Source organism: Hordeum vulgare, chromosome 4H (assembly GCF_904849725.1).
Source record: "Hordeum vulgare subsp. vulgare chromosome 4H, MorexV3_pseudomolecules_assembly, whole genome shotgun sequence".
NCBI lineage: Eukaryota > Viridiplantae > Streptophyta > Magnoliopsida > Poales > Poaceae > Hordeum > Hordeum vulgare.
In genome coordinates, this window is record NC_058521.1 from 264,694,571 (window position 1) to 264,766,659 (window position 72,089).

Genomic DNA, 72,089 nt, shown 5'->3' on the forward strand with positions numbered 1-72,089 from the left:
CTACAACACTTATGGATTTCTCCGACATATGGATTTCTCAAGGATATATTTGCCGGGTTACATTGCAACCACGGTCAAGGATTTCTTTTATCACAAAGGCATCATCAGCTCACAGAGTGGATACGATTTTATTCTACAATGGAAGGAATAGCCCCGAGTCGCTGCAGGCACACAACCCGACACTTGGGGGCTACATTATTCAAATCAAGATTACATCAAAGTATGAAAGTCCCATGTCGCTGCAAGCATGCACCATGACACTTGGGGGCTAATGCAATCCGCTTTTCAAATGATCACATCATCAACAGACCCGGCTATTTCAAGAAGATAAGCCGTCCCTAGGGGGTTACAGGTCGCTCATTGTTCAAGTATGGATTCAAAGAAGAACCGACTCATCATTTTTATAATGACCCGGCCCTTGGGGGCTACACATTGCTGCTCAAAGAGAAGAACAAGGAAGTCCCAAGTCGCCGCAAGCAATCGACCAGTCACTTGGGGGCTACACTATTCAGATCATAAATTTTAAAAGTCCCAGGTTGCTGCAGGCAAGACAACTCGGCCCTTGGGGGCTACATCACTAAGTTGTTTCATAGATCATGAGGTTCAAATTGGAGACCCGGCCCATCACACACTGATGACCCAGCCCTTGGGGGCTACAGATAATATGCATATATCAAAAAATTGAAGAGCACATTTCATTTTGTCATGGAGGTGAAGTATTGGGAGATCGGTTCAACATATTTTAATCTAGTTGAAGCATTGAAAGACCGGCTCAACATCACACAGACTTGTCAATTGGAGTTCACTTGTTTGATGGGGCACTACTAACAAACATGACCCGCCATTGTCAATCATAACCCGCCGAAGCAGGAGAAGTTGGTTCAACATTGTGTGGATTTCTTGTTCCCAAATTTTTATCAAGCCAAAGCATTGGATGCCGATTCAATGGCACATGTATTTTATTGCAAAGGACACGTACCAACAAGATGATTGTGAAGACAGCTCGTTATTATGACGAAGAAACCTGGATTTTTCAAGGAGCCACTTCAGTAAAATCAAGCCGGCCAGAGGAGCAAACCGGTCCCTTAACTTATTTATTATTCTTATTTCAGAAGCTTACCATGAATAAATTCAAGCTAACCTTGGGGGCTAATGTCGGGGATATACCCCGCAGTGTAACCCGGCTTGGAGTATGACCCGCCAAGGACTTGGCGACTCACCGGGGACTCAGCATTGACCTGGCGGGCGACTCATACTTGTCCCCACAGGCGACTGAGATAAATGACGAAGGCCCAAGGCCCGGCGTACACGCTGGCATAAGGCGACTCATAGAGAGGCTAGGAGGGCCGACTCACATAGAAGGCCCAAGAAGAGGAGAGACTCCCTCACAAAGGAAACAAGACCCGGATTAGGATTCAAAAGAGACTAGTCCTATTCCTACTCCTAGTAGGACTCTACATGTAAACCTACCCCTTCCACCTATATAAGGAGGGGTAAGGCGCCCCAAGAGGGGAAGGAGACACAACTTAGGTCTAGACAAGACAGATCATGAGATAGACAGATTAGACACCCACGAGATTAGAGGTGGCGAATCTGCACCCTTGTAATCAAGATCATCATCTCCATCAATGGAACACAAGCAGGATGTAGGCTTTTACCTCCATCGGAGGGGCCGAACCTGGGTAAACTCGCGTCTCTCGATTCCGACCAACCCCTTCAAGCCGCCACATGGTTGCGATGGCCTCACACCTAAGTTCTCTCACGAGGACATCTGCCGTGACAAAACCACGACAGTTGGCGCCGACCGTGGGGCAGATCGTACGGTGGTATTGTGTTCTTGGAGGGATCTTTCTAGGGAACGAGAGGCTTGTGATTTGCCGGATGGAGAAGAGCCAACACGGAAAAATCTACATTAGTTTGAGGCAATGGATAAACCGTCGCTGCGATTTTTCAGATCACAGATCTCGCCGAGACCGACAGAAGTTTGAGGCAATGGATAAGCCGTTTCTATCACGGACTGCTTACCTCATCATGCGGTAGATCAAACTGTCCATACGGTAAACGTTTTGAGAATTTACTCGGGCTCTCGCTTAAAATCGGAAGGAGATTTACCGGTGCACGGCACATCGAATTTATAAAGCCAGCAGACATCAAGTGGTACTCTGACAACCGCAAATTCATTTACACTCGGCGAAGGATCGGATGTTGACCATGGGTCCGGCCGCTCTCTGTTCGCGCCTCTGATCCAACTTCGCTACCCGACGCGCGCGCAATTTCCTGCGGGCCACGGAGCTAGCCACTCTATCGTCGCATTATGCCCTCGAGCTGGCCTCACTGCGCGTCGGAGTCCTCGCCGTCACGCCACGCTTGCCTCTGTTGCCTCGAGTCCGAGCTGGGTTTGCTTCACCTTGCGTCCGAGCCCAACTCGCCCACCTGCACGCACCTCATCTCAGTCGCGGATTCGCCTGAACTGGCCCGCCTCCGTTTCTTCGTGTCCGAGCCGACTTCGACTCGCCCTCGGCTGCCTCCGCCGCCTCGCGTCCGAGGCTATGATCCGACCTCGTCTCAGCTCGCCTGCATCCGCTGTCGCGCGTCTGAGCCGCCTCGCCTGCGCCTTCATTGCGTTCCATCTCGCTCCGAGTCAGCTGTGCTCCATCTATGGAAAGATTTCCGATATGCTCTACGCGTGGATTTGCTTCCTCAAAGGAAAGGACCCAGGTGGAGACGTGGTCGAGACCAGTGGGTGCTAGCCCCGTCCGTCTCACACACGTGCTGAAGCAGCCTGCCTAAATCAAAAGTTGAAGAAAGGAAAATTACTGCAGCCTCGATGAGCGGTGGTCTGGGTTCTATCACACGGGATTGGACAGCCTGACAAATCCTCCCAACAAGTATGTGGTTTGCCTTGCCTTAAACCAATGTTCGAAGAAAAAGAGGACACAGAAATCTACATGTCAAATTGTTCCCCGAGGAGGCAATATTCTCCGATTATCAAGGCAACCAAATTTCAAGTCAGGAGATATACTATTTTACAAAGGTACTGCTTCACAGGAAGCCTAATTCCTATGCAAATACGAGGAGGCTATCAGAAGATTAGTTAAAGAATAAAGGAAGGAGAAGTTACGAAGCAAGCTGCGAGCTGGAAAGATATGTGACAACAAATTAAGTTGCCGCCGTCGCGGCCCTGCGTGAAGCCGACTCACCTAACCCGCCGCCTGCCGCCGCCATGACTCGCATCGCCCGCGTCGCCTCACCTTGAGCCAGCTCGCCCCGTCGTGACCTGCCGCGGCTGTTGTAACTCACGTCATCACGCTCTGCCGCTGCCGTCGTGACTCGCCTCGTCACGCCTACCGCCGCCGCCGTGGCTCGCCATGCCACCGCTGCCTTGCCTTGAGCTGGCTCACCCCGTCGCGCCTGCCGCCGCTGTCGTGGCTCGCCTTGCCTTGAGTCGGCTGCGCGCATAGTACTACACCAGACTGCGAAGGGCTGTTGTTGCTATGTTACATAGTACTCCTGCTAGTACTACTTCTCATGTGAAGGTGGAGCTCAAGAGGCGCAGCGTGTTTTCTTCATCACATCAAGACAAAAGGAAGATAGACTCGTACATTTTATTCCATCTACCACCGGAAGCCATGCAGAAAATACACAACGTCCCTTAATCCAGGTGATATCCATCCTGTCTATTTTTCATACATGTTAATTCATTCAAAGACAATTACTTTTGGCTTGTAATATTTTACTGTGCAGGACAATTGTTCATTAGAAAAAACGGCGTCATATTACGAGTACGAAGCTCGTGTCAATCAACACCCGGGGCGACTCAGTACTCGCGTCGTCCTATAGCGTCATGGGCGACTCACCCGCTGTGCCGATTTACAATGACGCGGCCAACTCTCATGTTGGCACGACCTGCACATGAGACAAGTTGGGGGTTTTCAAGAGCCAACAAATACAACATGTGAGGTCAAAAGGAAAAAAGCAAGCGTCTTTAGCAAGGATCGAATTCAAGCATCATGGTTGACCTCGCGAGAACTTGTGCTGCCCTTTGAGCCGTCGCATCTTCATCCACCGTCGCCGTGCGACCGAGTCGCCTCGCTCCGCCGCGCCTTGAGCCGCCGCGTCACCATCCGCTATCGCCATACGACCCAGCACCTCGCCCGCCTCGGATTCGTCATCAACGCCCATCGCGTCGTTACCGGCTCGACCTCGTCGCGCCCGTCGCGCCGAGAGCCGTTGCCATGGGTGCCTCCGCACTTCGCCACTGCGGCCTCCGCTTCGGATGGCCTCCTGCAACGCTCTGGATCGGCCTTGTTGGGCTCCCGCCATACCCAGAAGCCACCATCGTGTCGGCCTCCCATGAGCTTCCGAGCCACCCCGCTGCGCCTGCTTTCTGCCACCATGTATTCGAGCCAGAGTGGTTCTGTTGCGTGTGTTCTTGCTACCGCAAAGGAATCAGACACAGATCAATCCATCCTCATGCTGCACACAGATCCATCCATCCTCATGCTGCACACACATCCATCCATCTCATCACACACATTTATCCATCATGCAGCAGGAGGAGAGAAATATCTATTCACCAGACGCATACATGACTACAGGAGTACTCACACACCATTCACGCAGCCACTCTCCACATATTTCGATCAGCTCCTTTGTGAGTTCGCCATTGCATGCCGTATAGGACCAAAACAAGTGGGGAGGAAAATTCTACATGCTTTCACGGGATCTAAGTGGCACTTGATGCTACCCACACGGAGGCTATTCACATGATGGTCATGATCCGGGAGACTATTACAAAAGTGGTGTTATGTCACTCGTTCGGAGCCCGGTCAACGTCAACAGCCGCCGCAACGGTTTCGTGTGTCCGCATAGGTTCACAACACAGCAGCCAGCTCGCATGTATAACGCTGTGATCGGCTTGCATTTACACTGGTTTTCGATGCTACAATCAACACAGTCGAGTCTACGTCATGACACTAGTGTTGGGCCTGCTTGATTCGAGCCGCCGTCCCATGGCGTGGTCTATGTCAAATATGACAGATATTTTTTGACGTTTATTCATGGAAAAATACATCAGGTGATATCCATTCTATATATTTTGTCAATTCATATTAATTTTCTTGAAAACAATTACTTCGGTCTGTGATATTTTTTACGCAGGGTAAATTACTCCTTACATCAGTGGCGTCGTGTTGTAAGTACGAAGCTTGTGTCGATCAATGTCACGGGCGATTCAACGCCCGCGCCGGTCTACAACAACACGGGCGATTTAACGCCCGCGCCGGTCTACAACAACACGGGTGACTGACCGTCCAAGGCGGCTTACAATGATGTGGCCAACTCTTACGTCCGCGAAACCAAAACAGACAGACGCAAGACGCCGCCCTTACGACCCGGATTATGACAAACACGTCGGTGCAGATTCGCCTGTACGAGCCGTCCAACAGATGGATGCGAGATGCCGCCGTCCAGATGACATCAACATATCGCCGCAGTGCTCGCTGATACGACCCGCCCAACAGACATGTGCAAGCCATCGTCCCTACGGTCTGTTCTTCATCCACATATTGGTGCAGTGCTTGCATATACGAGCCGCCCAAGAAACGGACGCAAATCGCCGCCCCAATGGTCCGGATTACATGAACCTGCCGGTGCAATGCTCGCCTGTACAAGCCGCCTAACAGAAGGACGCAAGTCGCCACCCTCACGGTCCAGACAACATCAACTTGCCGGTGCAGTGGCTTTATATCTCGGAGATGGAGCGAGTACCAGTATCTTTTCTCTGCCGGTTTATGCCACAATCAAGTATGGAGACTCTCAAGCCGCCTCCTTGAGTTGACTTAAGACTCGGGGGCTACATGGACATGGCTCGGCAGACTCAACTGGGATGAATCATTCAAAGAACCACGGGTCATTACAGAAAAATTATCATCTTAGGGTGGCGCTTGAGCTTTCTGACTCGCCTCCCCCTGTCGCGACCTTATGAGCCGACGAAACCTGCATTTAGGGTGGGTGCATGAGCTTTCTGACTCGCCTCCCCCTGTCGCGACCTTATGAGCCGACGAAACCTGCATTTAGGGTGGGTGCACGAGCTTTCTGACTCGCCTCCCCCTGTCGCGACCGTATGAGCCGACGAAACGTGCATTTAGGGTGGGTGCACGAGCTTTCTGACTCGCCTCCCCCTGTTGCGACCTTATGAGCCGACGAAACCTGCATTTCGGGTGGGTGCACGAGCTTTCTGACTCGCCTCCCCCTGTCGCGACCTTATGAGGCGACGAAACCTGCATTTTAGGGTGGGTGCACGAGCTTTCTGACTCGCCTCCCCCTGTCGCGACCTTATGAGCCGACGAAACCTGCATTTAGGGTGGGTGCACGAGCTTTCTGACTCGCTTCCCCCTGTCGCGACCGTATGAGCCGACGAAACCTGCATTTTAGGGTGTGTGCTCGAGCTTTCTGACTCGCCTCCCCCTGTCGCGACCGTATGAGCCGACGAAACCTGCATTTAGGGTGGGTGCACGAGCTTTCTGACTCGCCTCCCCCTGTCGCGACCTTATGAGCCGACGAAACCTGCATTTAGGGTGGGTGCACGAGCTTTCTGACTCGCCTCCCCCTGTCGCGACCGTATGAGCCGAGGAAACCTGCATTTAGGGTGGGTGCACGAGCTTTCTGACTCGCCTCCCCCTGTCGCGACCTTATGAGCCGACGAAACCTGCATTTAGGGTGGGTGCACGAGCTTTCTGACTCGCCTCCCCCTGTCGCGACCGTATGAGCCGACGAAACCTGCATTTTAGGGTGTGTGCTCGAGCTTTCTGACTCGCATCATCCTGTCGCGACCTTATGAGCCGACGAAACCTGGATTTTAGGGTGTGTGCTCGAGCTTTCTGACTCGCCTCATCCTGTCACGACCTTATGAGCCGATGAAACCTGCATTCTAGGGTGTGTGCTCGAGCTTTCTGACTCGCCTCATCCTGTCGCGACCTTATGAGCCGACGAAACCTGCATTTTAGGGTGTGTGCTCGAGCTTTCTGACTCGCCTCATCCTGTCGCGACCTTATGAACCGACGAAACCTGCATTTTAGGGTGTGTGCTCGAGCTTTCTGACTCGCCCCATCTTGTCGCGACCTTATGAGCCGACGAAATTGCTATTTTTTACATGCATCATATTGCATTGCATCACATGATACATACATATCATGCCGATCTTCAAACTGGGTCAAAGCATAAATTCTTGCAGGTGCAAATAAATCTTTGAATAGCCAATTTGGCTGGATTTTTATCATGGTATATCATAACCAGTGTTAAATGATTGGGGGTTTTTAAAGTCAGCTCGAAAGAATTGATTATTGTCAAAGAGCCGCCCTATCACATATAAATGCCAAGTCATATAATTGACCGGCCCTTGGATTTCTTTAACTTGTGTTCTATAGTAAACTACAACACTTATGGATTTCTCCGACATATGGATTTCTCAAGGATATATTTGCCGGGTTACATTGCAACCACGGTCAAGGATTTCTTTTATCACAAAGGCATCATCAGCTCACAGAGTGGATACGATTTTATTCTACAATGGAAGGAATAGCCCCGAGTCGCTGCAGGCACACAACCCGACACTTGGGGGCTACATTATTCAAATCAAGATTACATCAAAGTATGAAACTCCCATGTCGCTGCAAGCATGCACCATGACACTTGGGGGCTAATGCAATCCGCTTTTCAAATGATCACATCATCAACAGACCCGGCTATTTCAAGAAGATAAGCCGTCCCTAGGGGGTTACAGGTCGCTCATTGTTCAAGTATGGATTCAAAGAAGAACCGACTCATCATTTTTATAATGACCCGGCCCTTGGGGGCTACACATTGCTGCTCAAAGAGAAGAACAAGGAAGTCCCAAGTCGCCGCAAGCAATCGACCAGTCACTTGGGGGCTACACTATTCAGATCATAAATTTTAAAAGTCCCAGGTTGCTGCAGGCAAGACAACTCGGCCCTTGGGGGCTACATCACTAAGTTGTTTCATAGATCATGAGGTTCAAATTGGAGACCCGGCCCATCACACACTGATGACCCAGCCCTTGGGGGCTACAGATAATATGCATATATCAAAAAATTGAAGAGCACATTTCATTTTGTCATGGAGGTGAAGTATTGGGAGATCGGTTCAACATATTTTAATCTAGTTGAAGCATTGAAAGACCGGCTCAACATCACACAGACTTGTCAATTGGAGTTCACTTGTTTGACGGGGCACTACTAACAAACATGACCCGCCATTGTCAATCATAACCCGCCGAAGCAGGAGAAGTTGGTTCAACATTGTGTGGATTTCTTGTTCCCAAATTTTTATCAAGCCAAAGCATTGGATGCCGATTCAATGGCACATGTATTTTATTGCAAAGGACACGTACCAACAAGATGATTGTGAAGACAGCTCGTTATTATGACGAAGAAACCTGGATTTTTCAAGGAGCCACTTCAGTAAAATCAAGCCGGCCAGAGGAGCAAACCGGTCCCTTAACTTATTTATTATTCTTATTTCAGAAGCTTACCATGAATAAATTCAAGCTAACCTTGGGGGCTAATGTCGGGGATATACCCCGCAGTGTAACCCGGCTTGGAGTATGACCCGCCAAGGACTTGGCGACTCACCGGGGACTCAGCATTGACCTGGCGGGCGACTCATACTTGTCCCCACAGGCGACTGAGATAAATGACGAAGGCCCAAGGCCCGGCGTACACCCTGGCATAAGGCGACTCATAGAGAGGCCAGGAGGGCCGACTCACATTGAAGGCCCAAGAAGAGGAGAGACTCCCTCACAAAGGAAACAAGACCCAGATTAGGATTCAAAAGAGACTAGTCCTATTCCTACTCCTAGTAGGACTCTACATGTAAACCTACCCCTTCCACCTATATAAGGAGGGGTAAGGCGCCCCAAGAGGGGAAGGAGACACAACTTAGGTCTAGACAAGACAGATCATGAGATAGACAGATTAGACACCCACGAGATTAGAGGTGGCGAATCTGCACCCTTGTAATCAAGATCATCATCTCCATCAATGGAACACAAGCAGGACGTAGGCTTTTACCTCCATCGGAGGGGCCGAACCTGGGTAAACTCGCGTCTCTCGATTCCGACCAACCCCTTCAAGCCGCCACATGGTTGCGATGGCCTCACACCTAAGTTCTCTCACGAGGACATCTGCCGTGACAAAACCACGACACCTGCTCTTACTCTTGATGTTTATGTAATGTACTGTTGTGACTCTCATGTAGCTTGTGGGGAGTGTAAGCCAACTCTCTATGTATATCTCTTCTTTTCAGTACATGTACTTGTAACGATATCCATTCTTGCGACACGACAAGATGCGCTTCTATCCCTGATGAGGCCTTCGTGCCAAATTGAGGATAGGGTCGCATCTTGGGCGTGACACCACCCCCGAGCACGGTGGCAATGGTTCAACACTTTGCGTAGTCATACACCCCAAGAGAAAACACAAGCCTCCGTGTGACAGCCCGATACCGATGCTCGAGAAGATTCCCCTCTTATTTTATTGCCGCCGTGCGATTAGATTTTCTGTCGCACTCGTCATCGCATCGTCCACATCATCCGCATTGAATCGGCACTCCATTGATATGAGTTTCAAAACTGCATCCATTATTAGTCGCTGCTTCTCTTTGATTTTGTCGTTGACCGTTCTGAGACCAACCACACACACATACGCCCGCGACATCGATAACATATTTTTTTTAAAGTGTGTATAAAAGTTTCTCGAATTAGGTTGAAACTTTGCGTGAGGTCTTAATATAGTGTAGGTAGACCGCCTGCCAAATTTCATCGCAATCGGAGTCCGTTTGTTACCCGAATGGTCGACCGTAGCGGCACCGTCATCGGTTTATCGTTGGACGTTTTTTGGTGTTTTAAAATATCATGGCCGGGCCACAAGCTTCCCTATATTCCCCACATAACCTCTCTCCCTCCCAGCCGCCAGGGCCTCTCGGGCACGGGAACCGCCGCCGCCGCTCGCCGCAAACTCCCGGAGCCACCCCTACCTCGCTCCCGCATGCAGGCCCGACATCCCTCCTTTGCCTTTGCGATCCGCCCGCCGCCCGCGCCTTCGGTGAGCTGCCGTCGGCGACGAGAGCCAGCCAGGCTGGTCACCCCTTTCCCGTACCCCTCTCCTCGTCGCGCCCCTGCGATTCTATCCCGAGAAGTCATCCCGACGCCATTAATGCGAGCCGCCAGCTATGACTGTCCATCCGCGAGTTCGTCGCCGGGAACTATTCTCTAGCGCCGGAAAAGGAGCCTCGACGTGGGGATCCGGTCCGCCCTGGCCAGATCCAGTGAAGTCCCCACCGGATCCGCCTCCAATCGTGCTCCCTACTGTGCCGCCGACCTCCTGCATTGGCTGCTACGTCGAGTTGGGGGGAGGACGAAACCTCCCGCTGGTGGCGTTGACCGATCGCGCGTGGTCCTCTCCCTACGTGTGTGCCACAACCTCCCTCTGCTCTATGGCCGGCCTAGCCGCCAGCTTCCCCAGCATGCGAGGCCACCCCTCGGCCTAGCTCCACCTCCCCCCCCCCCCGTCGAGCCAGCCCATCAGGCCATGGTGATCATCCCCTTGCCCCACTATACCTCTCCCATGTGTGCGCTTTAGTTTTTTTGCACCATTTCTCTAGTTAAGGCCGCGTGGAAATTTGGCCCGGTTTTGTTTTTTTTCCTGCGTGCAGATTCGTCTAATTAGCCCCAAATTTCAAAATTTTGAAAAACATGCATATTTTCAAACTCCCCTAGTTTTTAAACCATGCATCGGATCATGACAAATTATATATGTAAAACATGTAGAATTTGGTGTAGAATAATATTTTCCAATTTGCATGCATAATTAAAACTGTTACCATGTTGTTTGCATTGGTTTGCATGTCGGTGTGTTAGAAATGGTTTAGTTTGTAGTTAATTAATTGTAGCTCCGTTGGAGATGAGACAGATATGTAAATGGACTAGAATGACAAGTAGAATCACGTGAACTACCTTGTTTTGCTGTTTAACAAACTTATAATATGTTTAGGTCATATCTGGATAGATTTCAGAGCTAACGTGTGGGGCCATTTCAGAGATGGTACATGTCACTACCGGCCTTATTGAAAATATCTAGATAGGTAGTTTATTTGTGCTTCTCCACTTGCAATGTTTAGCAACATATAATATTGCCGTGTACCGAAACGGAACTGAACTAAATAATTCGTATGTGGAGTTTCGTTAATATGCAACTCGTTGCATATTGAGCTTCACTTAATGTGTAGTGTTTGTTTGTTGTAAATTGTCATGTCTTGCATATTTAAACTCGATATGCATCATATTAGTGTGTGCATCATATCATGCATGTGTGTGGTGAATATCGTGTGTTGATGCTTGTTTCTGGTTTGCTTCGTCTCAATAGAGTTCTGCAAGCGTGTCGGAATGTGAATACCCGTTCGACTACGTCGGTTCGTCTGCTTCACGTAGTCGTTCTTCTTTCAAGCGGGATCTCAGGCAAGATGATCATTTGCCAAGATACCATTACTATAATTGTCGTGCTAGTTTTCTTGTTTCTTTCGATATGTCTCGCTGCCTACCACTTAAATGTCATCCTCTCAACATTGCCATGAAAATCTTCAACATGTTCACAACCTAGCAAACCACTGATTGGCGATGTTATCGCTAACTTAACCATGTGTTTGCGTTGCTTGTTGCAGGTGCAGTTGCTTCCATGTGATAAAACGGGTTCCTTGTTATATCAACATATAATTTGTACTTAATTTAATGCACCTATATACTTGATAAAAGGTGGAAGGCTTGGCTTTCTAGCCTGGTGTTTTTGTTCCACCTTTGTCACCTTAGTTTCGGCTACCGGTGTTATTTCCATAATTGAGCGCTCCTAACACAATCGGGGTTGTTATGGGGACCCCCTTGATAATTCGTCTAAGATTAAAACTGGTCTGACAAGACCCAATTTTGGTACTATATTTGCCTAATTAACTAATGAAACGCATACGGTTTGATCGCCCTGTGGATAATTAATCAACCCCCGGGCCAGTGCTACTCATGAGTGTTGGTTCAAACGGGCTGCCCGTGGGGCCACCACGAGGAAACTCAAGGTTTGGTTTTACTCGTAGTTAGTCCCATCTGATCGTGTGCTAAGAACGAGATACACGGCTCCTATTGGGTTCGTCGACACGTCGGGCTGGCCTTGCTGGATTAGTTTTACCTTCTACAAAATATATTGTGCATCGGGATTCCATTGATGCTTTTGGTATCTCAAAGATGGGGTTTTCCACTAAGGAATACGAGGAGATCACTAGTTTCGTGATCGAGGCTTTCTATGTGGCTTGTGATAATTTGTGATGGACTAGTTGGAGCACCCGTGCAGGGTTAAATCTTTCAGAAAGCCATGCCCGCGGTTATGTGGCAAGCGTAGAAACTTTGTTTAACATCTTGTTCTAGATAACTTGAAGTAAGCTTAATTAAAATGTGTGAACTGAGTGCGTAACCATGACTATCTCTTCTCGTGAGTTCTGTATCCGGAAGAGGACACGATGTGGTTATGTCTGACGTAAGTAGGTGTTCAGGATCATTCATTTGATCATCAGTAGTTCATGTCCTCTATGCATAGATCATTCCCCTCTTTTATTCTTGTACTCATAAGTTAACCACCTCAAATAAATGCTTAGTCGCTTGCTGCAGCCTCGCCACTTAACCATACCTCACCCATAAAGCTTTGTTAGTATTGATACCTATGGAAATGAGATTGTTGAGTCCCTTTTGGCTCACAAATTACTACAACACCAGTTGCAGGTACAGGTATTGAGTTACTTTGACGTGAGCGCGCTGATTGTGCTATTTGGAGTTTCTTCTTCTTCTTCTTCTTTGATCTAGGATGGGTTCTAGGCCGACAGCTTGGGATAGCAAGGATGGACGTCGTTCTTTTATCGTTTTTTTTTGTCCGTGGTCGGACCTTGCTCTTCTTCATGGTGACTGTATATTGTTGTATTGATGTGACTCTGATGTAGCTTGTGGCGAGTTCAATAAGCCAATTCCATATACTCATCTCTTCAGTACATGTACTTGTAACGATATCCATTCTTGCAAAACGACAAGATGTGCTTCTATCCCTGTCGAGGCCCTCGTGCCAAAATAAGGATAGGATTGCATCATGGGTGTTACAAGTTGGTATCAGAGCAGTACCGACCTAGGAGCCCCCTTGATTGATCGATCTTGGCCGAGTCGAGTCTAGTGAAAAACTATTTTGAGTCTAGTTATATATCGGAGAGTAGGATTTTTTTATCCTCTTCTATGCTCTGGTGAGGAATCTTCACGTAATAATTTTAATTCGACTCCTCTTCTCACTCAATTTTATTTAAGATCACGCGGATATTTTTGGAATCTATATGATGCCGATGTGATGGTGTTCTCTCTTGGTGCCACCTATCTGACTTGATTTCTTCCGGGGATTTGACCTCTAGGGGATTCTTGAGCACATCATTATCATTCAGATTTCTTAGTATCTCAGGACGGAGTATGTTCGACTAGTAGTGGCGAGAGGAGTCCGGCTTCCCCAGTACTGGTGCGGATAGGTCTCGAGGTATCGCCATACTTAGTATCGTTGTGATTACGAGGGTGTGAGATAGATGAGGTTCCGAGATTCTGGTTATGTGTTGACAGATGTGATACACTGGACGGGTTAGATGCTAGGAGTTGAGTGATGAATTTCTCCTTGTATCCGTGGACCCGATTGCATGACCAGAAAATTTCGGAAGTTCTTAGGTGGGAATTCAAGTAGTTACTTATAGGACAATCTTCCAACAGATGCATGATGTGAGGTTGGGGTTAGACATCTAGTAGATTCGTCTGTTCACGGTCGTCTTACAGCGGTTCTAGTTGTGTCTTGAAGAGTCCTTGTAGCTTGCTATGACTCGGGGACGCTTCATATGTCGTGTGCACTGCCTTGTACATGATGGCTACTCTAGCATAGATCCTGTGCGGTCCTATCCACGGAAACATCGGACGAAATCTCTGTCATGAATTTGTCCTAGCTTGTTTCATAAGCCTCATCCTTGTTTTGTTGGAATATGGTAATTTAAGTTGCTTCGATGTCAAGTTGTGAATTCATAACTTTGAAAGAGGTGTTCTCATCTTTTTATGGGAATGCAAAATCTTTTATTCAATCAAGTTGTCTTTCCAACTCTTCTCAACCGGAGTCGTCATGTCAATTCTTTTTCATCCGGTGTGCTTCTCTTCAAGTCAGTTCTATCCTTTTCAAGATTTGCAAGATCAATCTATCATTTCTTTCCAGAGTTCATCTCATCTGATCCAAGTTGTCTTTATTTTCCCCACCATCCCTCCCTTTTTCTCCAATGATTCAATTACCATCCTAGTGCCTTTTTTTCCAGTGTTGCTTCCGCTAACTTATCTTCTGTGTTGTTTCCGGTGATTAATTGTGAAGATCCTGAGGAGTTTCAAGTTCTTCATTCTTCATTATTGTTCTCTTTTCTGGTGGATTCAATTGAAGCTCTCGGTGTTCATCATATCCCTTTCTTCTATTCAATGATTCTTGTGCTGAAAATTCATATCAAGTCTTTCTTGTTTTTCATCTCTGCATATTCTATCCGTAGACTTCAAGGTATCTTAGAGCTTCTTGTTTTCAATCATTTCAATTATTTCGAGGTTCCCACCTCATCCAGTTTTCATTTGTACTGGTGCAATCAATATTCTTAGCAATCCATTCATCCGGTGTTTTCTTTCAGTGGGCCCATAACCTACAAGTTCTTTCCTAGGATCTTATCTGGCTCTTGTAGTCCTTCTCGTAGATCTCTAATTCTTTTCCATTGTGACGTAAGTATGCATTCCATCAGTCATATTCCTTCGTCAAGGTCAATCTGATTTATTTCATCATTGGCTCAACTTTTCATATTCTTATTCTGGAGTGTCTTAGTTATTCTTGGTGGTGGTCTCCTCATCATTTTTAGCTTGGAAGACTGAAGGAGTGTTTCTCTCAAATCTTGGTCCATTCTCTTGAAGATTCATCATTTCAGCTTTGTGTTACCATTTTGAATTGTTCTCGATCATGAGAAATCCCGTTCTTGCTATCCGGTGCATTCCAGATTCATTTCATTCTCGATCCGCTGAAGGCCATCATTTCTGAAGATTTCTTTGTTCTCAGCTATCAGTTTTCATTCTCAAATTCTTTTCCATTGTTGCCTCTTCGTTCGTCTGTGAATTTTTCCAGTGCCTCATTCAAGTTTTCTGTTAGGCGGATCAAGATCTTTTCAAACTCAAGGTGTTCTTAAAGATTCGTGTTGGAGAACCTCAAGTATTCTTTCTCTTGCTTTTCAAAGAGCAATTCTTCCTCCTTTATCCTTTGAGATGGTATTATAGGATTCTTCTTAGTGGAGGAGTGTTGAAGAAAATTTGTTTCAAGAATGAGATATTTAAACACACCGATTCTATGATCATTAGATTTTTTCAAACCCATGGTTTCGTCATTGAGCTATCTTGGTTTAGATTTCACCTAAAGCTTTTCCTAAGGATTGTTGGTATTTTGGTGATTATTGTTGATCCAAGTTTCAATATTTCCTATTGGTGTAAGAAGTGTTCATATCTTCTTGCTCTCAATCAGTCCTTGTTTCTGATAGTGGCTGGTTGTCACCTCATTAATTGAGATGGGTTTTCATAAGTCCACTACCAGCTTGTTGTTTTCGTTGTTGGTTTTCCAACAACTCCCTTCAATTCTTCTTGCAAGGATGCTTGCCAAATTCAATTGTGGTAGAAGTTCTCATTTTCTTATCCATTCCTTCTTCCCAATGATCTAGTTTCTATTCTCTTGTTCCGGAGTTGTGGTGATATTGCTATCTTTAATCTATCATCTTGTTCTATCAAGACCATGTTCTCTCCTTGCTTATTCAATTTAGTTAGTTTGTTGTGAATCTTCTCAAGACCTTTTCGACTTATCAAAAAAATTTGCCTCAATTTCCTACCGAAGTGTTGTCAAAAATTCTTGTGAATCCTTTGCTTGTTTCTCATGTCATTCTTCTTCTCTTTGCAACTTTCAAGAATCGTTGGTTTCGCTCGTTGGTCAAAGAAGCGACTAAGTTTTACCTCCTATTTCTCTTCCTCTTGCCCTTTCATTCTTAGATCTCAGGGCGAGATCTCTTGTTAGTGTAGGAGAGTTGTGACATCCCGAGACCAACGCTCCAGAAGATTCCCCTTTTATTCTGTTGCAGATGTGTGATTAAATTGTGTGTCACACTCATCATCGTATCATTCGCATCATCTGCATTGCATCAGCACTGCGTTGCCGTGAATTTCAAAACTGCATCCATTTTTAGTTGCCGGTTCTTTCCATTTTTGTTGTTGACCGTTCTGAGACCAACCACACACGCACGTGCGTGCGACATCATTAAAATGTTTGTTTTGAAAAGTATGTATAAAAAATTCTCGTATTGGGTTGAAACTTGGCGTGTGGTCTTAGTTTTGTGTAGGTAGACTGCTTGCCAAATTTCATCGCAATCGGATTCCGATTGATACAAGAACGGTCGACCGTAGCAGCACCATCATCAGTTTATCGTCGGACGTTGTTTGGTGTGTTAAAATCTTGTGGCCGGGCCGCAAACCTCCCTCTCTTACCCACCTAGCCTCTCTAACACAACGACCTAACTCTAGGGTGCAACCTAGGTCATTCGATCTGGATCGTACGGCTGAAATCGGTGCTAAAATACCCAAACCCTAGCCCCCAATCCTATATAAACACCCTACCCTGCCTATTTGGGACACTCCCGAAACCCTAGCCGGCCGCCACCGAGCTCCTCCTCCATCCCTCCCAGCCGCCAGGGCCCGCCAGGCCCATAGCAGGCCCTCCCGGGCCCGGGTTGCGCCTTCCCCGCTCGTCGCAGCCTCCCCGAGCCGCCCGTGCCTCACTCCCGCATGTAGCACCGAGCTTCGTGCTCCGCCTTCGCACGCGACTTGCCGCCCACGCCTCTGGCGAGCCGTCTTCGGTGACGAGAGCCAGCCAGGCCGATCGCCCCCTTGCCTATGCCCCTCTCCTCGTTGCACCCATGCGCCTCTCTCCCGAGTAGTTGTCCCGACGCCACGAATGTGAGCCGCCAACTTCGCCCGTCCATCCGCGAGTTCGTCGCCGGGAACCATCCTGTGGCGCCGAAAATGGAGCATTGACGTCGAGATCTGGTCTTCCCTGGCCAGATCCGGCGAAACCCCCACCAAATGCGCCTCCAATTGTGCTCCCCGTCGTGCTGCCGGCCTCTTGCGTTGGTTGCTGCGTCGAGTCGGGGGGAGGAAGAAACTTCCCGCTCCTAGCATTGACCCGGCGTGCGTGGTCCTTGCCCTGTGTGTGGGCTGCAGCCTCCTTCTGCTTTGTGGCCGGCCTAGCCGCCGGCCTCCTCCAGCAGGCCAGGCCACCCCTCGGCCCAGCTCCACCTCGCCCCCGAGCCAGCCCATGAGCCCATGGTGAGCATCCCCGTGCCCCACTATTCCTCGACCGTGTGTGCGGTTTAGTTTTGTTGCACCATTGCATTATTTTAGACCGCGTAGAAATTCGGCCCGGTTGTGTTTTTTCCCCGACGAACCCATTGCTCTGTCTAATTAGCCCCGAATTTCAGAATTTCAGAAAACATGCATATTTTCAAACGCCCGTAGTTTTTAAACCGTGCGTCGGATCGCGACAAACTATATATGTAAAACATGTATAATTTCGCATAGAAAAATATTATCCAACTTGCATGCATAATTAAAACTGTTCTCCATGTTGTTTGCATTGGTTTGTGTGTCAACGTGTTAGATATGGTTTAGTTCGTAGTTAATTAATTGTAGCTCCGTTGGAGAAGTGCCAGATATGTAAATGGACTAGAACGACGAGTAGAATCACGGGAACCACTTTGTTTTGACATTTAACAAACTTAAAATATGTTTAGCTCAGCTCTGGACAGATTTCAAAGCTAACTTGTGGGGTCGTTTCCGACCTCCTTTAAAATGCCTAGATAGGTAGTTTATTTGTGCTTCACCCCTTGTCATGTTTAACAACATTTAATATTGTCGTGTACCTAAATGGGAGTGAACTAAATAATTCTTATGTGGAGTTTCGTCAATATGCAACTCATTGCATATTGAGCTTCACTTAATGTGTAGTGTTTGTTTGTTGTGAATTGTCATGTCTTGCATATTTAAACTCGACATGCATTATATTAGGGTGTGCATCATATCAAGCATGTGCGTGGTGAATATCGTGTGTTGATTCTTGTTTCTGGTTTGCTTCGTCTCGATAGAGTTCCGCAAGCGTGTCCGAATGTGAGGACCCTTTCGACTACGTCGGTTCGTCCACTTCACTGAGTCGTTCTTCTTCCAAGCGAGATCTAACGCAAGATGATCATTTCCCTAGATACCATTACTATCATTGCCATGCTAGTTGTCTCGTTTCTTTCGATATGTCTCGCTTCCTACCACTTAAACGTCAGCCTCTTAACATTGCCATGAAAACCTTCAACCTGTTCACAACCTAGCAAACCACTGATTGGCTATGTTACCGCTTGCTTAACCATGTGTTAGCGTTGCTAGTTGCAGGTGTAGTTGCTTCCATGTGATAACATGGGTTCCTTATTATATCACCATATAATAGCTACTTCATTTAATGCACCTATATAGTTGGTAAAAGGTGGAAGGATCAACTTTCTAGCCTTGTGTTTTTGTTCCACCTTTGCTGCCTTAGTTTGGGCTACCCGTATTATATTCCATAATTGAGTACTCCTAACACGATTGGAGTTGTTATGGGGACCCCCTTGATAATTCGTCTTAGATTAAAACTGATCTGGCAAGGCCCAACTTTGGTACTATATTTGCCTAACTAACCCCGTGGATAATTAATCAACCACCGGGATAGTGCTCCTCATGAGTGTTGGTCCAAAACTTCCTGTCTGTGGGGCTACCTCGAGGAAACTCGAGGTTTGGTTTTACTCGTAGCTAGTGCCATCCGGTCGTGTCCTGAGAACGAGATACGCGGCTCCTATCGGGTTCGTTGACACGTCGGACGACCTTGCTGGATTAATTTTACCAGTAAGGAAATGACGGACGAAATATCTTGTGCATTGGGATTCCACTGATGCTTTGGGTATCTCATAGTTGAGGTTTTCCACTAAGGAATCCGAGGAGATCACGAGTTTCGCGATCGAGGATTTCTATGCGACTTGTGGTAATTTGTGATGGACTAGTTGGAGCACCCCTACACGGTTAAATATTCCGGAAAGTCGTGCCCGCAGTTATGTGGAAAGCGTGGAAACTTTGTTTAACATACGGTTCTAGATAACTTGAAGTAAGCTTAATTAAAATATGCTAATTGAGTGCGTAACCATGATTGTCTCTTCTCGTGAGTTCTGTATCCGGAAGAGGACATGGTGGGGGTTATGTCTGACGTAAGTAGGTGTTCATGATCATTCATTTGATCATCAGTAGTTCATGATCAATGGGCTTCTTGCCTTTGCTCACATAAATCCTCGGGGTCTTCGAGGTCTTCCGGTCCAACTCCGAGTACTCCATCTACTCCGTTAACTATCGTCGGAAACAAACACAGTAATCCACACAACAAGAAGAAATAAAGGTGCTACATAAATAGTAGTTATATTTTTCTTAGACCTCTCTAGTCATAAGAAAAATACCTGAAGCTTGCTACAGGAGATTTGGACCATCAGGGAATTTTGAATGGATGAGAGGAGGAATAGGTGATCTTTAAACAAGTCTACAGATAATATCATGATAAAAATGAGTGGAGGCACTCATCTAACAGAGGATAATTTTTTAAATATGTAGGAAATTGTTTCACTCGATTTGGAGGTGATATGAATATACTAGGGATTTTCCAATACTAGAAAAATAGCAAAAGGGAGATATTTATTTATTGCAACAAAAATAGGTCATACGAAAATGTTGACCAAGGTTTCAAAAATAGGGCATGATATTAGAAGGCTCTGGAATTTGGAATCACTCCATTTGGAGTTGATTTGGATGCTATAGGAATTTACAAAGTGGGGTTTAAAATATTCAAATGGGCATTTGAATATTAATTCCCACAGAAAGTCTTATGGAAAAATATGCAATGCACATATATGGATAGGTCTTGATTTTAGGGGCCTACAAAAATTTGAATCACTAATTTTGGAGCACAGATAGATTTATAAAGGATTTTTGAATATCTGACAAAGAAAAAAAATGAATAAGGGGTTCAACTCCAGGGACTATCCTGCAACCGTGGTGCTGGAGAGGGAGGTGGGCTGGCCCAGCGGCTCTCTGGTGCTAGTAGAGGGCCACACCGAAGGCGGCTTCTCAAAAGGACGCCTCCGGCTCAGAGAGGTGTAGTCCTACCGGTGCGCGGCCACTTAAGACGGTTGGGCTCGACCCTGGCTCGCTGATAGGGGGCCCCGACTGCAGGGTCTTCTTCTGCCTCCCGCTCGGCATGGAGGAGAAGGGGAAGGAAAGGCACTAGCGCCGGCCTGGTGCTTCCAGCCATCTTCGGCCAAGGCGACCGCACCGGCGGGCTCGGGGGGGGGGGGGGGGCGCACAACACCCATCCCCACACTCAGCGCCTACAGGGAGATGCTACAGTGGTGCCGGCAATGATGGCTATAGAGAGGACGGTTGTTCTCTCTGGATTCGGCACCAGGTGCGCTGGGGAGCAACTTGAAATGATGAAGAGGCTTGCGCCGGCTAGGAGGGATTCCCAAGGAGGCTAGAGGCAAGGGGGATCCCCTGGTTGGTCCGGCTCGAGCGGAGGTCGCCCATGGGCTTCAGCCAAGGGAGGGGTAGGAGGAGGAGGAGATCTAGAAGAGAAGGTGAGGTGCTCAAGAGGTTGTTTGGAGGGAGGAGAAGCTGAGTGGGAGCCAGAGAGGCTTGGGGAGGAGGAGATAAGATAGGGGGAGGGAGAGAGAGACCTCGGGAGCACCTCGGAGCTTGCTGGCAGGGGAAAGACACGTGTCCCTGGACACTTTGGAGGATAGCCAAAGTCGGGGAAACCTTGGAACGGTCAAAAGGAGATACTGGGACATGCTGAGACATGGAGTGGCTACCTGATTCGAGCTGTGGGACAAGGTTAAGTTGCAGAGCGCCAGTTTTGCATGCCAGGGTGGTGGTCACCATGGCCACCTATGCCTACACCAGCATCTTGATCATTCAAAGGTGTCTGGGATGTGGGGCATATTATCTGGAGGGTGAGTAAGGAGTTTGGCCTCTAGTGGAGTTAGTTTGAATGGTCTTTGACTGAGGTCAAGTTTGTAACACCAAACTTAGAGCTAATAAAAGTGGATCTCAAATGGAGAGTCTCGAGGAAAAACAATGTCTAGCAGTGTTAGATATGCAAGGACCACAACACTGCCAAGTTTGAGCTCAAGAAGAGGAGGGTAGCTTGTACTTGCTGTACAAAGCTACATTTTAGCCAGAAATCCAGTTGTAGATGTGCTGCTCATTTTCTCCACATGAGCATGTTGTATCTTGGTTTGAAAAGATGCATTAGCATGTTAGGGAATCTCTGGAAAAAGGTGCGGGCTTTGGATTAAGCATAAGTGGGGCAAGAGGGGTAAAATTGGTGATCCAAGGGAAAAAATGAGAAGTAGTTACATGGAGCCTCTCTCCAATAATTGACCAGAGGTCGTGGCAATGCTACTCGAGGTAAAATGTAACTATATGGAGCTGTGGTTGAAATTTTAGATCAAGGGTAAAAGTGGAAGGGGCCAAAGTAGCCACTTAGGTGAGTGCTAACAAGGTGTTTGATGAGTGTCAGGGCAACCAGATGGACTTCAATTGATACGAAACTTAACAGGATCAAATAATAGATGAAAATTAGCTTGGACACAAAATTTGGGATTTTGTGGAGAAGGTTTCCAATGTAGACTTGGAAAACCCATGAAATAGGCAGAAATGGTCTTCTGCTTACAAAGCTATTCAAATCAATTCCCATAAATCCAATATTTGGTGGGTGGCATTATTTGAGCATTAAGCATGCCCAAAAAGTTTGGGGTCAATTGGAGAAACTTTATAATGTAAAGTTTCCCAAAGTCAGTAATCAATAGAGAGGGTTTTGAGGGGCTTAGGATAAGTTCTTCTATTATCCTTGATGCACCACTTGGTGTGGATGCATTATTGGAGTATCAGAACATGTCTTCCAAATTTTGTACAATTGGAGACACTTGGCAATGTAGAGTTGCTCAAATTTGGATCTAGACAGATAGGGATTTATAATAATTAGGGGAGTCAAATCAACTTGGATTGATGTGAAACTTGGTAAGACCATCAAACATATCATATGTGACATGCTAGAATTTTACAAGAATTCATTGAGAATATTTCTTATAGAAATATTCCAAAAGCTTGAAAGAGGCACGAAGGGTTTGAAGTGGTTTGCCCAATATTTTGAACATGACCATGTGTTGAAACTCATATATATGTAATATATATGTCCACTGAGTTTCCCTAAATTTTCTGAAATATTTTGAAAGCAATAAAAATAACTTTCCTTCATAAGAGACCATTTCTGGCCTCACATGAAGGCATACAAATTTAATATTAAAATCAATTTTAAAATAGTAATATTGTGGTTTTGTGAAGTCATTTAGATAATGGGTTTTAAATAAAATAATTCGTGCAAAATAAATTCCCTAATTTGAGGACTTGTAGTACAAATCCCATCTCACGGGTTTTGAAAGCTCAATTCAAGGAAATGCTTTTTGGTGAAAATATTATTTGGTAAAAATATTTTCTGGTCCTAAACACATGGCATGATCATTAGGGAAGAGTTTTGGGCTAAGGAGGTGAGTCTCAAGAGTAACTGGAATTATTGAGAATCGAACACAAGCATACAAGCAAGCAAACAAACAATAGTCACTTCAAGCATCACAAGCATTCTCAAAAAAATTAATTGGTCCTAATTTTTAGGAAAAGTCAAATCAGTCAAGAGAGTTAATAACAGGGTGTTACAGACCTTACCCCCTGAAGAAAATCTCGTCCCCGAGATTTCTAGGTTAGGGGTTGGAGAGATACAAAATCTTGAGTCAGAGGTAGTCTTCATGTCCCCATGTTGCTGCTGTTGGTCTTGAGGTGCTTCATGATACAACTTCAAATACTCTACTCGTCTTTATTTACCATGGGTGGTGTTCTGGCAATAAGTTGGGCGTGACTGAGGGTCGAGGGGCTGGTGAACTAAGTTCGTGCAAGGTTCTGACTTGCAAGTGCATTCCAAAGTCGGAAAACGTGGCAAGATTATGTTTTTGGGTTTTGGTATCAGGCTGCTCATGCCGGTTAGTGACATCTAGATGTCTCGTGTTAGAATGTACGGTTAAAGTCCTCCCATAGCTCCGTGCTGACGGGAAAGTCCTTGACACGCTTAAGGCAGGCAAGCTATGGTCGCGGGTGGTCTTCATCCTCGAGAGTGTTGTAGTGGTCTTCGAAGCCTCTCGTGAAAGGGTCTCGGTTCGGTCTCGCCCATGAGTCTAAGCTCGGAGACTCAGAGTCTAGAATAGGTCCTACCATCTAGGAGGGTTCGCGAGGGGTTCTGGATGAGCTGGCTACACAAGAGTATAGACCAGTCATCCACTCCCAAGGTTTGCGGCTCGGCAAGTGGTGAATCACCTTTAGCAGGTTTTCACCATGATCCAATTAGGACTCTCATCCTTGGTTTGGACCAAGAAGGGGAGGTATGACATCTCTCGCTGCCCAAAGGCTTCATCGTCTTGAATCATCGAGGCTTCTTAACATTGTTGATGTAGTCGGCGCGGAATCGGTGGTTGATGTCTTCTCCTTCCTTGTCACTGTCGTGGTTTCCCAACCATGGCGGTTCTTCGTCTTGTCTTGGGTATGATAGACTTTCGCTGTCTTGAAGTTGCTTCGAGAATCCCACCTTCTCGAGATAACAATGTACCCTCGAGAGGCATCGCGATCGGCGTCCTTGGGGCTCGTCCAAACAGGACTAAGGTGTTCTTCCTCTTATTGGGTGAATAAGTACGTCATCCGTGAGGACAACAACATATTTTACCCAAGCATGACATAAACACGGTGCTCATGAGACAGGTGAGGAGAACGGGGACTTGCTATGGGCGGTCGCTGGCCGAGGGGTTTGTGGTCCAACATGACCTAGTCCTTCATGCCCATGTTCGTCATAGACACCATGACCATAAGAAACTCTTCCACCAAGTAATCCAACTAGCATCAACTACAAAGAGTAATCAACACTACTAGCAACCTTACAAGTACCAATCGGAGTCGCGAGACGAAGATTGGTTACAAGAGATGAACTAGGGATTGGAGAGGAGATGGTGCTGATGAAGATGTTGATGAAGATGCCTCCCCTCCGATGAGAGGAGTGTTGGTGATGATGATGGCGACGATTTCCCCCTCCGAGAGGGAAGTTTCCCCGGCAGGATCGTCCTGCCGGAGCTGTAGATTGGATCTGCTCAAGTTCCGCCTCGTGGCGGCGGCGAAACCATGAAAAAGCTCCCTATTGATTTTTTTTTCCAGACCAGGACGCTTCATATAGCAAAAGAGGGGGGCTAGTGGGCCGTCAGGCAGCCCACAAGCCTGCCCTGCGCCACCAGGGGGGTGGTGGTGGTGAGCAAGCTTGTGGACCCCTAGTGGCCCCCTCCGGTAGTTCTTTCGCCCAGTATTTTTTATATATTCCAGAAAAAATCCACGTAAATTTTCAAGGCATTTGGAGATGTGCAGAATAGTGGACTAGGATTTGCTCCTTTTCCAGTCCAGAATTTCAGGTGCCTGAATTCTCCCTCTTCAAATAAACCTTGCAAAATTCGGGCGGAGTACTGGCCATATTCCAACGACTTCGAGTCGTTTCTTATGGTCATAATCCGATCACCTTATGGCTCGGTGAAGCTTTGGGTTTCAAGGAACTTAGGGCGTGAGTGAACACCTATCACCTTATATTAAGCTCATTCCTTAGATGCCAATAATTTGACCTCTTACTTTGGACACAAATCACCCTATTTCATCAAAGATACGATCTGACATAAGTCAACTCCACACCGCTTATGCTAGTCAACTCCGGGGTTGAGGGAAGTACTAAATCCAAACACCACAAGTATCATACAACATACATTGCACATGTGTCCCTATGCGGGAACCTCGGGGAAGCATACAAGGTGCTAAGCTTGAACTGGGTTGCTACAAATCCAAATGTCCAGCTAGATCATTCAATGGATAGGGTACTGCAATTCTATATTGACGAAACACGTAGTGTTCGAATCCAATATCTTGTTCCCTTTCTACGAATCCGATTAAGTGGTCCATCTATCCGGTAGATCGTCACTGGACCCATCACTCCTACAAATCCAATATTGATGGGGTTCTACATAATCACTTAGAGTCCTCCTAATTCACATATTATTGCCAGAACTACGTCGTAGTGTATCCACCAACTTTGAATATCATGGCCAAATACTCTCCGAAGCCAACTCATATAGGTTCGTAAGTTATTTCTACAACTCCAATTATTTCTACTTGTTATCCACCGAGAAACATGGTATCATTATCAAGATCATCGGGCTAAATCCAATTTACTTCGAACCATGTCGCCTTATACATCAATAGTACTCCATTAAGGTTACCTATTTAAATCCAAAAACTCAAGTTCAATAAGAACTCTTACTCGATACTCCAAGTCATTATGGTAAAAGCTTTGAACCACATCAAGTACTTGTCAAAGTCAATTATACAACCAAGAATTATTGCTCACGGTCATAATCGTCCTACTAAATCCAAACATACTCCAGGAACATGTAGGTTATGCTACTATATCAACTTGTTCCACCAAGTTCACCTACCTTTATAAGGGTCTTACGATCCACCAGGATAGTCTAGCTATATCCTCAAGATACATATCATCACAACAAACCATAGTCTAATATTCTTGTATCCGAGAACGGTCCTTATTATGGCATGAGGGTCATGGTGATGGCTTAAGAATTAAGGATACTCGTTCACTGTGATCACTCGTCCCATAAAAAACCCGGTGCTAAACGGGGTTTATTGCGTCTCCACAGGTGTTCTGGCTAATCCGTGTATTATACACGTGACCAGAAATTTGAGCCGAAAAGGCTTGGGGAGGTTAAGCTGGGCTAGGGAGGGTTTCCGATTTTCAGGGAAAGCATAACTCCTACGGGTTGCGGGTGGTTAAGGATGGTATAGTCAGTGTCTTCAGTGTCAGCTGTCCGTTGAAGTGGATCCCTGGTGCATCTTGTCTTGTTGGTCTCCAGTTGTCGAGAAGGGTGAGAAAGAGACATAATAGCAGCATAGGGGAGAGTGCCTAAGGGCTTCTATAGTGCAAGAGCAATCAAAAAAGTGTTGGAAAGTCAACTCACACATCATGATGAGGCAGGTGATATAACCGCATGGTTGTTGCCTAGAGCAAAAGTGCGACTTATATCAAAGCACAAACAACAAAAACAAGCAACACAGAACATGGTCCTATCCAAACCATTTCACGGACTCGACTTCGTATAAGGGATTCACGACTCATCCTACCCTAGGGTTATTGGACTCAACAGTCGTGCTTGCTTCGTGCTCCGGAGAGGAGTCCGCTAATCTTCTGGACCTTCTCACGGTGTTTCCACGTCTCTTGTTGTTGCTTGTCGAAACGACTCGGGTTGAGTTGAAAGAATTCTTGATGACTTCTCGTGTGGTGAGTTGCCGACGAAGGTGGTTCTTCATGGCTGTCGTTGACAGGGTCTTCTCTTGTCTTCAAAATCTTGTCACTGTCTTCTTGTCTTATGAGGCTTCGAGAGTTTCCAGTAGACGACCTTTATGCGATGACATCCGCAAGGCATGATAGAGCTCTGACCTGTGAGTCACTTGATCACAATATCGACACCTAGAGCGGGGATGAAGAGAACCGTTTTCCTGCTCACCAAGGTTAGGCGGACCAAATGGCGAGGTTCTCATCCACCGGTGGTGGTCGACACAATCTTGACATTGACAGGGTCGCTCTATTAGCGATGCCGATCATGGCCTTGCATATATTATGTCATGTTCATCATAGGTGAAGGTAGCATCCCTCCGGAATAGTGTCGAGGGTGTCGCCATCATCGGGGTCTCGATAACCTCGTTCCTCATGGAGGTACTCCTGTTGGTGTCGTCTGGTCGTAGAGTTGTCATCCTTCTCCTTCAATTAATGGGTTGTTGCTTGGAAAGGTTGCTTCCTTCCAAGTTTCCCACAAGGATTTTAAGTAATCCAGTGGTCAGAGGACATAAGGGTGCCAGCGACCATTTGCAAGTTTTGAAAAAATAGACGAGTTTGTAAGTACTTTTGAAGGGTCTCGAAAAAATAGACGAGTGTCAAGAAAATAAGAGTGGGAGTGCTAAGGCAAAGACCTTGCTTCCTTTGAAAATTTAGGAGAGGTGAGAAAGATACACGTTTGTAAGTACTTTTGAAGGGTCTCGAAAGCAGTTTTATCCTAACTAACGTATGTGCTAACTAAAGGCTTCCTACAGTCAGGATGGCTCTGATACAAGCTTTGTGGGGACTCCGACTTATGAGTCGAGATCGCCGAATGAACGTGCTCAGTGATCCCAAAGATCAATGCTCACTGAACACACATAAACTGCATAACAAGAGTCTTATATCCATACAAATCGTTTGATACAATAAATGACCATTGTTGTCAAGTCTTACATATATAGGGCCTTGAGGGCCAACACAACAAACTTGACCAATGGCGTAAATATTGGTCGAAAGCGTGAACCCATTCCATTAGCCTTAACCAACAGGCATTCTGACTGGGAAGCGTCCTAGCTCGCAAGAACGTCACCGAATTACTCTTCACCATATCCTGTTCTCTCATACCTAGTCAATGAAATAACCAGTGGCAAGCCAATGAGTACTTTGAATGTACTCGCAAACATCCCATGATATGGATAATGTAGTTTGTATGATAACAAGTAATATGCAGTATTGGTGGATAGCAACTTGTTTGTAAAGAAACATGGTCATAGATGGATGTGCAACATAAGCTAGATGGTATTAAGAAGAACAGGTCACACATATCAACATATGTGTTAAGGGATGAACAATCCGGTTCACCCGATATGCCAAGTCACCAAACTTGGTCATATCAACCCTTTCTCAGATATCACTATTAAATACACACACACACACACACACACACTTGGTTTATGCAGAAATGACTAGACGTAGTTGAAGAAACACCACCCAACTGTCCTTGATCGTGGACACAGTTATTCGAATAGTTTTACACTTTGCAGAGGTTGTGCGATATACCCACGAGATCCTGGAAACTTCCGTGTCATCCACGACTCGCGGTATATAACATACCCGAGGTAAGTACCCGACCAATGCCTTTCCCCTGATGATACTAGACAAAGAGGTCCACTCAATTGGTACCCAGCCCACATGATATACATCTTACGAGCACCGACTCTGGATAGTATCATCCATGCGGGGACCAACGGTGTGGCCGGAACACGTAAAAACGGCATAGTCGTCCTACCTGGCACGACCCCGTCACGAGAGTGACCACACATCACTCCCACCACTAGTAATGTGGATCTTTGCTAGCACCGACCAGAGTAATCAACAAAGCCATGTCCCATAAAGGGGTAACGTGGTCGCACATGTAAGGTTGGGACGGTTAACACATCATATATCTAATCCCATTTCTGAAACCACTCACACCAAAATACACCCGGTGCACCACTTCTCGAAAAGTGGCCACCTATCTCATCATCAACCTCGGGCATTAGTGGCACACGACGGGGTTTTCATAAACCTTTGATATTTTACCATCATCATGCTCACAATTCTACTATGCTTAGCTCTACTTGTCAACATGATATTAGCGTGACCCTTATAGGTGGTAGGATCATACTCAAAATGCAAGTCCTCCGGAGGAGCCATCGGTAACATCATATGGATGATTTACCGAATACTTATGATCATATGCAACGGAAATATTTGTTCTATTTAGCATGCAATATAATATTTTCTCAAAAATGGACAAAGGGCTGCTTGTCTTTTCTCTCATAAGTCCTTGGGGTCTTCGAGGTCTTCCGGTCCAACTCCGAGTACTCCATCACTTCGTCAACTATCGTCGGAAACAAACACAGTAAGCCACACAACAAGCAGAAATAAAAGTGCTACATAACTAGGAGTTATATTTTTCTTGGACCTCTCTGGTCATAATAAAAATACCTGAAGCTTGCTATAGGATACTTGGATCATCAGGGAATTTTGAATGGATGAAAGGAGGAATAAGTGATCTTTAAAGAAGTCTACGGAAAATATTAGGATAAAAATGAGTGGAGGCACTCATTTAACAGAGGATAATTTTTGAAATATTTAGGAAGTTGTGTCACTGGATTTGGAGGTGATATGAATATACTAGGGATTTTCCAATACTGTATAAATAGCAAAAGGGAGCTAGTTATTTATTGCAACAAAAGTAGGACATACAAAAATGTTGACCAATGCTTCAAAAATAGGGCATGATATTAGAAGGGTTTGGAATTTGGAATCACTCAATTTGGAGTAGATTGGGATGCTATAGGAATTTACAAAGTGGGGTTTAAAATATTCAAATGGACATTTGAATATTAATTCCCACAGTAAGTCTTCTGGAAAAATATGCAATTCGCATATATGGATAGGTCTTGATTTTACGGACCTGCAGAAATTTGAATCACTAATTTTGGAGCATAGATGGATTTATAAAGGATTTTTGAATATCTGACAAAGGAAAAAAGAATAAGGGGTTCAACTCCAGGGACTATCCTGCGCTGGAGAGGGAGGTGGGCCGGCCCAGCGGCTCTCTGGCGCCAGCAGAGGGACACGCCAAAGGCGGCTTCTCAGGAGGGCGCCTCCGCCTCACAGAGGCGTAGTCCCACCAGGGCGCGGCCACTTAAGCCGGTTGGGCCCGGCACTGGCTCGCTGACATGGGGCCCTGGCTGGAGGGTCTTCTTCTTCCTCCTGCTCAGCAGGGAGGAGAAGGGGAAGGAGTGGCACTAGCACCGGCCCAGTGCTTCCGGCCATCTTCGGCAAAGGCGAGCGCACCAGCGGGCTCGGGGGCCGCACCACACCCATCCCCATGCTCAGGGCCAGCAGGGAGGGGCTTTAGTGGTGCCGACAATGATGGCCATGGAGAGGCCGGCGGTTCGCTCTGGATTCGGCACCTGGTGCGCTGGGCAGGAGCTGGAGATGATGAGGAGCCTTGCGCCGGCTAGGAGGGATTCCCAGGGAGGCTAGAGGCGAGGGGGGAGCCCCTGGTTGGTCCGGCCGAGCGGAGGTCGCCGATGGGCTTTGGCCATGGGAGGGGTAGGAGGAGGAGGAGATCTTGGGAGAGAAGGGGAGGTGCTCAGGAGGTTGCTGGGAGGGAGGAGAAGCTGAGTGGGAGCCAGAGAGGCTCAGGGAGGAGGTGATAAGAGAGGGGGAGGTAAAGATAGCTCAGGAGCACCTCGGAGCTCGCTGGGAGGGGAAAGACACGCGTCCCTGTGCACTTTGGAGGCTAGCCAGGGTTGGGGAACGCTTGGAATGGTCAAAAGGAGATGTTGAGACATGCTGAGACATGGAGTGGCAGCCTGATTCGAGCTGTGGGGCGAGGTTAAGGTGCAGAGCACCAGTTTTGCATGCCTCGGGGGTGGTGAGCATGGCCACCTGCGCCTACACCAGCATCTTGACAAGTCAAAGGTGTCTGGGATGTGGGGCATGTTATCTAGAGGGTGAGTGAGGAGTTTGGTCTCTAGTGGAGTTAGTTTGAATGGTCTTTGACTGAGGTCAAGTTTGTAACAGCAAACTTAGAGCTAATAAAAGTGCATCTCAAATGGAGAGTCTTGGGGGAAAACAATGTTTGGAAGTGTTAGATTTACAAGAACTACAACACTGCCAAGTTTGAGCTCAAGAAGAGGAGGGTAGCTAGTACTTGTTGTACAAAGCTACATTTCAGCCAGAAATCTAGTTGTAGATGTGATTCTCATTTTCTCCACATGAGTATGCCATATCTTGGTTTGAAAAGATGCATTAGCATGTTGGGGAATCTCTGGAAAAGGTGGGGGCTTTGGATTAAGCAGAAGTGGGACAAGCGGAGCAAAAATGGTGATCGAAGTGTAAAAATGAGAAGTAGTTACATGGAGCCTCTCTCCAATAATTGACCAGAGGTCATGGCAATGCTACTGTAGGTAAAATGTAACTATATAGATTTGTGGTAGAAATTTGAGATCAAGGGTAAAAGTGGAAGCGGCCAAAGTAGCCACTTAGGTGAGTGCACACAAGGTGTTTGATGAGTGTGAGGGAAACCAGATGGACTTGTATTGATATGAAACTAAACAGGATCAAATAATAGATGAAAATAAGCTTGTACACCAAATTTGGGATTTGGTGGATAAGTTTTTCAATGTAGACTTAGAAAACCCATGAAATGGGCAGAAATGGTCTTCTGCATACAAAGCTATTCAAACAATTCCCACAAATCCAATATTTGGTGTGGGCGCATTATTTGAGCATTAAGGCATGCCCAAAAAGTTTTGGGTCAATTGGAGAAACTTTATAATCTAAAGTTTCCCAAAGTCGGAAATCAACAGAGAGGGTTTTGAGAGGCATGGGATAAGTTCTTCTATTCTCCTTGAAGCACCACCGGGTGTGGATGCATATTTGGAGTATCAGAACATGTCTACCAAATTTGAGCACAATTGGAGACACTTGGCAATGTAGAGTTGCTCAAATTTGGATCTGGACAGATAGGGTTTTAGAATTATTAGGGGATTCAAATCAACCTGGATGGAGATGAAACTTGGCAAGATCATCAAACATATCATATGTGACATGCTAGAATTTTAGGGGAATTTATTGAGAATATTTCTTATATAAATATTCCAAAAGCTTGGAATAGGCAGGAAGGGTTTTTAAGGGGTTTGCCCAATATTTTAAACATTACCGTGTGTTGAAACTCATATATATGTAATATATATGTCCACTAAGTTTACCTAAATTTTCTCAAATATTTTGAAAGCAATAAAAATAACTTTCCTTCATAAGATACTGTTTCTTGCCTCACATGAAGGCATTTAAATAAAATAGTAAAATGACTTTTAAAATAATAATATTGTGATTTTGGGAAGCCATTTTGATAATGGGTTTTAAATAAAATAATTGGTGCAAAAATAAATTCCCTAATTTGACGACTTGTAGTACAAATCCCATCTCACGGGTTTTGAAAGCTTAATTCAAAGAAATGCTTTTTGGTGAAAATAATATTTGGTAAAAATAGTTTCTCGTCCTAAACACATGGCATGATCATTAGGCAGGAGTTTTGGGCTAAGGACGTGAATCTCGAGAGTAACAGGAATTATTGAGAATTGAACACAAGCATACAAGCAAGCAAGCAAACAATAGTCACTTCAAGCATCACAAGCATTCTCAAAAAAAATTAATTGGTCCTAATTTTTGGGAAAAGTCAAATCAGTCAGGAGAGTTTAAAACAGGGTGTTACAGTAAGCGCCCGTACCTCCCTTCGTCCCTTCTTTTATGCGCCTCCCTTCTGAAACCTTGTCATGCAGGCTCCCTGTTGGCGACCAAGGAGGAGGGTTGGCGCCGCCCGCTCCCGAGGTTCAACCTTGTAGTCCACGGGGTTCAACCTCACGAGGCCCCCACGTGTGAGCCTCCCGAGGTATTCCTCGCCCGCGGCCTCGGGCTTCCCACAGGAGTGCCGCTCCCTCCGCATGTGGCCCCTCCTAGGGTCGTGCCGCACTTCCCTTCCGGACCCCGTTCTGCTTGGTGATGTGGGACCTCAGGGGGTGTTTCCTTCCAACAAGGCGCCCGCGCGCGAGCCCCCAACCCCCGATCATGGACTCGGCCCAAGAGGCCCCACGTGCGCCTCTCTCGTTCATCATGTAGAAAATGAGAGCTCTTGTCAGCCACTAGAGCCTGTCGGAGGTTCGCGTGCCGCGCGGTGGGGTTTGCTCCGCACCGTGGCGAACGACTTTCAGCGCCTTAGAGCGGGGCTTGCCAACAATGAAGTCCGCCTGGAGGATGAAAGCCGGTTTCTTGCATCGGGGGGGGCGCAAGCTTGAAGTCGCCGTGAACCTCGGCCGCCTGCAGCACGAGCTCGCCCGCCCGGAGCAGAGGTGTCCCTCGCCAAGAAGGAGGAGGACCGCAAGCGTGATCTTTCCGAGGCTCGGGAGGCTGATTGTCGGCGCAGGGCCTCCAAGGATCTCCACAGGGAGATTTGAAACCTTAACGCTGAGGGCTGCCCTAGGGGGCCCTCCTGCCGAGTTCTTTCCTACCGGCGTGGGCCCTCGGCCACCCGCCGACTCACTAGCGCTTGCAGAGGTGGAGAAGAGCTTGGAGGAGGAGCGTCTGGAAATGAGGGAGCGCCAGGTGTCGCTTGCCGAGGACTCCCTTGTCTCTTGTGAGGTGGGGCTTCAAGAGAGGATAGAGAAGGGGGTGGTGGAGGCCCAGTGTTCCCTTCTCCTTGACTATCGCGTAAAGCTGAGGCTCCAGGAGTCCCGCTTCCTCGAGCATTGTGGCCACCTAAAAAATGACGTCAATGCCCTCCGGAAAAGGTTGGACCGGGAGGTGAAACGTCAGCGGGCTGTGCTGGACGCACAGGCTACTGCCGAAGGTAAACTTTACGAATGGGTGAAATGTGCGTCTTCCCTGGTTGGAGAGGCCTCCACAGAGGAGATCCACGCTCGCGGCCTCCAACTTGAGTGTTCCCGGATGTTCCAATCCCTGGAGGGGAGAGCCTCTCGGGCCCTAAGCGACATCTGCGGTGAGGGTGCTTGACGGTGGGTACCTGGGCTTCTTCCTCCGAGTCATGGAGCGTCTTGAAACGGGTGCCGAGAAGACCGACACGCTTGTAGAGGTGTCACGCCCAAGATGTGATCCTATCCTCAATTTGGCACGAGGGCCTCGTCATGGATAGAAGCGCATCTCGTCGTTTTGCAAGAATGGATATCGTTACAAGTACATGTACTGAAAAGATGAGATATATAGAATTGGCTTACACTTGCCACAAATTACATCAGAGTCACATTAGTACAAACCATAAATAACACGAAGAAGAGCAGTGTCCGTCTACGGACAAAAACAAACGAGAAAAGAAGAGCGACGTCCATCCTTGCTATCCCAGGCTGCGGGCCTGGAACCCATCCTAGATCGATGAAGAAGAAGAAGAAGAAGAAGCAACTCCAAATGAGCAATCAACTCGCTCGCGTCAAGTGACCTTTACCTATACCTTCAACTGGTGTTGTCGTAATCTTTGAGCCACAGGGGACTCAGCAATCTCATTTCCAAAGGTATCAAGACTAACAATGCTTAATAGGTGAGGTATGGTTATGTGGTGAGGCTGCGGCAAGCGGCTAAGCATTTATATGGTGGCTAACTTACGAGTACAAGAAATAAGAGGGGGAAGATCTACGCATAACGAACGTGAACTGCTGATGATCAAATGAATGATCCTGAACACCTACTTACATCAAACATAACCCCACCGTGTCCTCGATAGGAGAAGAAACTCACGAAAGAGACAGTCACGGTTACGCACTCAGTTGGCATGTTTTAATTAAGTTAACTTCAAGTTATCTAGAACCACTGTTAACCAAAGTTTCCACGTTGCCACATAACCGCGGGCACGGCTTTCCGAAAGATTTAACCCTGCAGAGGTGCTCCAACTAATCCATCACAAATTACCACAAGCAGCATAGAAATCCTCGATCACGAACCTCGCGATCTCATCGGACTCCTTAGTGGAAAACCTCAATTCTCATATTACCAAAAGAATCACCGGAATCCCGATGCACAAGAGATCTCGTCAAAGGTAAAACTAATCCAGCAAGGCCACCCGGCGTGTCGACGATCCCGATAGGAGCCACGTATCTCGTTCTCAGGACACGACGGATGAGCGACGCATACGGTGGCCTGATAAAAATCTCCCAAGTTGCCCTGGGTTGGCCCCGCACAATGCTCTGTTTTGGACCAGCACCATCAGCATTGGCCCTCCCTGTATTATGTAAAATTACTCCTCGGGTTCATGACGCCCTATGCTTTCAGTTTTAACAAAATTTTATGTTGGGCAAATGTAGTACCAATTTTGGGCCTTGCCATATCAGCTTTAATCTAAAAGAATTATCAAGGGGGTCCCCATAACAACCCCGATCGTGTTACGAGCGCTCAATTATGGAACATAACACCGGTAACCGAAACTAAGGCGGTTGTAGTGCCCCAAGTGTAAAGCTTTCCCTTTTTGTAACCTTCCATGTGGGACAACCTTGACATTGTCATGAGAGTTATCTATGCATGTATGATTTCATATGTCACCTTGTATTCTTCTTTTGCATGCATGCATCCATGCCATACCATCCTTGCCATACCTTATGATTCTATGTCATGTTGTGATTGCATGTGATCTTACTAGGTGTGATTTTGTGATCTTGTGATTTCATGTGTTGATGCATATGTGATGATGTGGTGTGAAGTAATGGGGGTGTGGTGCTTGGTATTACTTTCAAACCCCCCCCCCCTTGTTAGTTTCAAACCTTTTCTCTCTTTTATTCCCAAGCTCAAAATTCCACTTGCTCCTTACCTGGTTTTTAAATGTCCTCTGTTTACTGAATATTGTAGGTACTATGTTGTGCAAGTTTGGTGATTTTAAAAGTGTTTTAAACAGGTGCAATAAATACAAAACAGAGTCATCTAATTCTGTTTTGTGAAATAATTACTTCCTCCTAAAAATCTTGTTTTGTTTTATTTAAATAGACCATATTTTCCTATGACCAGGGGGTAATTTTCTGATGATTTATCCCGAGTAGTTTTTGCCTTGTTTTTATATTTCTTCTGGCCTTTCTTTTAAATAGTTGGGAGGCTACAAGGCTCCCTTTTCCTTTAAATGGCGCAGGTGGGCTTCCTCTCCCTTCCCTGGCAGCCCATCTCTCTCCTTCCCTCGCCCCAGGAGCCCACGACCGCGGCCTCCTTCCCTCCCTCACGCCGTCTCCCTCCTTCCCTCGCTTTCCGTCAGAAGCTGGGAGAGAGAGCAGTGTCGCCGTGAGGCACAAACGTCGAGTGGCCCCCCCTATTTAACTTGGGCGTCCGTGCCTCCCCTCTCCTAGGGTTTCTCTTCCCCTCAGCCGCCGCCACCTCTCCCCATCCCCATCTCCATCTCTTCTTTCTTCCCTGGTAAGGTCTGTAGCTAGCAGAAGTGAGAGAGAGGAAGAAGCTCGCCGCGTCTACCCCGCGTACGTCGCCGTCTGGCGAGTCCGCCATGTCCAGGAGCTCGGGATTCGACCCCGCGTTCCATTCCCGTCGTCGGTAGGGTCGGGGAGCGACCACACCGACGAGCTCGACCTCGTCAGCACCTCGATCCCGGTGCACTTCGTCCTGCTTCGGTCTACGGCAGGAACTCCCTCGTCACGTCTTCTTCCCCTCCGGTCCGGCTTCCTCCCCTTCAGATCGGAGCCCTCCTTCCTTCCCAAGGTGAGGCCACACCTCCCCCTTCCTTCCTCCTCCGTGGTAAGCCCGGATCCGACGAGGGCGTGGGCGTTCTCGCTGTTCGAGCAGCAGAAGTAGCAGGTTGACGCTATGTGGTAGTAGATGCATGAGGTAGTGCATGTGGGTGTGTTTCGCGGAGGGGGCTTCATCCCTCCTCGTGCTAGCAGTGCCACGGCCAGGGCGTTCCCCTCGTCGACATTGGGCATGGGCAGTCTGCATCGCGTACGTTCTCTGTCTCCGGCGAGCAGGAAAGTTCAGAGTAGCAGATAGGCAGGAGGGAGGCTCTTTTCCTGTTTTTATCTCGCGCATTTGTCAGTCGTCGAGCCGTAGCGTAGTGGTAGTGGTGCGTGTGCCTGATGAGGAGGGCGTGGGTTCGAGTCCCCCCCTCGGCACCTTCTTTTGGTTGTTTGATTTCGGGACAGAGATCTACAGGGAAGCCTTACCGTGCTTATTCCACCCCTTTGTCAAAGGCAGTAGCAGTAGCGCAATGATTGTGTGTGGTGTGTTGCACCAGGGTCTCTGGGGTTCGAATCCCAGAGAGGCCCCATTTTTCTTTTCCTTCTTTCTAATTTTTGTTTTCCCTTGCTTTGTTTGCTACACTTGTGCCTAGATCAATGGGTTACAAGTGCCCTCATACATATTTTTTCCTGTTGTTTGATGGAGGAGTGAGAGAGAGCATGTATGTAGTGTTCATGTGTGTTACGGTAGATGTGTAGATTTATGTGTGTGTGAGTGAGTGCTTGAGGGTGAGTGTGTGTGCAAGTGTGTGTGTGACCCTACACACATGCTTGTGCAATTGCACAAGCCCTTGAGTTTAAGCTTTGTGTCTTAGTAGTTATGTGCATGTGTGTGTGTCTCCCCACACACTTATGCATACACACCCATGTGAGCATGAGTGTACGTATGAGCTACATCATGATGTGAGTGTAGTTAGTGTATGTTCTAACTAGCATGTGTAGGACTAGCTATATGTTGTGCTTGACATATGTGTGTGTGGACCTTCCCACCTTTGCAAGTTGTGCACCTCCTCATGTTTAATATGAGAGAGAGCATGTTGTGTGTGGGGGTGACTTTTGAGAAGTATTTGTGTTGTTAATGTGCATGACACCAACATGGGTTTCAAACCCCCATGTCACTTTGTCATTTTGCTCATGACCACAACCTTTGTAGTTGTTGTCTTGGTAGGAACTACATGAAATGATGCGCTAATTACTAGGCATGATTTGGAGTAGTTTCCTCTTCCTTAATTTGTGGTCACTTGTTCCAAGTAAGTGTCCACATATTATAGATGATTTAGGGGCAGGATCTCCCAAGTAATACAGTGGTGAAGTTTGTTTTGCCATTAGGATACTTTATGGAGTTGACATATTCAGATTTGTTGCTAGTTTGCTCTTTGTTTCCATGGAATAGGTGGAGCCCAAGGGCATGAGTTTTTGTGTGGTAGTAGTAGGGGTTTTGCTCTACATCAAAGTGGTGTCATTTATGACTTGGTGTTATGTGTGTGCAAACTATGCCTAGACAAAGTGGGCATGTGGCTGCAAAATTCCAGCTTAGTGAAATCTGGAATTTCACCAAGTCTGAGATTCTGGAAACATTTTCTTCTCCTATAGATGAGGATGTAATGGTCATTGTGTTGCGAAATAGCCTTAGTTCAGTGCTAGGATTTTCAACCTGATATGTTTGTGAAGCTCCCTGTCAAATTTCAAATCATTTGGAGTCCAGTAGGTTGTGTTTTGACTGCTGTCAAAAAGCTTCAGAACAAAGACAGAAACTCAGGTGCAGGAATTTTCACTAAGTCCCTGAGATCTGATGGTTTTGGTAAAGTTTGTGGCCTTGTATCTTCTAGAGTTTAATTACTTTTGCTGTAATTCTTGCTGGTGCTTGTAGGGTTCTTGGTTGGCAACAACCACATATATTATTTGTCATGTTTGCAGGTCTGTAGCTATGTTGCAAGTAGCTCCCAAAGAGCTAAGTTGCAGATTGTGGCAGATTATGTAGTGTAGTCATTTTGATCAATGTGTGTGCTTAGTTTATGTTGTGGTGTTCTCCCTTGCTCCAATACATTCATTTTGGGTTGTTATATGTCTTGGCAACCTGGGAATGCGAGATTTGTGCCAATTGTGGTTGTGGTGTTGAATCTTCCACGTAGAGCTTCATATCTTGTTTCGTTGATTCCCGTTGATCCGTAGCTCCGTTTGCAATGTTCTTTATATGGTTTTGCATCGTTTTCATGAGCCGCATCTGCTCATGCCATCATCATGCATGTCAAAATAGCTTAGTGTACTGTTCTATCCAGAAACATGCAGTAGTTTATTTTGCTCGTGCTAGTGATAGAAATAGTGGTGCATGCTCACTTTCATCTCATGCATCATGTGATTGTTGCATCTTGTGGTGCTTCTGTTCATTGGCTGTTATGCTGATGTTGGGTAGCACCAGGATCGGAGAACGAATACATGGAGTCAGGAGAGTTCATGCAGGACGAACCAGAACCATTCCAAGCTGAGGATATCACAGGCAAGATGATATGACCTTGATTCCATCTCTAGACTTGTTATGATATTTTTCATTTCGCTGTCATATTGCTCGCTGCCTACCACTGAATTAGATTGCCTCTTGAAATGCCATGAGCCCAAACACTGTTCTCCTTCCTAGCAAACTTGTATGTCTAAGTAGGCTTTGCCCAGCTACTAATATTAGTGTTGCTAGATGCAGGTGCTTTGACTCATGTGATAACATGAGCTTGATATCATTATCTTAAATTCTGTTATTTAAGTAATGCACCTATATACTTGGTAAATGATGGGAGGCCTAGCCTTTTGCCGGGTGCTTTGTTCCGTTATTGTCGCCTTAGTTACCGGTTACTGGTGTTTGATCCTTGTCTTACCTTAGCGGTATATCTTGCGTATAGGAATCCCAGTGAAGCTTTGGTTTCCCCCAGAGTTGAGGTTTTCCTCTAAGGAATCCGACGAGATCACGAGATTCGTGATAGAGGATGCCTTTGTGGCCTGTGTTCGTTTGTGATGGACTAGTTGGAGCACCCCTGCAGGGTTTAATCTTTCGGAAAGCCGTGCCCGCGGTTATGTGGCAACTTGGAATATTTTGTTAACATCCGGTATTAGAGAACTTAAACCTAAGCTAATAAAATTGCCAATTGTGTGCGTAACCGTGACTGTCCCTTCAAAGATCTCTCTTCGATCGGGAACACGGTGGGGTTATGAATGCCGTAGGTAGGTGTTCAGGATCACTTAGTGATCAAGTAAATCCGACCGCTAGTGTAGCCCACCTTCCCTTCTACTTTGTGTAAGTTAGCCACTTAATCAAGCATAGGATGCTGCAGCCTGATACACTTCTCCCTTACCCTACCCAATAACATGACTAGTTCTGGCACCAAGGTCTTAGATTGCTGAGTCCCCGTGGCTCACGGATTCCTCCGAAACTCCCAGCAGGTACAGGTACCCCAGAGACAGATGATCCCGACGGCACTCAGCTGGCGTGGTAGTACGACGAGGAGACAGACCGCCTCTACGTGAACTATCCAGAGGACTGAGGCGTGCTCGTGATCGTGGGCCTGCAGCAGGGTAGCATAGCATTTTCCATGTTTTGTAGTCCGTAGCGGAACTACCTTGATTGTATCTGTGATGTACTCTGAGTTATTAATAAGAAGACAGTTGAATCCCGAATTGTCTACTTTTATTATTATTTGAGCTATGTTACTTGCTTGCGAAATGCTTAGATGCGCTTCTTTCCTATTACGGGCCTCGACCCCCCAGATCGGAAAGGACCGCATCTTGGTCGTTACAAGTTGGTAATCAGAGCCTTACGACAAGGAGCCTTTGTGTGATCGTATTTGGCCGAGTCGAGTCTAGAAAATGTTTTGAGTCTTAGTTCTATCGGAGAGTAGGAATCTTTTTTCTCCTCTTCTATGCTCCGGTGAGGTTCCCGTCTTAGGATATCTTTAACTCTACTCCTTTTCTCGCTCAAAATTTTTTTAGGATCATGCGGGTATTTGTGAAATCTATATGATTTCGATGTGACGGGATCCTGTCCTGGTGCCTCCTATCTGCTCTAAGGATCAGGGGAGTTGAGCTCCAGGTATTATCGCGCACATCGCCATCATTCAGATTTCTGAGTATCTAAGAACGAAGGGTGTTCGTTATTGCTTCAATACGGGTAGTGGTGAGATAACCCCGATGTCCTCAGTACTGGTGTAGATTGTTCGGGGGTATTACCACACTTTGTATCGTTGTGATCACGAGGATCTGTTGTAGATGAAGGTCCGAGATGCTGGTTGTGTGTTGAAGGATGTGATACAGGTGACGGGTTAGTTTAGGAGTTGTGTGAAATACTCCTTGTATCCGTGTACCTGATTGCATGACCAGTTATTTCGGGAATTCATAGGTGGGATATCTAGTAGTATCTTATAGGACTATCTTCCTACAGACGCTTGATTGAGGTTTGGGAAATCTCGGTCATATGTTTGTTCCGAGCAGTTCCAGCTCACACTTGTTTGCAGTGGTCCTTATCGGAATTTTGTCGTGTGTTACTTTGAGGATGCACTCTTGCTATGTTGTTCGAGTGCAATGCTAAATTCTATTCAGATATTCTGTCTTTTGATTCAGCAATATCTTCAATTATTCTGTGGACTAATATGTTGTCCGTCTTCAGGATGGCTCCACCGACTCGTCAGACCCCAGCGCGTGAGGATATGCCTCCTCCTCCGCCGCCGCCGCCTCCTCTTGCAGAGGCCTGGCAGGCGATGATGGCAGCTACTAATGCAAACACTCAGATGTTGTTGTAGTTGATCCAGGAGAGAGCCAATCATCAGCAGGGCAATTTTCAGCAGGGTGGCAATCACTTCGCCAGTCTGAGTCAGTTCCTGTCAAACCAGCCTAAGACGTTCACTTCTTGTGACCAGCCGTTTGATGAGGAAGATTGGATCCGTGATATGAACAAGCATTTCGAGTGTAGCAATGTGCGTCCGGAGGACTATGTCAAGTTTGCAACGTTTCAGTTGAAGGGGCAGGCTTCTTTTTGGTGGCAGCAGCTTAAGGACTCCAGAGGTGGGAGGGTGATGTCTTGGGACGAGTTTTGTCGTGACTTCAGGTCCCACTACATCCCTTCCGGTTTTGTTGAGGAGATGCGTGAGAAGTTCAGGCGTTTGAAGCAGGGCAGCAATTCTGTGTACAAGTACAATGTTGAGTTCCACGAGTTGGCCCGTTACGCGCTGCAGGATGTCCCAGATCAGAAGAGCAAGATCTATCAGTTCAGGGGTGGCTTAAAGGAGGACTTGCAGTTAGCGCTTGCTTTGCACGATCCTGAGGAGTTTGACAAGTTCTACAACTTAGCTCTCCGAGCAGAGGCAGCCGTGCTCAGGGTGGAGAACTCCAAGAAGCGCTTCAGAGATTCCAGCTCTTCCTCGACTCAGGTGGTTCAGAAGCAACAGAGGTTTTGAGTTTCTCCTCCTCCTCCTCGGCACTCACAGCAGCTGAAGCACTCAGGTGGACGTGGTTCTTCCCACCCACCGAACCCTGGCTTCCAGCAGAGATACCAGCATCAGAAGCAAGGGCCTCCTCAGACTCAGTTCCGGCAGCCAGCAGATGTCATTTGTCACAAATGTGGGCAGAAGGGTCACTATGCCAACAGATGTACTTCTCAGCTCCGTCTGCCGCCTCCTCCTCCAGGCAAACCTCCAAGCAACGCTCTTGTCAAATTCAACCCTAGATCAGCCCGAGTCAACATGGTGAATGCAGCTGAAGCAGACAACTCCTCTGATGTGATCATGGGTAACCTCCTCGTCAATGATAGTCCTGCTAAAGTGTTATTTGATTCTGGTGCTTCGCATTCGTTCCTCTCCATTCCATTTGCATCCAAGCATAATGTTCCTGTTGAAGAGATTCCTAGTCCGTTGTCAGTAGTTTCACCAGGAATGTTCATGCATGCTAGTACTCGTGCTCCCGATGTTTCTATCAAGATGGGCAATTAATCTTTTCTGGCCTCTCCATATGTCTTGGGCAAGTCCGACATCGACTTGATTCTTGGTATGGACTGGTTAGCCATGAACAAGGCGTCAATTGATTGTGAAGCTAAAGAAGTCAAGATTACCCACTCTTCGGAGGATGTGATTATATTCGCGGCGCGCGATGATACAATCCGTTTGTTCTCCTTGAATGAAAAGGGTGAGATCAATCCTATTGAGCAAGTTCCAGTAGTCTGCGAATATCAAGATGTGTTTCCTGAGAGCTACCAGGCATGCCTCCGCACCGTGAAGTTGAGTTCGTCATTGAGCTTGAGCCAGGCACAGAGCCAGTGTGCAAACGGCCGTACAAGCTGGGTCCAAAAGAATTAAAGGAACTCAAGAGGCAACTCGATGAGCAGGAGCGTTTGGGTTTGATCAGACCAAGCTCGTCTCCGTGGGGATGTGGTGTTCTATTTGTCAAGAAGAAGGATGGTTTGGACCGGCTGTGTGTCGATTACCGCCCATTGAACAAGAAGACAATCAAGAACAAATATCCACTTTCGAACATAACTGAGTTGTTCGAACAGTTGAAAGGTGCTAAAGTATTCTCCAAGCTTGATCTCAGAATGGGTATCATCAAATTCGCATTCGCGAGGAAGACATTCCAAAGACGACATTCAGGACTTGTTTTGGCTCGTATGAGTATACGGTCATGTCTTTTGGTCTCGCTAATGCTCCTCCGACTTTTTGTCGATTGATGAACTATATTTTCTCACCATACAAGAATGAATTTGTCTTGCTCTATCTCGACGACATTCTGGTCTTTTCTGAGGATGAGGAAGAACATGAGAAACATCTCAGGTTGGTGCTTGATAAACTGAGAGAATACAAGTTGTATGCCAAGTTTTCCAAGTGCGAGTTCTGGCTGAAAGAAGTGGTTTATCTTGGGCATATTATCTCTGCCGAGGGTATTAAGGTTGACCCATCCAAGGTTCAACCCATTGTTGAATGGGAACCTCCGCAGAATGTGAAGCAGCTTCGAAGCTTTCTCGGTCTTGCCGGCTATTGCAGAAGATTCGTTGAGAACTTCTCCAAAATCGCCAAGCCGCTCTCTAGTCTTCTTCAGAAGGGTGTCAAGTATGTTTGGTCTCCAGAGTGTCAATTGGCTTTCGATACACTCAAAGAGAAGCTTATCTCCACTCCTGTATTGGCCCCTCTAGATGATTCCAAGCCGTACCAGGTCTTTTGCGATGTTTCTCTCGAGGGTCTCGGTGCAATCTTGATGCAAGATAGGAAGGTGGTTGCTTATACCTCCAGGCAGCTGAGGCCTGCGGAGAAGAACTATCCTGTGCACGATCTCGAGCTAGCAGCTGTTGTGCACGCCTTGATGACTTGGAGATATCTCTTGTTGGAACGTAAGGTCGAAGTTTTCACCGATCACAAGAGCCTCAAGTATATCTTCACTCAGCCTAACTTGAATCTTCGGCAAACACTTGGGTGGAAATGATGTAGGATTTTAATCCGAGTGTTGAGTACACGCCAGGCAAGGCAAATGTTGTGGCAGATGCATTGAGCAGGAAGGCATATTGCAACAGTCTGATTCTGCAACCTCTCTAGTCGGGTCTTTCTGAGTCTTTCAGGAAGCTCAATCTCTAGCTAGTTCCTCAGGGTTTTCTTGCGAACCTTCAGATCTCGCCTACCTTGGAAGATCAGGTTAGAGCAGCTTAGCTACTTGATGCTATCGTGAAGAAGGTCAAGATTGGCGTGGGAAAGAGTCTTCCCAAGTATAAGTGTTTCACTATTGATGCCAGGGACACATTGTTTTTCGAGGATCGCCTTGTCGTCCCGAAAGGTGATCTCAGGAAGGTGATCATGGAAGAAGCTCATAACTCTCTGCTCTCTATTCATCCTGGAAGTTCCAAAATGAACCATGACTTGAAGCAGACTTTCTGGTGGACTCGTATGAAACATGAAATTGCACAATTCGTAAACGAGTGTGATGTATGTCGAAGGGTGAAAGCAGAACTTCAAAGACCAGCAGGCCTCTTGCATCCTTTGCCGATTCCCGAGTGGAAGTTTGATCACATTGAGATGGACTTCGTCACCGGGTTTCCGAAGTCCAAGAAGGGCAATGATGCTATCTTCATCGTCATCGACAAATTGAGTAAAGTAGCGCATTTCCTTCCAGTCAAGGAGTCCATTTCAGCAGCTCAGCTGGCAGAGTTGTACACCTCCAGGATTGTCTCTTTGCACGGCGTACCTATGATGATCTCGTCAGATCGCGGAAGTATCTTCACTTCCAAGTTCTGGGAATCCTTTCAGTCTGCTATGGGCACGAAGATCCGCTTCAGCACGGCGTTCCATCCTTAGTCCAGTGGTCAAGTGGAGAGAGTGAATCATGTTCTTGAGGATATGCTGAGAGCCTGTGTTATCTCTTTTGGCACGAAGTGGTAAGATTCTCTGCCTTTCGCGGAGTTCTCGTATAACAATAGTTATCAAGCTAATTCTCGCAAGGCTCCGTTTGAAATTCTCAATGGCAGGAAGTGTCGTACTCCGCTCAACTGGTCTCAGACACGCGAGCGTCAGATCCTTGGCAATGATATGATAGAAGAGGCTCAGGAGATGTGTCGGATCATTCGCGAAAACCTCAGAGCAGCGCAGTCCCGTCAGAAGAGCTATTACGATAGCAAGCATTGTGACATGTCGTATGAGCTTGATGATTTTGTTTATCTCAAGGTGTCGCCTATGAAGGGTATGCAGCGTTTTGGCATCAAAGGCAAGCTTGCGCCTCGTTTCGTTGGTCCGTTCAGAGTGGTTGGCAAGAGGGGCGACCTTGCGTACCAGCTCGAGCTTCCGTCAACCTTTGCAAATGTCCATGATGTGTTCCATGTTTCTCAACTTCGGAGGTGTTTCAAGACACCCGAGCGCACTGTGTATCTTCAAGATATCGACCTTCAGCCTGACCTTTCTTATCGTGAGCATCCAGTTGCGGTTCTCGAGGCGACTGAGCGCAAGACCCGTAACAAGACTGTCAAGTTTCTCAAAGTGCAGTGGTCCCACCATTCCGATAAAGAGGCTACATGGGAACGCGAGGAGCACCTCCGTTCCGAATTTCCCGTTTTCTTTCAGTCTTAGATCTCGAGGGCGAGATCTTCTTTGTAGTGTGGGAGAATTTGTAGTGCCCCAAGTGTAAATCTTTCCCTTTTTTTAACCTTCCATGTGGGACCACCTTGACATTGTCATGAGAGTTATCAATGCATGTATGATTTCATGTGTCACCTTGTATTCTTCTTTTGCATGCATGCATCCATGCCATACCATCCTTGCCATACCTTATGATTCTATGTCATGTTATGATTGCATGTGATCTTGCTAGGTGTGATTTTGTGATCTTGTGATTTCATGTGTTGATGCATATGTGATGATGTGGTGTGAAGTAATGGGGGTGTGGTGCTTGGCATTACTTTCAAACCCCCCTTGTTAGTTTCAAACCTTTTCTCTCTTTTATTCCCAAGCTCAAAATTCCACTTGCTCCTTACCTGGTTTTTAAATGTCCTCTTTTTTGCTGAATATTGTAGGTATTATGTTGTGCAAGTTTGGTGATTTTAAAAGTGTTTTAAACAGGTGCAGTAAATACAAAACAGAGTCATCTAATTCTGTTTTATGAAATAATTACTTGCTCCTAAAAATCTTGTTTTGTTTTATTTAAATAGACCATATTTTCCTATGACCAGGGGGTAATTTTCTGATGATTTATCCCGAGTAGTTTTTGCCTTGTTTTTATATTTCTTCTGGCCTTTCTTTTAAATAGTTGGGAGGCTACAGGGCTCCCTTTTCCTTTCAATGGCACAGGTGGGCTTCCTCTCCCTTCCCTGGCGGCCCATCTCTCTCCTTCCCTCGCGCCAGGAGCCCACGACCGCGGCCTCCTTCCCTCCCTCATGCCGTCTCCCTCCTTCCCTCGCTTTCCGTCAGAAGCTGGGAGAGAGAGCAGTGCCGCCGTGAGGCACAAACGTCGAGGGGGGGCCCCTATTTAACTTGGGCGTCCGTGCCTCCCCTCTCCTAGGGTTCCTCTTCCCCTCAGCCGCCGCAGCCACCTCTCCCCATCCCCATCTCCATCTCTTCTTTCTTCCGTGGTAACGTCTGTAGCTAGCAGCAGTGAGAGAGAGGAAGAAGCTCGCCGCGTCTACCCCGCGCACGTCGCCGTCCGGCGAGTCCTCCATGTCTAGGAGCTCGGGGTTCGACCCCGCGTTCCATTCCCGTCGTCGGTAGGGTCGGGGAGCGACCACACCGACGAGCTCGACCTCGTCAGCACCTCGGTCCCGGTGCACTTCGTCCTGCTTCGGTCTACGGCAGGAACTCCCTCGTCACGTCTTCTTCCCCTCCGGTGCAGCTTCCTCCCCTTCAGATCGTAGCCCTCTTTCCTTCCCAAGGTGAGGCCGCACCTCCCCCTTCCTTCCTCCTCCGTGGTCAGCCCGGATCCGACGAGGGCGTGGGCGTTCTCGCTGTTCGAGCAGCAGAAGTAGCAGGTTGACGCTATGTGGTAGTAGATGCATGAGGTAGTGCATGTGGGTGTGTTGCGCGGAGGGGGGCTTCATCCCTCCTCGTGCTAGCAGCGCCACGGCCAGGAAGTTCCCCTCGTCGACGTTGGGCGTGGGCAGTCTGCACCACGTACGTTCCCTGTCTCCGGCGAGCAGGAAAGTTCAGAGTAGCAGATAGGCAGGAGGGAGGCTCTTTTCTTGTTTTTATCACGCGCATGTGTCAGTCGTCGAGCCGTAGCGTAGTGGTAGTGGTGCGTGTGCCTGATGAGGAGGGCGTGGGTTCGAGTCCCCCCCTCGGCACCTTCTTTTGGTTGTTTGTTTTCGGGACAGAGATCTACAGCGAAGCCTTACCCTGCTTATTCCACCCGTTTGTCAAAGGCAGTAGCAGTAGCGCAGTGGTTGTGTGTGGTGTGTTGCACCAGGGTCTCTGGGGTTCGAATCCCAGAGAGGCCCCATTTTTCTTTTCCTTCTTTCTAATTTTTTTACCTTGCTATGTTTGCTACACTTGTGCCTAGATCAATGGGTTGCAAGTGCCCTCATATATTTTTTTCCTCTTGTTTGATGGAGGAGTGAGAGAGAGCATGTATGTAGTGTTCATGTGTGTTAGGGTAGATGTGTAGATTTATGTGTGTGTGAGTGAGTGCTTGAGGGTGAGTGTGTGTGAAAGTGTGTGTGTGACCCTACACACATGCTTGTGCAATTGCACAAGCCCTTGAGTTTAAGCTTTGTGTGTTAGTAGTTTTGTGCATGTGTGTGTGTCTCCCCACACACTTATGCATACACATCCATGTGAGCATGAGTGTATGTATGAGCTACATCATGATGTGAGTGTAGTTAGTGTATGTTCGAACTAGCATGTGTAGGACTAGCTATATGTTGTGCTTGACATATGTGTGTGTGTGGACCTTCCCACCTTTGCAAGTTGTGCACCTCCTCATGTTTCATATGAGAGAGAGCATGTTGTGTGTGCGGGTGACTTGTGAGAAGTATTTGTGTTGTTAATGTGCATGACACCAACATGGGGTTCAAACCCCCATGTCACTTTGTCATTGTGCACATGAACACAACCTTTGTAGTTGTTGTCTTGGTAGGAACTACATGAAATGATGCACTAATTACTAGGCATGATTTGGAGTAGTTTCCTCTTCCTTAATTTGTGGTCACTTGTTCCAAGTAAGTGTCCACATATTATAGATGATTTAGGGGCAGGATCTCCCAAGGAATCCAGTGGTGAAGTTTTTTTGCCATTAGGATACTTTATGGAGTTGACATATTCAGATTTGTTGCTAGTTTGCTCTTTGTTTCCATGGAATAGGTGGAGCCCAAGGGCATGAGTTTTTGTGTGGTAGTAGTAGGGGTTTTGCTCTAGATCAAAGTGGTGTCATTTATCACTTGGTGTTATGTGTGTGCAAACTTTGCCTAGACAAAGTGGGCATGTGGCTGCAAAATTCCAGCTTAGTGAAATTTGGAATTTCACTAAGTTTGAGATTCTGCAAACATATTCTTCCCCTATAGATGAGGCTGTGTTGGTCATTGTGTTGAGAACTAGCCTTAGTTCAGTGCTAGGATTTTGAATCATTTGGAGTCCAGTAGATTGTGTTTTGATTGCTGTCAAAAAGCTTCAGAACAAAGACAGAAACTCAGGTGCAGGAATTTTCACTAAGTCCGTGAGATCTGATGGTTTTGGGAAAGTTTGTGGCCTTGTATCTTCTAGAGTTTAATTACTTTTGCTGTGATTCCTGCTGGTGCTTGTAGTGTTCTTGGTTGGCAACAGCCACATATATTATTTGTCATGTTTGGAGGCCTGTAGCTATGGTGCAAGTAGCTCCCAAAGAGCTAAGATGCAGATTGTGGCAGATTATGTAGTGTAGTCATTTTGATCAATGTGTGTGCTTAGTTGATGTTGTGGTGTTCTTTCTTGCTCCAATCCATTCATGTTGGGTTGTTGTATGTCTTGGCAACCTGTGAATACCAGATTTGTGCCAATTGTGGGTGTGGTGTTGAATCTTCCACGTAGAGCTTCATATCTTGTTTCGTTGATTCCCGTTGATCCGTAGCTCCCTTTGCAATGTTCTTTATATGGTTTTGCAACGTTTTCACAAGCCGCATATGTTCATGCCATCCTCATGCAAGTCAAAATAGCTTAGTGTACAGTTCTGTCCAGAAAATTGCAGTAGTTTATTTTGCTCGTGCTAGTGATAGAAATAGTGGTGCATGCTCACTTTCATCTCATGCATCATGTGATTGTTGCATCTTGTGGTGCTGCTGTTCATTGGCTGTTATTCTGATGTTGGGTAGCACCGGGATCGGAGAACGAATACGTGGAGTCAGGAGAGTACGTGCAGGACGAACCAGAACCATTCCAAGCTGAGGATATCACACGCAAGATGATATGACCTTGATTCCATCTCTAGACTTGTTATGCTAGTTTTCGTTTCCATGTCATATTGCTCGCTGCCTACCACTAAATTAAATTGCCTCTTGAAATGCCATGAGCCCAAACACCGTTCTCCTTCCTAGCAAACTTGTATGGCTAAGTAGGCTTTGCCCAGCTACTAATATTAGCGTTGCTAGATGCAGGTGCTTTGACTCATGTGATGACATGAGCTTGATATCATTATCTTAAATTCAGTTATTTAATTAATGCACCTATATACTTGGTAAATGACGGGAGGCCTAGCCTTTTGCCGGGTGCTTTGTTCCGTTATTGCCGCCTTAGTTACCGGTTACCGGTGTTTGATTCCATAACGATCGCTCCTAACACGTTCGGGGTTGTTATAGGGACCCCCTTGATAAATCGCGTAGTGCTAAGGCTTGTCCGGCAGGACCCAACTTTGGTTTTAATCTGCTAATCAGATAATAACCTGCATAGGGAATAGCTACCCCGAGGATTTAATCAACAACCCGGGCCAGTGCTCCTCATGAGTGTTGGCCCCACCTGAGCGATGTCCGGGGCCCCACTGGTCACCCAGAGATTTAGCCAACCCGACGTCTAGCTCATCCGTCGTGTACTGAGACTGAGATACGCGGCTCTTATCAGGATCATCGACACGACGGGAGGTCCTGCTAGCCTTGTCTTACCTTAGCGGTATATCTTGCGTATAGGAATCCCAGTGAAGCTTTGGTTTCCCCAGAGTTAAGGTTTTCCTCTAAGGAATCCGACGAGATCACGAGATTCGTGATAGAGGATGCCTTTGTGGCCTGTGTTCGTTTGTGATGGACTAGTTGGAGCACCCCTGCAGGGTTTAATCTTTCGGAAAGCCGTGCCCGCGGTTATGTGGCAACTTGGAATATTTTGTTAACATCCGGTATTAGAGAACTTAAACCTAAGCTAATAAAATTGCCAATTGTGTGCGTAACCGTGACTGTCCCTTCGAAGATCTCTCTTCGATCGGGAACACGGTGGGGTTATGAATGTCGTAGGTAGGTGTTCAGGATCACTTAGTGATCAAGTAAATCCGACCGCTAGGGTAGCCCACCTTCCCTTCTAGTTTGCCTAAGTTAGCCACTTAATCAAGCATAGGATGCTGCAGCCTGATACACTTCTCCCTTACCCTACCCAATAACATGACTAGTTCTGGCACCAAGGTCTTAGATTGCTGAGTCCCCGTGGCTCACGGATTCCTCCGAAACTCCCAACAGGTACAGGTACCCCTGAGACAGATGATCCCGACGGCACTCAGCTGGCGTGGCACTACGACGAGGAGACAGACCGCCTCTACGTGAACTATCCAGAGGACTGAGGCGTGGTCGTGATCGTGGGCATGCAGCAGGGTAGCATAGCATTCTCCATGTTTTGTAGTCCGTAGCAGAACTACCTTGATTGTATCTGTGATGTACTCTGAGTTATTAATAAGAAGACAGTTGAATCTCGAATTGTCTACTTTTATTATTATTTGAGCTATGTTACTTGCTTGCCAAATGCTTAGATGCGCTTCTTTACTATTCTGGGCCTCGACCCCCCATATCGGAAAGGACCGCATCTTGGTCGTTACAGCGGCAAAGCTGGAACAAAACACGAGGCTAGAAAGGGCATAGGTGCATAGCCATAACAAAGAACCCATGTTTCGCACACGCATCTGTACCTGCAACTAGCAACGCTAACACATGGTTAAGCAAGCAGTAACATAGCCAATCAGTGGTTTGCTAGGTTGGGAACAGGTAGAAGGTTTTCATGGCATTGTTGAGAGGCTGATATTTAACATGTGGTAGGCAACGAGACATAATCGATAGAAACGGTAAAACTAGCATGGCAATGATAGTAATGGTATCTGGGGAAATGGTCATCTTGCCTGAGATCCCGCTTGAAAGAAGAACAACTCCGTGAAGCCGATGAACCGACGTAGTCGAACGGGTCCTCACATTCCGACACGCTTGCGGAACTCTATCGAGACGAAGCAAACCGGAAACAAGAATCAACACACGATATCCACCACACGATGCACAACACATATGATGCATGAACGGAGAATATATGCAACGCATGGCATGGCAATTCACCACACTCAAACACTACACATTAAGTGAACTTCAATATGCAACGAGTTGCATACTGATGAAACTCCACATTTAATGACTTAGTTCTATCCTAATTAGATACACGGCAATATTCAACTTGGTTAAACAGCAAAACAAATAGGTTCACGTGATTCTACACTTTGTTACAAGCAACTTAAACATATAGGTCATCGCAAATGGAGCTACGGTTAAACCATACGTGCGACACAAGATATTATGCCATGAATGCAACATGCATGCAATTTATTTAAACACTGGCGAGAAGGGCATAAAGCATGTGTCTCCATGGCGAACGAAAGGGACCCATGGCGGCAAAACGGAAACGATGCCACGACAATGTTCCTATCCCGATAACTCAACGAGATATCGGTGCCAACGAATTGGAAGCGTGTGCGTGTCATGCCAAGAATGATGGGGTGATCCCGGTTACCGGGTTCCCATGTGTCAGGGGCACGACAAAAGGGAAACAACGTGCAGCTAACATGGCATATACGAAACGGACGACATCACAACTCATACAACAATGCATGCTTCGAAATTAATAAAATCGCAGCAGGAAAAATATATGCATGGCCGAATTACAACATAGTGCATAGGCCCAGAATTGGATCAAGCCCGAGGGGCTAAGTGTGTTCTCGAAAGGAAAAAAAATTAAGTAACTAACATATGCAAAAATAATCGAGAACTCTCTAGGATTTGATCCCAAGACCTCCTGGCTGAGTGCATGGAAAGCTAACCAGCTAGACTCATGCATTATTGCATGTGTTACAATCGGGACTCTGGTTCTAATAAACGTGCTGCTGAAACTAGCCTTTGACCAAAACAAAGTGAAGGACGGGAACAAAAAGAAGATAAAAATTGGGGCAAGAGTGGGGTTCGAACCGCGGTCTCCTGAACAGATTCGAGAGGCGCTAGCCACTAAGCCAGTGTGGTAGTTTCGAACAGTAAAGGAAGCAAAACTTACAAGTACAGCGACATCAACGCACTACATGGGTCACCATGATCACGCAGAGGAGCTAGAAGCCGGCGTACTCGAGCATGCCAGCGACCCCAGGAGATGCAGAACGCCAGCACGGTTGCGGAAACTAGCGAGGGAAGTGGTGTCGGGACGCGCGTGTGCCATGCGCGTATGTGCAGGAGGTGCAAGAGTGCAAGAGCCCGAACACCCCGACCATGGGATCCAAGCTACAGACGACACACGCAATCAGCGCAAGACGTGGCCCCTGCGCATGCGTGAGTGCTATGCCTGCTCGAAGAGCATGCGGGAACCGTGGAAGAGAGCATCTACTCGATTTAAAATCGGCCATGGCGATAGCACGACAGCCACGGCTCGGACACGACGGAATTGATGCATGCGGGAAGAATCCTTAAAGGGGCAGAGATGGGAGGTGCAAGAGCTCACCTCGGTCCCGTAGGACACAAAACGAAGGTCCAGGAGGCGATGGAGAGGAAGAAGCGAGGAGCTAGCCACCAGTGGTGGCGGAACCCGAGGAAGAAGACGACGGATGTAGCAACCGGTCCGCGAGGAAGACGATGACGGGGCCGTCGGCGTGGCGGCGGGGCTGCCTAGTTCCCACCCAGAATGGGTCGATGGCGGAGACTCGGTGCAGAAGGCGCCGAAGATGACCCACGGGCGTGGGATCGACAATGGACGCCGACTTTTTCTCCAAGCCACTGTTTTCTTGTGGACGGAGAAGAACCAGAGGGCCAGGAAGAGAGATGGCAGCGCGAGGAGGGAAGGCAGGAAGCTAGGGTTGCACGGGCGCCCTAGGGGGTGGTTAAGAGGAGGAAGGGGCAGTACGGCAGCAATCAGAACAGATCCAAGGTGATCAGACGGTTCTCCATGGGTTCGTACAAGGAGGTGACGTGAGGAAGGAGAAAGGTGGCGGTGGGCTTGGGCTCCTAGCTGGGTGGGCCTCTCTCTCTCTAATCTTAAATAGGTTTTCCTATTCTATTTCTTAAGTAGACACAACTAGAGTTTAAAACAAAAGAGAGGAAGTTGGTGCACCACGACTTGAACGAAAAGGAAAAAAACACAAGATGATGGAGATGATGCACAATGCAAAAATAAATAAAAATAAAGCACATCTCATGTAGCATGCAAGTCATTAGCCAACCATAAAAAAATAATGAAGGTCTTGGTCTCAAAACGGTCAACGGAGATAACAAGAGGAAATGACAACTACGGATGGATGCAAGTTCGAAAAAAAATAATGATGTTACTGGAGTGATGGTGCAATGTGAATGATGCGAAGAATAAAAATAATCACACGACGAAAACGGAATAAAGGGGGGATCTTCTAGAATGTCGGCATCGGGCTGTCACAACTCTCCTACACTACAAGAGGATCTCGACCCGAGATCCAAGAATAAAAGGGGAAGAGGAAGAGAAAGCAAAAGGTAAAAATTAGCTGCTTCTTAGACAAACGAGTGAAACCAACGATCCTTGAAGGTGCAAAGCGATGAGGAATGACATGAGAAACAAGCAAGAATTCACGGAAAATTTTGGCAGCACTTCGGTAGGAAAAGGGGCCAAAAATTCGATAAGATGGGAGAATTAGACAAGATTCATAACAAACAACTAAATATAACACGGGAACACCATGATGTTGATAGAACAACATGATTGACCCAAAAGAGCAACATCACAATGCCTCCAGAACAAGGAAATAAAACTAGATCTTGGAAGAAACGAACGAAGAAGAAATTGAGAACTACTACCACAAAATCTTGAAGAACACCTTGAGAAGAATTGAAACATTGATGTACCACCATGACGGACCTCCGTATACAAATGAATGATGCCAAGATATGAAGGTAGAAAAGAATATGATTATGACCTTGCCAAGATTTAGATGAAGCCTCACAAAGAGATACTTAATAGAACTTGGAACTTCGGTAAAAGAAAAAAAAGATAAGCACATGGGCTAAGAATGATATCATGAGCCGTCCGGAAGAAGGATTCAGATCACTAAGAACAAGAATAAGAATTATGTTATGCTTGTCCTTCATCAAGTTTAATTGATGACAAGCAACAGATTTAGCATACCACTTATTCTTTTAGAAATGATTGAGGAGAGATATATGAGCACAAACTAGAAGAAATCTTGAAAGAAACACCGGTGAGAATTGAAATGAAAGAGGCAACCATGAATGAACGGAGATACATGAGAATGAAGAGATCATGAGCCACCTGAGAGAAAACTTGAACAAGGCGCGGGAATAACCGATAGACGAACAAAGAGACAACAATTGAGAAGATTTTAGAGAACAAAAGCTGAAAGCTGAGAACGAAGAAGTCTTCTGAAATGATGGACTTCGGAGGAATGAGAAGTAAAAAACAACTCAGAAATGCACCGGATAGCAAGAAAGGGATTACTCATGATTGGGAACAATTCAAGATGATGCCAGAAATCTGAAATGCTGAATCTGCAAGAGAATGAACCAAGATTTGAGAGAAACACTCCTTCGAATTTGCAAGCTGATAATGATGACGAGAAACAACACCAAGAATACTGAGACACTCCGGAATAATGAAGAATGAAAGGTTGATCCAAATATGAGAATAAATTTGAAGCGATCTTGAAGAAGGAATAAGACTGATGAAATTCATACTTACGTCATAGTTGAAAAGAATTAGAAATCTCCGGAAGTGGTTAAAAGAGCGAGGAAAGATCCTGGGAAAGAACATGTGGGTTATGGTCCCACTCAATGAAACCACCGTTAGAAAAGATTGCTTAGAAGAGAGATATTGCGCCGGTACAAAGAAAACTAGATGAGGTTGAGCATCTCGAGATAATTGAAGGACCGAAAATGAGGACTTCTGAAATATATTCAACACACCAGACAGGATAGAGAGAAATGACCAGCAGAAGACTTGATTAGAATTTTCGACATGGTAAGAATTACAAGAATGAAAAGGATATGATGAACACTGAAAGCTTGAATTGAATTCGCCGAAAAAGATGACAAGAATAATAAAGATGAACATGAAGCTCCCGAGAATCTACACAATGAATCACCTAATAGGACACGGAAAAAAAAGCGGAAGCATCACTGAATATAAAGTTACTTGGAAGGTGATTGAAACATTTACGAAAAGGGTGGGAGGGCGGGAAAAAACAAAGACAACTTGGGACAAATGAGAGAAACTCCGGAAAGAAAATAGAGCTTGATCTTGCAAAATTCGGAAAGGACATGGTTGACTGAAGAGAAGCACACTGGTTGAAAAAGAATTGATATGACAATTTGATTTGAGCAACAAAATTAATGAGCATTCCCATAGAAATATGAGAACACTCTTGGAAAGATATGAGATCACCACTTGACATCAAAGCAACTCGAATTACCATATTCCAACAACACAAGGGATGAGGCTTATGAAACAAGCCAGAACAAACTCGTTCGATATTTTCGTGGACAGGATCGCACGGGCTCGATCCTTACAGTAGCCATCAAGTGCTAGGCAGTGCAAACTACATACGAAGCATCCCCAAGTCGTAGCAAGCTACAAGGACACAACGAGAACCGTTGTAAGTCGACCGCGAACAAACGAATCCACTAGATGTCGAACCCCAACCTAACCTCATGCATTTGTTGGAAGATTGTCCTATAAGTAACTACTTGAATTCCCACCTAAGAATTCCCGAAATTTCTGGTCATGCAATCTGGTATACGGATACAAGGAGTAATATTTCACACAACTCCTATACTAACCCGTCTAGTGTATCACATCCGTCAACACACAACCAGAATCTCGGACCTTCATCTACTACAGACCCTCGTGATCACAACGATACAAAGTATGGCAGTACTCCCGAACGATCTGCACCACTACTGGGGACATCGGGGTTATCTCGCCACTACTAGTATTGAAGCAATTACGAACATCCTTCGTCCCGAGATACTAAGAAATCTGAATGATAGCGATGTGCTCGAGAATCCCCTGGAGCTCAACTCCCCGGAAGAAATCAAGTCGGACAGGAGGCACTAAGACAGAACTCCGTCACATCGCATCATATAGATTCCAAAAATATCCCCGTGATCCTAAAAAAATTTGAGTGAGAAGAGGAGTAGAATAAATTGTTACGTCAAGATTCCTCGCGAGAGCATAGAAGAGGAAAAAAAGAATCCTACGCTCTGATATATAACTAGACTCAAAGCAATTTTTCACTAGACTCGACTCGGCCAAGTTCGATCAATCAAGGGGCCTCCTACGTCGGTACCGCTCTGATACCAACTTGTCACGCCCAAGATGCGATCTTATCCTCAATTTGGCACGAGGACCTCGTCATGGATAGAAGCGCATCTCGTCGTTTCGCAAAAATGGATATCGTTACAAGTACATGTACTGAAAAGATGAGATATATAGAATTCGCATACACTGGCCACAAATTACATCAGAGTCACATCAGTACAAAACATAAATAACGCGAAGAAGAGCAGGGTTCGTCTACGGACGAAAACAAACGAGAAAATAAGAACGACGTCCATCCTTGCTATCCCAGGTTGCCGGCATGGAACCCATCCTAGATCGATGAAGAAGAAGAAGAAGAAGCAACTCCAAATGAACAATCAACGCGCTCGTGTCAAGTGACCTTTACCTGTACCTGCAACTGGTGTTGTAGTAATCTGTGAGCCACAGGGGACTCAACAATCTCATTTCCAAAGGTATCAAGACTAACAAAGCTTAATAGGTGAGGTATGGTTAAGTGGTGAGGCTGCAGCAAGCGGCTAAGCATTTATATGGTGGCTAACTTACGAGTACAAGAAATAAAAGGGGGAAGATCTACGCATAATGAACGTGAACTACTGATGATCAAATGAACGATCCTGAAAACCTACTTACGTCCAACATAACCCCACCGTGTCCTCGATCGGAGAAGGAACTCACGAAAGAGATAGTCACGGTTACGCACTGAGTTGGCATGTTTTGATTAAGTTAACTTCAAGTTATCTAGAACCCGTGTTAACCAAAGTTTCCACGTTGCCACATAACCGCGGGCATGGCATTCCGAAAGATTTAACCCTGCAGGGGTGCTCCAACTAATCCATCACAAATTACCACAAGCCGCATATAAATCCTCGATCACGAAGCTCGCGATCGCGTCGGACTCCTTAGTGGAAAACCTCAACTCTAAGATTACCCAAAGCATCACCGGAATCCTGATGCACAAGATATCTCGTCAAAGGTAAAACTAATCCAGCAAGGCCACCCGGCGTGTCGACGATCCTGATAGGAGCCTCATATCTCGTTCTCAGGACACGACGGATGAGCGACGCGTACGGTGGCCTGATAGAAATCTCCCAAGTTGCCCTGGGTTGGCCCCGCACAGTGCTCTGTTTTGGACCAGCACCATCAGCACTTGCCCTCCCTATATAATGTAAAATTACTCCTCGGGTTCATGACGCCCTATGCTTTCAGTTTTAACAAAATTATTATGTTGGGAAAATGTAGTAGCAATGTTGGGCCTTGCCAGACCAGCTTTAATCTAAAACGAATTATCAAGGGGGTCCCCATAACAATCCCGATAGTGTTAGGAGCGCTCAATTATGGAACATAACACCGGTAACCGAAACTAAGGCGGCAAAGGTGGAACAAAACACCAGGCTAGAAAGGGCCGAGCCTTCTACCTTTTACCAAGTATATAGGTGCATTAAATAAAATAGCATTAATATGGTGATATAACAAACACTACAAGAAATATGCTCATACATGACATTTTTTAAGATGTCGTTGATGAATTCGTCATAAATCTATGACGATTTCATCCGAGATCATTGTAAACCATTTGAGGGGATCAAATCTACATATAAATTATGACGATGTGAGTCAAAAACGTTGTAACCACATAAGATGAGATCGTCATAACTTTTACGACGATTATAAAAATGTCGTAACATGTTCTAACTATGTTGACATGTCACTCGTGGGTCCATTCTATCCTACATCATCCTAGTTTGTGAAGCAACCTACTATTCTATCATTCCAAAAATTCTCGAAAAATGCTCATAAAAATACTTTGGATCATATATTCCTCAAATATGTGAAAACACTTCCTTCCATAGTTCAAAAATAATTCTGCAATATTCATCTTCCTATTCTGTTCAAAATAGCACTTTGTGAAGGAATTGCTATTTATATTTCTTTGATCACCCTCATCTTTACCTAATAATAAAGAGGCTATCGTTTCCGTCGGAAAACCCACCGAGGTGATTTTACAAAAAAGCCCTTACTGTTTATGACATTAAACTCCTAGTATATATTAAATATATTTTTAAATACTCATATATCTTTTAAACCGTAACTCCAAATTTAACATATTATACATGAAATTTTATTAGAAAAATATGTAGAATTTAAATATGATATTATTTTATCTGTTAAACATTTAATAAAAATACTATCTAGGGTGCAATCTTAATAAATAAGCCATTATTCGTCTTTCTTTCATACCGGTACTCATCCGGGTTGGGAATGAACACGTCAACAAAAACAGGATTAGAGATGAAACTGAAGGTCACTTGACTGATTCTTTGTACGTATTAAATTTACATGCAAGCCGTGTTAAAATAGAAGACCTCTGAAATTTTGAACTGCATTTTTGTAAGATAAGACCATCTTTATTTGTATCGTAACTATAAATTCTCAAATTATAGACATTTTGTATAAATTAAGAGCGTGTGCCGTGTGGTATTTCTTCCGTTGCAACGCATGGGCCCTTTTGCTAGTAAAACTAAAGTTGTTTAATACTGAAATGAAAACAGAAACAAATAATAAAAAGAGAGAAAGAAACCCCCATTGACCCAAACTGGGCTGGCCCAGCCAGCCCACCTAATCGGCGGTACTTAACCCCCATCTAACCCTAAATCCACCCACAGCCTCACCCCATGCCGCCACCCCATCCACGAGGGGAAATCTCTCTCTCCCACGCTCTCTCCCCTCACGCACCGCGCGCCGCCCATGCCTCACCACCCTCTCCCAGCCCTCTGCCGCCTCCTCCTCTCCTCGCCGCTTGCCTCCTCCCGCACCCGCCGCCTCCTCCCCCACGCCATGGAGTCCTCCTCCATCGTCGTCGCTGCCGCGCGGCACGCAGAAGGTGGCGTGGCGGAGGGGGAGTACGAGGAGAGGAGGAGGGTCGCGCCCCCCAACTCCCTGCGTCCCCAGTCCGGCCGCCGCCGCCACCCACCTTCGCCTCCTGCAACCACGCCGCCGCCTCACCGCCTGCACTCGCTCAGTTCCGCTCGTGCTTAGTTCTCCATGCCCGCGACGGGCCGGCGGCCACCCCTCAGCCGTTGTCGTCCACCGGATGCCCCGACACGGGTATCCTTCCGACGGCGGAGAGACGCACGGTCGCCTAACCCGTGGTAGTTGCCGTGGCGTATCCGCTTTCTCGGTCCAACCGAGATCGGCGGTCCGGGCGGCGAGTTCCCACCAATCTGCAGCGATCCCGATCTGGGATTCGAAGCTCGTCTCACCGAACCCTGGTCGATCTCTACTTTTGAATGCATGTTATTGTTGTTGTTTTGCTGTGCCTGCCAGTTTTCCTTATGTAGAGATCGGTTATGTATTCGATTGACGTCCCTGTGAAGATAAAATTAAGGTCCAAAGACGATTGATGACTGGTTTTAGCCTGAAGCCGTCTTTGTCTTGCAGTTTTGTTGATCTGGTGGCTTGGAGCTAAAACCATTGTCTAGGGTCATCGGTGATGGCCATATTAGCTATGAGATCTGAGGGACACCATCAATATGATCACGTAATTCGTCCTTCTCCTTTGATTTCTACTACGGTTAGCGTAATCCCTCCTTCTTCTTTGGTTTCTACTACTATTAGCCTAGTGTATTATTGCCCTGTTAAGTATCTTTATTTAAATGTGGTATCTAGCTCAAGTAGCAGCATCCCAATGAACAAAGAACTTATAGTACCAAAGATGAATGGTCGATTAGTTTTAGCTTCAAGCCATTTACTGTATTCTTTGTACCTGTGGCTTGTGGCTAAAACTAGAGTACTTTTAAGTTTGTCTGTGATGGCACATAGCTATGAGGTCCGAGGGATGCGACCATGTGAGCCATGTAGCTAATTTCAGCTTTGGTCATCCTTTTTTGCTCTATTAGGTATTTTATAAATTCTGCTTTGGATGAATTTGATCTCCTCCAGTTTGACTTTCTGGTATAATGGAACATTTTATTTTCTTGTTAGCAGAGCTTACACTCTTTCTTCTAGTAAAACTTTTGAACGACAAGCAATTAGACCTCTAGCTAGCTAGCTAGTTCCATCAGCTCACTCATTCAGTTCCTGTATATGTACGCCGATCTCGCTGCCCCTGTACGCGCCTACCATGATTATTTTGTTCCCGTCCGCGCGAGAACGTACGACAGCAACCTCCAGTGGCGTGCGAGCTCCTGTATATGTCCATCAACCTCTAGGTAGCTAGCTAGTTCCATGAGCTCACTCATTTGCCCATCTCCCTGCTTCTTCATCTTGTTCATGGATGCAAAGATGCTCAACATCTTCCCCTCCCAGCCGATGCATGTGGATCCATCACCAAAGGTACGTTACGTACTACGCCACAACTCCATCCATCTCATCTCTCATGCATTGCGTGCTCATCAAGAGCTCATGATTGGTTTTCTTGCTTGCTATTTGGTGTGTTTAACATCCTTGTGTTGTGGTGATTGGCACGCGCGCAGGGGGAGCTTGGTCTGGTCCTGTCGCTGGTGCCCGTGAGGTCCAAGATGCCGGGCGGCAGGTCGTCGCCGGACCACCATCACCACCACCAGCAGTAGCAGGCAGCCGCCGTGGCCATGGAGGAGTTGGCGGCGGGGAGTAGGAGGCAGCAGCAGGATCACCACCTCCACCTGCAGCACCAGCAACAACAACCCGCCTTCGCCACCGCCGAGTCCGCAGGGGCCAGCAACAGGGATGTCAAGCCGCTGACAAAGGTGGGTCTGCACCACGATTCCTCAAATGTAAGGAAATCATTTGCTTGCCAGGTTTTGTACAGCTTGCCATTTTTTTATTTGTTAGTCAGTTAGAAAAATTAAGTTGGGTCTGCACCACAATTTCTAATAGTTCAATGAAGGTTTGACATTGTTTAATCCTTTTAGTTGCTTCATCTGTAGTGAGTTCCAAGATATATTTGATGTGGACTGCGCCATAGCATCACTGAGAGGAGATTTGAAAGCGGAAAGAATTGACTCCATTCTACCCGTCAGTTGGTACTACCATAATGAGCTTTGCTTGCATTTCTTAATTATATGCAGCCTGATAAGGATTCTCCGTGTTTATTTTGGAGAAAATAGATTCAGAAGATATCAATCAGATAACGATTTGTATTTCCATGTACATACTATTGTCGAATGGAATTCTTTGTATGCCCAATATATACTATTTTTTGGTTTCTTACTCACTGTCTATAAACCACTCGGAATTGTGGAGTACCTATAAGTGAACAAATGGTCATTTAAAAACTGTTGCATACCAGGATGTCAAGATCATACTTGTCCCTCATATACTGAATTTAGAAATCAAAACGTTAAAAAAAGGAAATTAATGCTATTGACCTCAGTTAGAACATGTTGCTGATGATTCAAAGATTGCCGTCGTGGTGCCTCGCTTGGTCCCACCAAAGAAGGGCGGTCTCCCTGTTCCTGACTATGCTTTGCTTGTTTGAAACACACTGCAAAAATGATACAGGGAAATTAATTAGCGTGCATGTCTAGATGTTTACTTCCAACAAATTACTTGGAAATGTTGAAATTATCTGTATCCCTGCATGCTTGCACCTACATTTGACAAATTAGTAGCCGACTATTGTCCTAGCTTGTTAGTGTATTGTTAGAAAAGAGTTCAATTTTGAAGTGGAACATACCACAGTGGGATTATGTTTTCTACAGATTAAGGGGAATCATGTTCTGTAGTCCTTGTCGATATAAAGCCAACAGTGAAAACAAATAATCAACTAGAGAAACGTTTTAGGTTACAAAAAAATTTAGTTTTGCAAATTCAGATCTTGGTTGGAATAGGATGATGTGACTCTTTGCATGGAAATGTAAAAGCTTTGCTACACCTACGTAATTTTCTTACATAAACTTACATATCTAGCCGCGCTGGTTCGGTGCCTCAGTTGTGCAGAACATGCTGCAGGGATTGGCGGCCCGACACAAGGTCAGGAAGCGGGTCAAGCTAGATATCAGCGTGATAGAGAGGTCATAGACATTTATATCTTCCAAACTGACCATGCATCAGCTTGTCTTTGACTTGGAAGTTTGTATTTTTGTTCATGTTTAGTTTCCTTTAGCCAATGCTACCAGTACTACATATAGAATGAGCCAAATTCTAGCAAGAATAAATAGGAAGCATAATTATATCTAGCTCCCTCGCATGATCACTTGGCCATATATAATTTGAGACCATACTTTCTAGATTCTCTGTAATTTGTAAAAAAGCAACAATTTCTGGATTCGCACTAATTTGAGACCATCTTGAATATCTCTGTTATGAATCTTTGTACTAAGTAGATAACTGTTGCGTTGGCCGTTTCTCAGTGTGATACTGGTAGACATAACTTAACATTCTACTGACATTTCACACTCGTGATTCTGAGAATGTCGCTGCAAAAACCTAAATAACACTTGCTCTGAATATGGTCAACATACCTGAGAAGACAATACCAAACAACAATAAATCATACTAGCAGTTATCATGCACAGTACCTACATGTGGTCCAATTGTTTTTTAAATCATACTCTTATAATTTTTTACCTTGCAACCATTTGAATTTTAACGCATCCAAAACAGAGTATTTGAATTCCGTCACTGTAATCTGCAAACCTCTTACTGTTTTTTGCTCTTGTTTACAGGGTTCCACCAATGCAGGTGGGGATACCATAACCTTTCAGTGGTCGAGGATGTCGTGGAGAACTACCGGAGCGCGCAGATACCCCTCGACGTGATCTGGAACTACAACGACCATATGGACGCAAGGAAGGACTTCACGCTCAGCCCGATGAACTACCGCGCCCCAAGCTGCTGGAGTTCCTCGACATGTTGCAGTTCCTTGGTATGTTTGTGTGGCTTGCTGGTTTGGTGTCATATAATGTGTTCATACCATTTCATTAACATTTCATCTTCACCGTCGGTTCGAACGGAAGCCTATGATCATTTGGGAAATGGATCCCTGTTGATAGTCAGTAGTGAATCTCCTGTCAAGTATTTCGACAATAAGTTCATCCTGATCTATCATATGGAATGCTGGTTAATATGATAGAGGGCCGAGTGCTCAGTAAGAACTTTGGTCCTGGTTCCATGATTTTGGAGATGGATGTCGTAGATGTATTCACAGCCCGTGCGCTGTGTGTATTCTGCTTTCTTTTTGCTGTCGCTCTTTAGCTGATCCATCAAACCTCTAGGTATGTTCCTGCTAACAATGTGTGGTAGACTGGGACATCTTATTTACTTGTTTTCCTTTTCGAATAAAATCTGGAATGCTCATTCACAGACAAAAGCATGTTGTACTGTGATACATAGTTCTGCCATTGTCATTACTCTTAGATGTGTTGCATGAGAGACCGGTTTGAAGGAATTCAGTCAGCACTGTCGAAACGCGAGAAGTCTTACTTGTGAATCCCACTAGATGAACTACGGTTTCCAAGCCTAGTCAATGAACATAAACTAGTTACTAACTAGGTTAACTGAACATCATTTTCAGAAGGGAGAAAAACATTAGAGAAGTAGATTGCAAATTGAGTGCTATAGTCACAGGAACTAACACAAAATGAAAACAGTAGTATATTCCATTAACAACATTCCTTATGTATAGAAGCAAATGTAGCAACATTTAGTAACCTGTGTTTAGTTAACTTTATTTTTTTCCTAAATGGTCTACAGTTGACTCTGTAGATGTGAAATATTTGTACAGTATTTTCCATTGTCTCGATTGAATAGCATTCGGCCTCTATAAGTATTATTTCTAGCCTTACTTCTGGAAATTTGTGTGACTATAGGAATTCTTGATAGACTTTTATACAGTATTTATCGACTTTTCCTACTTTTTCCTGAAGCTTCCCTGAAACCGAACTTCAGACCCCTTCTTTTCTTCTAGAAAATGGAAGATGTGCCTCAGGCCTCTGTGTCATGGATGGACAATGTATATACTTTATTACCTCACCTTTATCTGTGTATCTGTAATGTGTATGCTATTATTATTTTTCCTATACACAACATATGACATGTATATTGTTTGAATGAGTCGTCATGCATTATTTAGCTATTCATGTATGCTTACCATCATTCAATAATCTGCAGCTTGTTTACCACTACTTATCGGAAACTGAGAATCATGAGAGGCTCTGATGTAGCTTATTTTTATCCTTGATTAGTATCAATTGTTGTATTGTAGACTTAAAATTGTGTTGGTTCCTCTTTAACAGAAGCTCAAGTGTGAAGTGTGAAGCCGTGAAGTGTGAACCCAAGTGTGAAGCTGTGAAGTCTTACTCAGTTTAGAGTAACATATTGTAGCACATCTGTGTTGTAAAGATTGTAATAGATTTATTTAGTAGTATATTTGATCAATTTTATGTGTTCTTAGTTCTATTTAAAAATCATTCTTGGATTGAAAGTGGTCAAAAAGACAATATATTAGTATTAAATTTAGGTTGATTCTAAGTTTGTGCTGTCATTTGTATTGGACGATATATATTTGTGCCTTCCTAATGTTACAGATCAAAATGTAAAAATCTTGAGGTCGAAAATTTGACAAAAATTTAAGATCAACATGACATGTTGGACCAGGACAAAATAAAATGGCCAAAGAAGAAAATCAATAGAAAGTACAAGGCCACAAACCAAAATTCAAAAAAAATAAAATTAAAAGTGGTTATAAATAGGCTAAGGCCCAAAAAGAAGCCCAATAAGAAAAAGCCCAAAAAAAATTACCCATGTGATCAATTGAAATGGGTTGGGCTGTCCAAAAAGAAGCCCAATAAGAAAAAGCCCCAAAAAATAAAATTAGCCCATGTGATCAATTGAAATGGGTTGGGCTGATTTCAACCACGACGTTTTGATTTCGTCGTAATTTTGCCACGTAGGACTTCCATGTAGGACTGGGTTTGATTGCAACGACGATTTATAATCGTCGTAAAGGTTACGACAAACCAGGAATCGTCGTAAAAGTTACGACGATTTTGATCAAAACGTCGGTGTTGTTCATTTTTGACGCTCCGTTTTTGACGCTTGGTTTTTCGTCGTGAGATCGTCGTAAATAAAAAACGGCGACGATGTAGCGACGAAAAAATAGCGCCGTGTATTAGCATATTCCTTGTAGTGAAAGAACCCATGTTTCACATGGAAGCATCTGTACCTGCAACTAGCAAAGCTAACACATGGTTAAGCAAGCAGTAACATAGCCAATCAGTGGTTTGCTAGGTTTTGAACAGGTTGAAGGTTTTCATGGCATTGTTGAGAGGCTGATATTTAACATGTGGTAGGCAACGAGACATAATCGATAGAAACGATAAAACTATCATGGCAATGATCGTAATGGTATCTTGGGAAATGGTCATCTTCCCTGAGATCCCGCTTGGAAGAAGAACAACTCCGCGAAGCCGATGAACCGACGTAGTCGAACGGGTCCTCACATTCCGACACGCTTGCGAAACTCTATCGAGACGAAGCAAACCAGAAACAAGATTCAACACACGATATCCACCACACGATGCACAACACATATGATGCATGAACGGAGAATATATGCAAGGCATGGCATGGCAATTCACAACACTCAAACACTACACATTAAGTGAAGTTCAATATGCAACGAGTTGTATATTGACGAAAGTCCACGTTTAATTGTTTAGTTCTATCCTCATTAGATAAATGGCAATATTCAACTTGGTTAAACAGCAAAACAAATAGGTTCACGTGATTCTATGCTTTGTTACAAGCAACTTACACATATAGGTCATCGCAAACGGAGCTACGGTTAAACCATACGTGCGACACAAGATATTATGCCATGAATGCAACATGCATGCAATTTATTTAAACACTGGCGAGAAGGGCATAAAGCATGTGTCGCCATGGCGAACGAAAGGGAGCCATGGCGGCAAAACGGAAACGATGCCACGACAACGTTCCTATCCCGATAACTCAACGAGATATCTCTGCCAACAAATTGGAAGCATGTGCGTGTCATGCCAAGAATGACGGGGTGATCCCGGTTACCGGGTTCCCATGTGTCGAGGGCATGACAAAAGGGAAACAACGTGCAACTAACATGGCATATACAAAACGGACGACAGTACAACTCATACAACAATGCATGCCTCGAAATTAATAAAATCGCAGCAGGAAAAATATATGCATGGCCGAATTACAACATAGTGCATAGGCCCAGAATTGGATCAAGCCCGACAGCTGAGTGTGTGCTCGAAAGGAAAAATTTTTAACTAACTAACATATGCAAAAATAATTGAGAACTCTCTAGGGTTTGATCCCAAGACCTCCTGGCTGAGTGCATGGAAAGCTAACCAGCTAGACTGATGCATTATTGCATGTGTTACAATCGGGACTCTGGTTCTAATAAACGTGCTGCTGAACTAGCCTTTGACCAAAACAATGTGAAGGACAGGAACAAAAAGAAGATAAAATAGGAGCAAGAGTGGGGTTCGAACCACGGTCTCCTGAACAGATTCGAGAGGAGCTAGCCACTAAGCCAGTGCGGTAGCTTCGAACAGTAAAGGAAGCAAAACTTACAAGTACAGCGACATCAACGCACTACATGGGTCACCATGATCACGCAGAGGGGTTGGAAGCCGGTGTACTCGAGCATGCCAGCGACTCTAGGAGATGCAGAACGCTAGCGAGGTTGCGGAAACTAGCGAGGGAAGCGGTGTCGGGACGCACGTGTGCCATGCGCATATGTGCAGGAGGTGCAAGAGTGCAAGCGACCGAACACCCCGACCATGGCATACAAGCTACAGACGACAGACGCAATCAGCACAAGACGTGGCACCTGCGCATGCGTGAGGGCTATGCCTGCTCAGAGAGGATGCGGGAACCGCGGAAGAGAGCATCTACTCAATTCAAAATCGGCCATGGCGATAGCACGACAGCCACAGCTCGGACACGACGGAATTGATGCATGCGGGAAGAGTCGTTAAACGGGCAGAGAAGGGAGGTGCAGGAACTCACCTTGGTCCCGTAGGACACAAAACGAAGGTCCGGGAGGCGACAGAGAGGAAGAAGCGAGGCACTGGCCACCAGTGGTGGCGGAACCCGAGGAAGAAGACGACGGATGTAGCTCCCGGTCCGCGAGGAAGACGATGACGGGGCCGTCGGCGTGGGGGCGGGGCTGCCTAGTTCCCACCCAGAATGGGTCGATGACGGGGACTCGGTGCAGAAGGCGCATAAGATGATCCCCGGGCGTGGGATCGACAATGGACGCTGACTGTTTCTCTCAGCCTCTGTTTTCTTGAGGAAGGAGAAGAACCAGAGAGGCAGGAAGAGAGATGGTGGGGCGAGGGAAGGGAGGAAGCTAGGGTTGCACGGGCGCCCTAGGGGGGTGGTTAAGAGGATGAAGGGGCGGTACGGCAGCAATCAGAACGGAGCCAAGGTGATGAGACGGTTCTCCATGGTTTCATACAAGGAGGTGACGTGAGGAAGGAGAAAGGTGGCGGTGGGCTTGGGCTCCTAGCTGGGTGGGCCTCTCTCTCTCTCTCTCTAATCTTAAATAGGTTTTCCTATTCTATTTATTAAATAGACAGAACTAGAGTTTAAAACAAAAGAGAGGAAGTTGGTGCACCATGACTTGAACAAAAAGGAAAAAACACAAGATGATGGAGATGATGCATAATGCAAAAATAAATAAAAATAAAGCACACCTCATGTAGCATGCAAGTCATGAGCCAACCATAAAAAAAATAATGAAGGTCTTGGTCTCGAAATGGTCAACGGAGATAACAAGAAGAAATGACAACTACGGACAGATGCAAGTTCGAAAAAAATAATGATGTTACGGAGTGACGATGCAATGTGAATGATGTGAATGATGCGAAGAATAAAAATAATCACACGATGAAAACGGAATAAAGGGGGATCTTCTGGAACGTCGGCATCGGGCTGTCACAAGAGGAGAAGATCCGTGACCTCTTGGTCCAAGAAGCCTCGGACGTCTTCAGCCACCTCCTTCGCCTCGACCCAGACTTTGACTTTGCTGTTGTGGTGGGTCCGGTGCTAGAGACGATCCGCGCCGCCCTGGCCAAATGGGTCGAGGTCCATGTTGAAGACCTGGTGACAACGCTCGCTCCTGAAGGTGACGGCGCGAGCTCTGGCGATGATGTGTCCTTCTGATCCGTGGCCTTGTCTTCCTGATATGGTTATGTACTAGGCTTGATAGCAACTTGGATGTAACTAGGGGGGTACCTTTCAATGTTTCCTTTGGGGACGAGGTGTGTGTGATGTTTTCCTCCTGGCCAAGGCCGCTGCCTGGCTACCGTTGTCGTGAAGCTGACGGTCTAACCTGCAAGCATGGCTTTGTTCGTTACGCTTCCTTCCTGCTTGCGGGGCGGTTTGAGGACCCTTTCGGCACTGTGTGTGTGCAGATCCCGGTCCCGCACATTTCCGTGCCGCCGTGAGGCGCAACCCGTTACCAAAGTTGTTCCTCACGGGGCAAGGCCCCGACGCCCTGGGTACCGGCATGGCGGCACCTGGGTGGTCGAGTGGCCTTATGAACAGTAAGGATCACGAGGGACATTGCTCAGGAGCCCCCCTTGACACTCAAACCGTTGTACATCGACAGGTCCTAGTCCCGCACATTTCCCCACCCCCATGAGGTATGGCCACGAAGGGCGCACCTAAGGGGCGGGGCCACGCCCCCCTGATACCGACCGGAATCCCACGACGACATCAAGGAGGGAAAGTGGCCTTATGACTGGTAAGGGTAATGAGGCACGCCTCAGGAGCCCCCTTTGGCGCTCGAGCGATTCCTCATTCCTCCCCCTTTGTGGATGTCTGAGGAGACCCGGCGGTCTCCCGTGGTTTCCTCCAAACACCAATCAAAACAAAAGGAGAAAGTGGACTCAAGAGAAACGTAGAGAAGAAATCCCCGCCCTTGTTTTATTTTCCAAACATGAAACAAAGAGATCTTCAAGCCTTTGACAGCTCAAAATACAAAAAGGGAGGCCCCTGAGGGCCACAACTTGAAACGCGAGAGAAAAACGAGAAAAAGGTCGCGTCCGGCTCCAAAGTTATTCACTGCCTCCGTCTCCCCCTGCATTGAGCATAGGGCTTCCACTAGGCGTGGGGTGGACCCCTTCTGCGTCCTTGGGACGCCCTGGGCGTATACAACCTTGACTCGTTATTACGTGAGAGTGTCACAGTGGGATGTATGGGAGGTGGCGAGGATGCTTTGGCCTCGCGAGTGTCCCTACCCGCGAGGCATTTGGGCCTGAGCTTCGGAAGTCATTGGTGGACTGTGTTGATTCCCTCCATCTGTACACAGCCCGGAGGATAGGTCTTCCACTAGGAGTGGGGTGGACCCCTTCCGCATCCTCTGGGGGCCCTGGGCGTATACAACCTCGGCTCATTATTACGTGAGAGTGTCATAGGATGACGTAGGTTCCGGAAGGATTGAAGGACGATGCAAAGGTGCTACGGGCTGATGCAGGTCCCGGGGACGCTTCGGGAGCCCCAGGCCCTACATGGCACGTGCCCCGCTCGTGGTCCCCGGGCTCGCAGCGGCGTAGCGTGGCCCATCCTGAGTGATCCCCCGAGCGTGGGGGAGCCCCCAATGCTCGCTGGCCAGAGAGCTCGCCCAGATGGTAGGTCCTGAGTTCCAGGGGGGCTACCCCAACGCGCCTCGCTAGCCCCCCCCCCCATGTTCCTTCGTTGGTACCCTGGGCCATGCCCCCAGGCTAGGCTGGCCCATCCTGAGGGCAATGGCGGGTACCCGAACACCTGCTGGCGACCGAATGAAGCTCGCACTAGCAACATGGGCGTGTGTTCCACCCCGAGTCACCAGGCGGGCGTTGCATGCCCCGGAGGCAGTGCGCGGGTATACCACCTCTGGCCTCAGGGTTGGGATCATCTGGCCCGAGAACATGGGCGTGTGTTCCACCCTCAGTCCCCCGCAGGGGGCCTCTCGTCCTGGATACAAGGGTGCGTCCACCCAGCCCAGGCGAGACGTCCCCGGTCCCCACACCCAGACGTCTGCCAGAAGCATCTCCCGGCCAGCAGGTGTGCCCCGCGAGGATAGCCACGCTGGATGTCCTTGCGAAGACACCCCTCGTGCTGCCCTCGTGGTGGTGATCATACCTGTTTGCATGGGGCCTGCCCGTGGGGTCCCGTGCACGTCTCCTACCGCGGTGATGGCCTGCGCTGCCTCCTTCGTAGCCCAGACGCATGCTTGCGCGGACATTGTCGAATCGAGCGCGCCTCCATCGTCGGTCCTCTGGTACTGCCTCCCTGCTCCGTGAAGTACGCCGGTGGGTGCCCGGTGACGCTTCCCCAGCTTTGCCGGATCCTGTGCCTCCAGCAGCTCCCATCGAATCCTCAGTAAGGGCGGACCTAGGTGGAAGTTTGGGCGTACCCGCGTGGTTCTCCGGTTGTACCCCCTGGCGATGTGGGCCGACGTGCGCGGCTCCTGCGGGGGCGCTCTTTGGTCTCGTCGGTGGCGTTGCGCCCAAGAGCGCGCCTTTGTCCGCCGGTGCGGCAGCGGTGGGTGGCTTGCTGGCGTCTGAGCTCGTGCGCCACTAGGAGCGCGACATTTCTATGCATCGGGTGCTGGCAGGTGTGGAGGGGGAGGAACAGCCTAGACGCGTGGAAGGGTCGGAGCGACGGGGGATGCCCAGCGGTTGGTGAAGGCGGCAGCCCCCGGTGCTCGTCGGAAGCTCGTCCAGGGTGAACGTCGGCCGGCGGCATAGCAGAGCGTTGTGGGGCGTCTTGGCCCGTTTGCGTCGTCCATGCCACGCGAGCGGCTTGCCTCTCCGCGCGGATTCGACTTCTCCCTACCATGAGTGTGATCAGCTTCAGCTAGCCGGACCCTGGGAGAGACCTTGACACACCATCTACCTGGCGCGCCAAATGTCGGATTTCGGGCTGCACAAAACCCTTAAGATTCAAACTCAGGGGCATGTACGAAGATCTCTCCCGGCCTAACCTCGCCTAGCTCGCTACTCAATGGACAGCACACGGAACTCACTCGATGGTGAGGGAGACACAGGACACGGCAGTTTACCCAGGTTCGGACTGCTGAGAAGCGTAATACCCTACTCTTCCTTTAGTGGATTGCCTCTCTTCGAGGTGGGTGGATGAACTAGTATAGTGACCTTGAGGAGGGGAACAACGGAACATGCTCCCCTTGCCCAAAGTTGGTCTTAGCCTGCAAAGTGACTGTCAGCGCATCAGGGTCGGGTACAGGGATGACGCTCGTCCTGTTGGCGGGCGGCGACAGCCTTGTGGCACCATAATGGAAACCTGTGGGAGATGCCCATAGAACCCCGGTACGTTCATGCCCCCTTTATACTAAAGGGAAAACTACGTTTCCCTGCTGTCCG